The sequence below is a fragment of the Triticum urartu genome, chromosome 4 (assembly GCF_003073215.2).
Source record: "Triticum urartu cultivar G1812 chromosome 4, Tu2.1, whole genome shotgun sequence".
Taxonomy (NCBI): domain Eukaryota; kingdom Viridiplantae; phylum Streptophyta; class Magnoliopsida; order Poales; family Poaceae; genus Triticum; species Triticum urartu.
In genome coordinates, this window is record NC_053025.1 from 174,524,405 (window position 1) to 174,596,493 (window position 72,089).

The 72,089-nt window shown below is 45.4% G+C and overlaps 1 protein-coding gene across 1 annotated transcript; it reads right to left on the reverse strand.

Moving 5' to 3' along the window:
* Positions 1-24,659: 24,659 nt before the first annotated feature.
* LOC125551224 (protein transport protein SEC23-like) lies at positions 24,660-39,111 on the reverse strand. The gene is made up of 12 exons (XM_048714377.1): positions 38,170-39,111; positions 37,917-38,090; positions 37,231-37,392; positions 32,918-33,060; positions 28,557-28,632; positions 28,284-28,456; positions 28,123-28,204; positions 27,509-27,586; positions 26,042-26,203; positions 25,431-25,694; positions 25,243-25,347; positions 24,660-25,040 (listed from the first exon to the last, which is right to left on the reverse strand). Exons 1-12 carry the CDS (start codon positions 38,950-38,952, stop codon positions 24,894-24,896), a joined length of 2,349 nt encoding a protein of 782 aa, XP_048570334.1. The 5' UTR covers positions 38,953-39,111; the 3' UTR covers positions 24,660-24,893.
* Between the last annotated feature and the right edge of the window lie 32,978 nt (positions 39,112-72,089).

Sequence of the window (72,089 nt, forward strand, 5' to 3'; positions counted from 1 at the left end):
TGGTTCAACAATATGGGTGGCATGATAAGCAAGTGGTAGGTATCGCAGCATAGGCATAGCAAAAGAGCAAGCATCTAGCAAGCAAAGATAGAAGTGATTTCGAGGGTATGATCATCTTGCCTGAAATCCCGCAAGGAAGAAGAACAAGTCCATGAAGAAGACAAACGGAACGTAGACGAACGGTCCTCACAACGCGACGTTAACGGAACCAACCCGAAGAAGCAAACACCGGAAAAGAAGCACACAACATAGTAAAATAACCATCACATAACATGGCATGATGCACAACCAAGTATGATGCATGTCCAGTTTAACGAAGCATGGCATGGCAAAGTGCACAAACAACCCTACAAATTAAGTGGAGCTCAATATGCAACTCCGTTGCATATAGACGAAACACCACATCAATTATTTAGTTCTCTCCCGGTTATGTACCCAACAATATTAAATGTGTTAACCATGGCAAGATGTGAAGCATAATAAAACTATACCATTTAAGCAATTTAAATGGGGCCGGATATAACAAATAACGAATCCGATAAATCCCCATATGCTTTAGTAATTTATTGCAACAACAATTTAAACATTTAATTGTTGTTATCATGATGCGGATGACATGAACAAGTTTTATGCAAGTTTTATGAAAATGTTGATAAGAGCATTATATGAAGCATTTGTCATCGTGGCGGAAACGAAAGGGGTGCCACGACAACGAATCCGAAAGTGATGCCACGGCAACATATTGGTTCCGGTAGCTCATGGAGATACTTGTGCAAAAGGAAGTGGCGGGAGCGAGCAAAAGAAGGTGGGGCACTCCCGGATACCGGGTGTCCCATGTGTCGGCGGCATGGCAACCGAGGGTCGTGCACGTAACAAACAGACACGCTGCAAACACGGGGTTCATCTCATATCACATAACATGCATTCGGTCCACGGACGATCGTGTCGATGGTTATACCTTTAGAAGCGTGCCTTATCGGAACGGATCAAGTTCCTAGAGGGAGGTAGGCGTTCTCGCGACGGCGGTAGTGGAAGTAGTTGTTCACGCGACGGTAGTCGGACTTGGCGATACCGTTACACGGGTCTTCGGCACCGGTAGTGGAACCCATTTTTGTAGTTGTGCACATTCCGTAGATGTTCGAGGTCATGGCGAGGATCTTGACGACCACGGAGTCTTCGCGGTTCGACGGTACTTGACGTTCCAAGTGGTACTTGCGAGTCCGCGTAGTTGTACACATGTTGTAGTCGAACTTGACGGATCCGAGCTCTTCGAGGGTCATCGTGGTACTCGTTCACGTTGTAGTCGTACATGTACTGAGGTCGAGGTCTTGGTGGACTTGCAAGCCTTGGCGGTTCCGGAGACGCCGGCAAAGGTACTGGACGCGACACTGTATACTCGTACACTTGTCGGAGAGGACGTTTCCATGAAGCCCAAAACGAAACAGCCCCAAATGGAGGCAACAGAGGCGGAGGCGCACGAGGCAGCGAGGAGGTGGTCCGCGAAAAACAGGAGGTCGACGACGGCGCGGCGCATGACGGGAAGAGCGGCAGTAGGACGGAGTGGCTATAGGCACGGGAGGAGAAAGTCCATGGCAGAAGCGGGCGCTGGGCGCTTCGGGTGCCGGCGGCGGCCTCAGCCAAGAGAAGGAGGGCGCGACTGGGTGGCCTAGAGGTCAAGGAGGCAGGCAGGTTCGCGGGATGTAGCACGGCATGACATCGAGAGAGAGACCTGCAGCGGCGCCATGGCTGCCGAACAGGGCGTCGGCTCTCCTGGACGAGGAGGAGGAGGAACACCGCGGCGCTCGCTGGATGGAGCTTGCAGGCGGCGAGGATGGAGCCATGCGGGGACGGGGCGTCGAGGTGCGCTGCCGAGGACGGGGACCGAGCGCGGGGGCTCCTGCGTGCATGGGTGGGGCGAGAGACCTCTCCTCTATGGCGGCGCGAGCAGGGGAGAAGAGAGGGTCGGGAGAGAGCGAGTCTGCGAGGGAGATGGGGGAGCCGGGCGCTGCGGGAGGGAGAGATGGGATCGAGGGAAGGGAGCGTGCGTGCGTGCGTGCAGCGCTACTGGCGGCGGTGAGGGAACGAGGAGGAGGGAGAGATTGAGGGTTCGGTCAACGCTAGGTTAGGGAGGGAGTGGGCCTTGGGCCGGCCTGGGTGTGGGTGGTGCAGGTGGGCCGGCGTGGAAAATGGCCTAGGGAGGCCCAGTTGGGCTCTCTGCTTTCTCTCTCTCTTTCCCATCTTTTCCATTTAAAACAAAATAGAAAACGAGAAAGAAAAGAAAGAGAAGGTAGGGGAGGACTCTGGGCATGGGGATAATTTTCACGAACTCGTGAAAATGTGCACAGCCTGAGAAAATAGAAAAGGTCAAGTTTGAAAGATTAAATTCAAATTCATTTGAATTTAATTCAAAAGGTTTGAACTAGGACAGGTTTTTTCGAAGTGCCCAAAAATGTTGAGAATTTAGGTGGAGCTCCGGAAAATGAAGAAAAGATATATGACAAAGTTAGAGACCAAGAGTTGAGAAGGAAAAAGGCATGAGGATTATTTTTGCACGTGTGTTATGGTGAATATCAAATTAAAGAAATATTGAATATAGCTCCCTACTATCAGGAGGATAGGTTATAAAGAGAAACCACCATGTGAGTTCCATCGATTTAAATGGACCGAAGATCCATGCAATTTATTTAGTGAGTTGAGGTGCAAAGATTTATGAGATGATGGCATGATGACATGATGCAATGCACATGATGCAAAGATGAATGCAACAGACGAAACAAATCACACAATGAATCTCGGAAACCCTGGAAGACATCTGAAGCTCCGGTCTTGGGGCGTTACATCGACGTCTAGTGGTCCGCCTATTCACGCTTGGTTTTACAGTGGTCTCGTTGTGTCTTAAAGAGTCCTTGGCTATGCCGACTCGGGGACGCTTCGTATGTCATGTGCACTGCCTTGTACATGATGGTGTTGTACGATCGAGCCCGTGTAGGCCCCACCACGAAAACTTCGGACGAAATCTCTATCATATGTTTGTTCCGGCTTATTCTGCAAGCCAATCCTTTGTTTTGTTTTGAGTTGTGGTATTTGAGTTGCTTCAATGTCAAATGGTGATTCCAGGCCTTTTCCTAAGCGGTGAGATGTGAGTACTAATCCTTCTCGATAATCGGGACTGTCTCGTCAATCCTTTTCAACCGGTGTGCTTCTCTTCAAGCGGGTCCGTCCATTTTCTACATCCGCAAGATTCAATCTAAGCTCTCAACGTTGTTTGTTCCATCCATTCCCTAGTTGTCTTTGTTTTTCCCACCCTCCCACCCTTGTTTTTCTATAAGGACTAAGATTTCTTAATCAACTATCCATCTTATTCATGTGGAGCCTCTTCTTTCTTTTCAATCAATTTTCTTATCCGGTGATTCTCATGAAGATTCTAACGGAGCCTCAAGATCATCATTGTTCGTTCCCTTTCTTCTCCGGTGAATTAAATTCAAGTGTTTTTTGTTGATCATACATTTTTCCTCGTTTCAATACCTTCTTATGCCGGTGCACCTCATATTCATTCACTTCTCGCTATTTAATTGTTCCGGAGTGCTCAAGGTATCTCGAAGATTCGTGTTTCCACTCTGCATTCATTCAAGCTCTTTCGAGGATGTTATCTCAGTCAAGTCATTTAATTCAACCGGTGCAATCTCTCTTTTAAATCATTTCAACGGTGTTTCTTCTCAGTGGGCCCTAACCCACAGGTCTTTTTCCAGGATCTTACCTAACTCTTCTTATTTTTTCCGGAGCTATCCTCAAATTTCTTTTCGAAGTTTGACGTAAGAAGGAATGATCATAAGTCTTATGTTTTCTCCAAGATCTGTCGAATTCTTTTCATCGTTGGCTCAATCTCTTCACGTTTGATTCTTCTGGAGTGCCTCTACAATTATTGGTGGTGTCTCTCGCCGTAATTCTCAGATTTTGAAGACCGAAGAAGATTTTTTCTCTCAATCTTGCTCCATTCTCTTCAAGATTCGTGATTCTAGTTTGGTTGTCATCCTCTCATAATTATTTTCGATTGTGGGAATTCTTTTCACCCATCCGGAGCAATTCAGGAGTCTTTTCAGTTTGATTCTTCGGAGCCCATCATCTCATAATTATTCATTCCAGCTTTCAGCTCTCGTTCTCCAAATCATACCGGTGCATCATTCAAGTATTCTCTTATCAGCTCGTGATCTCTTCGTTCTCATGTATCTAAATTCTCTCAAGCAACTTCGTTCAATTACTAAATTCTTCCCGGTGTCTTCCTTATCTTTTCTTTGTTCATTTTTAATTCTTACGGTGGTTCGCTCAAGATTCTTCTTCCTTCATTTATCATATCAATTTATTCGTTGTTTCAATTCTTACGGTGGTTCGTTGAAGATCTTCTCAAGTTTGTGCTATATCTATCTTAAGACTTTCTACGAGAATAAGTAGTATGCCAAAATCCATTGCTTGTCATCAATTTGAATTGATGAAGGATAAGCATAATGTAATTCTTATTATTGTTTCATCCAAGTGATTTAATTCCTTATTCCGGAGGTTCATCAAAATTCTTGATTTCAATTGTTTCATGTTTTCTTTTCCCGGAGTTCCTAGCTCTCGCAATTATATCACCACGGAGATTCATCTAAATCATTACAAGGATTCACCTTGTGTTCTCAACTTCTTTTTCCTTTCGTTGGATCATTCCTTTTGTTTACCGGAGTTCTTCATGAAGGTTCTACACGTTGGTTCATCTATGAATTAGTTCATTCTCGAAGTGTCCATTGAGATTCTTTTCAGAGAAGCTCAAGTATTCTGTATCTTGCTTTTTAAAGTGCAATTCTTTCAACCGTATCATTCGAGGTGGTATTATGTCATTCTTTATTATTTAAGTTCATGTTTCATGTTTCACATATTGTCAAGAATGAGATATTTTAAATTCATCAATCTCGTCATTTGAGTTATCTTGGGTTATATTCCACCTAAAGCTTTCCCTAAGGATTTTGCTATTATTGGTGATAATATATGATCCAATTTCTTCATCTATCCTCCCGGGGAAATAAGTTTCTCGTCTCCTTGTTGATATCAATCCAATCTTTGATTTTGTTAGTGGCAGGTTGTCACCTCATAATTTGAGATGTATTACATAAGACCATATCAAGTTTATCCTTTACGTTGTTGTTTTTTCCAACAACTCCGTTCGACCCTTCTCCTAAGGATGCCTTTTTCAAGCTCATTCGAGATAGAAGATATTGTTCTCTCCTCCGTTCATCCCATTACATTCTCTCTTTTCTTCTGGAGGCATTGTGATGTTGCTCTCTTCAACCCTCCTTCTTGTTCTTGTCAGGACCTTGTTCTTTTCATGCTTATCCATTTAACCGGAGTGTTGTGCCCTCTGCTCAAGTTCTTTTCATCTTATCAAGCTTCATATCACTTTTCAACTAGAGTGGTTTCAATTTCCTTCTTGTCCTTTGCGCTCGTCATTCTTAGCTTTGCAACCTCAAGGTTCCCGTAATGTTCCTTGTTCCTCTTTTCCAACGGAGTGTTTTCAACTTTATTCATCTTCGTGGCATTCCTCCTTTCTTTTGTTCAACCTCGCAAGGTTATTTGGCTTCATTCGTTTGTCAAAGAAGCAACTTAGTTGTACCTCTTCTCTTTCTCTTCCATTTTTTCCTCCAGTGCCATCCTAGATCTCGAGACGAGATCCTCTCGTAGTGGAGTGTTGTGACGCCCCGAGACCGTTGCGCCAGGTGTCGTCCAGTTATTCGCTGTTGTTGCCATGTCATTCGCTTGCGTGTTGCATCTTGTCTTGTCATCATGTGCATTGCATCATCATGTTTTCAAAACTTGCATTCATCCGGGTCTTCCAGTTCCGCCGTTGTCCGTTTTGAGCTCAGACACACTTGCACGTGCCCGCGGCATGTCCGAAATAGTATTTTATAAGTGGCCGGAAAATGTTCTCGGAATGGGATGAGAGTTGGCATGTGGTGTTGTTATGTTGTAGGTAGTCCGCCTGCCAAGTTTCATCGCATTCGGAGTTTGTTTGATAGCCCAACCGTTAAACTATAGCGGCATTATAGCCGGGCACACATCGGACGTTTTCGGTCTCCGGAAACAGTCGCTGGGCCTCACTCTCTTCTCTTCTCTCAGCTCGAGACCGTCTACATAGCCCACTACCTACCGCCAGGCCCAACCTAACCTCTCTCGTCAGCCCGCGGCCCTCCTCGCGCGCGCGTCCAAAAATTGTCCCGGACCCAACCCGAGCAGTCGTGACCGATGGGTCCGGAACATCCCCAAACATCTGCAAAACGTCACCGTTTTCTTATTTGGACTTCCTAACCTAGTTATCTCGACCCGTCCGATTTTGATCGGAGGGACCAAATCGCGCTACATCTAGTTCCCCAATTACCTTCGGTTTAGTTTTGCACTCAACCAGTCTATTTTTCTCAACCACCCGATTTCGATCAAAGGGTCCAAATCTACCCTAAACTTCCCCCTTATTTCCATATATAAAAGACTCCTAGTCTAAATCTGGACAAAACCCTAAAATCTAGTGGGTTTGTCCCTGCCGCCGCCACACTGCGTCTCCAACCTCGGGATCGATCCCCATCCAATCAGTTTGTGCGTCCCCAATCCAAAAATCCTGTCGATCTCCCCCCTCCAACCAGCGCCTCCCCTGATTCCCTCGTCCACCTCCTGCAGCCCCGAGCGCCCGAGGCCCCAACAACCCGTGCACCAGCCAGCCACCGAAGCTCCTCCGCGGCCTCCTTCCTCGCCCGACGACCAGCGCCGCTGCCGGCAACCACCACCAGGGACAGCGCCGCCCCGTGCCCTTTCCATTTTGCTATTTTCCCTTCGCTCCTCATGTCGTTTTGGACCTCGCAGAGACCTCCCAGGGAGACCGCCATGGCGTCCAGGAGGCTTCGGGCACCAGCAGCTCCCCTCGCGCCTTGCGGACCTCGCCGGAGTGTCGTTCCCCGTCGCTGCCTTGTCCGTTCGTTCTTGAAGCCGTTGACCGAGCCGTCCCCAACCTCCAGGGAGCATCGCCCTGCTCCAGTCGAAGATCCCTGCAGCCTCGCGCGGACAAGGCCCCGAGCAGGAGCGCCATTCCTGTCTCCTCGCGACCTTGAGCAATGGCCTCGCTCCCGCCTCCTTTGGTTCCCGAGGCCGAGTCGCCCCGTGCCCGCAACCCTGTCGCCATCGTTCCCCGCGCCATGGCCTTGCAGAAACCACCTTGGTCGCGCCTGACCCGCGCCTTTGCGCCAAGCTCCGCCAACGTCGTCCCGTGCGCGCCTCCAATCTCCCCCCCCCCCCCCCGGATCCGGCCGGGCCCCCCATCCCCCCCCCCCCCCGCCGGATCCGGCCGGTCCCCGCCTCGCCTCACTGCTGCTCTGCCTCGTCGTCGCCAGAGTCCATCGCCGCGCCTGCTGGCTCCCTCTGCTTCGAGCAACAGGACAAGTACCGCCCCCTGTGTTGACCCGTTCCAGCGTCAGCGAGAACGAGCGCCAAGGCCCAGCGTGCCCTGCCAGGCCGCCTCCTCCACAGATCTGGGCCAAAGCCCATGGTGAGTCCCCAGCACGACCTTGGTTTTTTTTCTTTCTTCTCTCTGCTGGCCCAACATGCTTCAGATTCGGCCTATGTATGTTTTTTTTGCATCTGCGATTTTAGCTATTTTTTCCAGAAAACTGTTGTTGTACAGAAAAGTCCCTAGACAACATGCATATAACAACTCACAAACCGTGCATCAGATTAAAATAAGTTATATATGAAAGTTGCCTAGAATGTTGTGTAGTTTCATAATATGTCTTTTTCATCCATGTTTAAAATGTTGTTTGTTTAAGTTTTGCTTAATTGCCATGTTAAAATGATTTATTTCATAACTAAATAACCGTAGCTCGGTTTTAAATAATCTTTATATGTAAATGGGGTAGAAAAATGCCTAGATTATCATGATGGCTTTACTTTGCATGTTTAACAACTCTAAAATTGTGTTTAGGGCAGAACAGTACCAAACCTAAAATATGCATATGGGGATTTACCGGAATTGTTGTTCGTTGTTTCCGGCCTCATTTAAACTTGACTAGATAGGTAGTTTTCATTTGCTTCACCCTCTTGCCATGCTAACAACATTTAATCTTGTTGGGTTTCATAAACGAGAGAGAACTAAATAAGTCATGTGGTGTTTCGTCAATATGCAACTCGTTGCATATTGAGCTCCATTTAATTTGTAGGATTGTTTGTGCATTTTGCCATGCCATGCTTCATTAAACCGGACATACATCATAATTGTTTGTGCATCATGCCATGCTTATGTGGTGGTTGTTTACTATGTTGTGTGCTTCTTTCCGGTGTTGCTTCTTCGGGTTGGTTCCGGTAACGTCGTGATTGTGAGGACCCGTTCGACTACGCCCGTTTGTCTTCCTCATGGACTCGTTCTTCTTCCTTGCGGGATTTCAGGCAAGATGACCATACCCTCGAAATCACTTCTATCTTTGCTTGCTAGTTGCTCGCTCTTTTGCTATGCCTATGCTGCGATACCTACCACTTGCTTATCATGCCTCCCATATTGTTGAACCAAGCCTCTAACCCCCCTTGTCCTAGCAAACCGTTGTTTGGCTATGTTACCGCTTTGCTCAGCCCCTCTTATAGCGTTGTTAGTTGTAGGTGAAGATTGAAGTTTGTTCCTTGTTGGAACATGGAGATGTTGTTCCTGGTTGGAACATGTTTATTTGTTGGGATATCACAATATCTCTTATTTAATTAATGCATCTATATACTTGGTAAAGGGTGGAAGGCTCGGCCTTATGCCTGGTGTTTTGATCCACTCTTGCCGCCCTAGTTTCCGTCATATCGGTGTTATGTTCCCGGATTTTGCGTTCCTTACGCGGTTGGGTATAATGGGAACCCCTTGACAGTTCGCCTTGAATAAAACTCCTCCAGCAAGGCCCAACATTGGTTTTACCATTCGCCACCTAGCCTTTTTCTTTCCGTTGGGTAGGCCTGCCCAAGGGTCATCTTTATTAAACCCCCGGGCCAGTGCTCCTCTGAGTGTTGGTCCAAACTGAGCGATGTCCGGAGCTACCAGGGCAACTCTGGGCTGGCCCACCCGACGTCTGGCTCATCCGGTGTGCCCTGAGAACGAGATATGTGCAGCTCCTATCAGGATTTGTTGGCACATCTGGGTGGCTTTGCTGGTCTTGTTTTACCATTGTCGAAATGTCTTGTAACCGGGATTCCGAGTCTGATCGGGTCTTCCCGCTAGAAGGAATATCCTTCGTTGACCGTGAGAGCTTGTGATGGGCTAAGTTGGGACACCCCTGCAGGGATTTGAACTTTCGAAAGCCGTGCACGCGGTTATGGGCAGATGGGAATTTGTTAATGTCCGGTTGTAGAAAACCTGAAGTTGACCTTAATTAAAATACATCTACCGCGTGTGTAACCGTGATGGTCTCTTCTCGGCGGAGTCCGGGAAGTGAACACGGTGTTGGAGTTATGCTTGACGTAGGTTGTTCTAGGATCACTTCTTGATCATAGTTGTTCGACCGTGCTTTGCCTTCTCTTCTCGCTCTCTTTTGCGTATGTTAGCCACCATATATGCTAGTCAGTTGCTGCAGCTCCACATCATACCTTTTACCTTACCCATAAGCTTAAATAGTCTTGATCGCGAGGGTGTGAGATTGTTGAGTCCCCGTGACTCATAGTTACTTTCAAAACCAGTTTGCAGGTGCCGATGTTGCCGAGCAGGTGACGCAACCAAGCTCAGGAGGAGCTCGATGAAGATCTTGTCCTTTGTCTTATTTCGATCTAGTTGATCAGTAGTGGAGCCCAGTCGGGATGATCGGGGATCTGTGTAGCATTTGGGGTAGTCTTCTTTTATTTTGGTTCCGTAGTCGGACCTTGTGTGTATTTGGATGATGTAATGCTTTATTCATGTACTTGTGTGAAGTGGCGATTGTAAGCCAACTATGTATCTCTTTCCCTTATGTATTACATGGGTTGTGTGAAGATTACCTCACTTGCGACATTGCTTTCAATGCGGTTATGCCTCTAAGTCGTGCTTCGACACGTGGGAGATATAGCCGCAATGAGGGCATTACAGACTAGATCGCTATCCATGCCCGACGAGCCCAGGGAGCCGTCCGATGATACATCGATGCTGGTTCGCGGCGGCCTGCATAATCATGTTCGGCGTTAGGGAAAGCAGTGTGACAAAGGAATGCTACGAGTTACTCTAGTATCCGAATACTTACGATCTCCCCAGGGGCTTGGCCCTGGGCAACCACTCGTCTTCCTCGGCGGCGGTGGAGCTGTCCGGAAGAAGACTCCTTCCCTTCTTGGACCCTTCGCCCCCCCCCCCCAGTTGGGGCGACCTTCCTTTTCTTATCTCCCCCTGCAGGAGGGGGAGCATCTTCTTCTTCTTCCTCGTCTTTCGGGGAGGAGTGCGCCGCAGAGTCATTGGACGGTGAGTCCGACGACGCCTGGCGTCGGGAACCCTTTCGGGTTCCCTTGGCCTTCTTAGTCTTCTTCGGCACCGTATAAGGAGCCGGAGTCAGCATCTTCGCCAGAAGAGCGTCTGCTGGGCCTTCGGGCAAAGGAGCCGGACAGTCGATCTGTCCGGCCGTCTCCTGCCAGTCCTGTCAAAGGTACGGGAGTTGAGATCCCGCATGGAGTCAACCTATAAAAAATAAGTATCCTGCGAGAGGTAAAGCAGCTTACCGCTTTGGCTTGGCGCTTCGCGCTGAATCCACGATCCTCAGTAATAGGAGGGGGGGCCTCGGCACTTTTGAACAGCACCCTCCAGGCATCTTCGTGAGTTGTGTCGAAGAGCCTGTTCAGAGTTCGGTGCCGCGCCGGGTCGAACTCCCACAAGTTGAACTCCCATTGTTGGCAAGGGAGAATCCGGTGGTGGAGCATGACCTGGACCACGTTGACAAGTTTGAGCTTCTTGTTCACCATGTTTTGAATACATGTTTGGAGTTCGGTCAGCTCTTCCGAACTACCCCAGGACAGGCCCTTCTCTTTCCAGGAGGAGAGCCGCGTGGGGATGCCAGATCGGAACTCGGGGGCCGCTGCCCATACAGGGTCGCGCGGCTCGGTGATATAGAACCACCCCGATTGCCACCCCTTTATGGTTTCCACAAAGGAGCCCTCGAGTCATGTTACGTTGGGCATCTTGCCCACCATGGCGCCTCCGCACTCCGCCTGGCGGCCGCCCACCACCTTCGGCTTGACATTGAAGGTCTTCAACCATAAGCCGAAGTGGGGATTGATGCGGAGGAAGGCCTCGCACACGACGATAAACACCGAGATGTTGAGGATGAAGTTCGGGGCCAGATCGTGGAAATCCAGGCCGTAATAGAACATGAGCCCCCGGACGAATGGATGGAGAGAGAATCCCAGTCCATGGAGGAAATGGGTGAGGAATACTACCCTCTCATGGGGCCTGGGGGTGGGGATGAGCTGCCCCTCATCTGGGAGCCGGTGCGCGATGTCGTCGGGCAGGTATCCGGCTCTCCTCAGTTTCTTGATGTCTCCATCCGTGACAGAGGAGACCATCCACCTGCCTCCCACTCCGGACATGGTTGGAGAAGTTTGAGGTGGGAAGTGCGGACTTGGGCGCTCGAGCTCGAGTGTGCGAAAATGGATGAGCAAAGGAGGAAGAAGGCGTGGATAGAAAGTTGAATCCTTATCCCTTTATATGGGCGGACGAAACTAAGCGTCCCAACTTGCCTGGTAAAACTCGCTTATCCCCCAAGCGCCGTAATCGATGGCGCGGTTGGGTTACCCACGCCCGTATTTATGAGAATCCCGTAATAAGGGGACACGGTCTCTGCTTTGACAAGACGTATCGAAAAACTGCCTCGCGTTATGTGCGGGGCTGGTTAAAGGAAACGGTTCGAATAATCACCGGGCCATGACATAACGTCATACTGTCAAGACAATTCGGCTAAATTAGAATTGCGAAAATATTATTCTCTCTACGGTGGTATGTGGAACTTATTTTGCAGGGTCGGACACTATCCTCGTATTCAAGTTCTTCTGTGATGTATTCGGAGAAGGAACCCACCTTGCAATGCCGAAGACAATACTGTGCCGGACTCATCGTCATTGAAGCCTGGTTCAGGGGCTACTGAGGGAGTCCTAGATTAGGGGGTCTTCGGACAGCCGGACTATCTCCATTGGCCGGACTGTTAGACTATGAAGATACAAGATTGAAGACTTCGTCTCGTGTCCGGATGGGACTCTACTTGGCGTGGAAGGCAAGCTAGGCAATACGGATATGGATATCTCCTCCTTTGTAACCAACCTTGTGTAACCCTAACCCTCTCCGGTGTCTATATAAACCGAAGGGTTTTAGTCCGTAGGACAACAACCACAACATACAATCATACCATAGGCTAGCTTCTAGGGTTTAGCCTCTCTGATCTCATGGTAGATCTACTCTTGTACTACCCATATCATCAATATCAATCAAGAAGGACGTAGGGTTTTACCTCCATCAAGAGGGCCCGAACGTGGGTAAAACATTGTGTCCCCTGCCTCCTGTTACCATCCGGCCTAGACGCACAGTTCGGGACCCCCTACCCGAGATCCGCCAGTTTTGACACCGACAGGTCACCAGTGCCACCCTTTCTTCTTCTCGTTTCACTTCCCTGTTTTCTTCCCTCTCCCGGGTCTCTCAGTGCCACCTCGTTTCGCAGGTCCGCCATCTTCTTGCCGGTGCTCCAGCATCGTCGGTGTCCCGCACAAGCCGCCAAGTTCATGTCGCTTTTGCTTCCCGGGAGCGGGCCTCAACGAGTATCCCCCCGCGCTCCCTCTGCCCCGCGCTGAGCTCCATCCGCCACTACACCCTCTCGCCGTCGTCTTCTTCCGGCGCGCCGCCAACGCCGAGTCGGCCTCTGCCTTGAGCAGAGGAGGACGCTCGCGTCTCGCCACCCTAGTCACCTGCCAGCTCGGGTCGCCTCTGCTTCATCCTTGCCGCCCGCTTGTGCTCCGGTGAGCCCTGCCGCTGCTCTCCTTCCCTCGTGTTCTCTCTTTCCTGTTGCATCCCCTCTAAATTCATGCCCCGCCATGGCTTTGCAGCTCCCGTCGCGACCCTGCTCCGTTTGTTCCTGTCTCCGTCAGATCCGGCGAGTCCCTGCTCTAGATCGACCGCCAAGCCGAGGCCTTCCTGACCACTGGACGCCCGTATCCGCTGCCCATCACTGGTCTTTGCGCCGTCGCCGACCTCCCTTGCTTTTGCTTCAAGCAGGAGAGAACGCTCGCAGCGCCGCCCCGCCTTCGTTGACCGCGAGCCTCGTCAGCGCCTCCTTGCCTCGCTCGTGGACCGGCCTCCAGGCCTCTGCTTCTTCTGCGTAGACCACACCTCCCCCACCTACCCGTTCAATCCAACTGCGAGCTGGCCTCCTCTGCCCGTGGGCCGCACAAGCAGGCCGGCCCAGCGTGCCCCTGCCGGCCTCCCACTCCACCGAATAGGGCCGAGCCCATGGTGAGTCCACCACCAGCGCCTCATTTTTTTCTGTTCTATTGGACCTCTGCTCAGTTTCAGCCCATGTAGTGTTTTTCCCTGCTACTATGTTTTTGCTATTTATCCAGAGTTTGCCAGTTTTACAAAAAAAAACTTGGACTTCATGCATACTATAACTCACCAACCATGCATCACATGTAAAAACTTTAAATATGAAATATGACTAGAATTTCATCTAGTTTCATAATATCCAACTTTCATGCATGCTTAAAATGTTTAAAACGATGTGTGAATATATTTTGCTTAAATGCCATGTTAAAATGATTTATTTCATAACTAAATAACCGTAGCTCCAAACTTAACAAACTTTATATGTAACTGGGGTAGAAAAATGCCTAGTTTAACATGGTGGCATCTTCTTGCATGTTTAACAACTCTAAAATATGCTTTAGGGCAGAACAGTACCAAATTTAATATATGCTCATGAGGATTTTTCTGGACTTGTTGCTTGTTGTTCCGGCCTCATTTAAACTTGCCTAGATAGGTGGTTTTCATTATGCTTCAACTCTTGCCATGTTTAACAACATTTAATATTGTTGGGTACCTAAACGAGAGAGAACTAAATAAGTCGTGTGGTGTTTTGTCAATATGCAACTCGTTGCATATTGAGCTCCACTTAACTTGTAGTGTTGCTTGTGCATTTTGCCATGCCATGCCTCATTTAACTGGACATGCATCATACTTGGTTCTGCATCATGCCATGCTTATGTGATGGTTGTTTACTATGTTGTTTGCTCCTTTTCGGTGTTGCTTCTTCGGGTTAGTTCCGATAACGTCGCGTTTGTGAGGATTCGTTCGACTACGTCCTTTTGTCTTCTTCATGGACTCGTTCTTATTCCTTGCGGGATCTCAGGCAAGATGACCATACCCTCGAAATCACTTCTATCTTTGCTTGCTAGTTGCTCTCTCTATTGCTATGTCGCGGTGCCTACCACTTGCTATAGCATGCCTCCCATATTGCCATGTCAAGCCTCTAACCACCTTTCCTAGCAAACCGTTGTTTGGCTAAGTTACCGCTTTGCTCAGCCCCCCTTATAGCATTGCTAGTTGCAGGTGAAGATGAAGTTCGTTCCATGTTGGAACATGGATATGTTGGGATATCACGATATCTCTTATTTTAATTAATGCATCTATATACTTGGTAAAGGGTGGAAGGCTCGGCCTTATGCCTGGTGTTTTGTTCCACTCTTGCCGCCCTAGTTTCCGTCATACCGGTGTTATGTTCCTTGATTTTGCATTCCTTACGCGGTTGGGTTATAATGGGAACCCCTTGACAGTTCGCCTTGAATAAAACTCCTCCAGCAAGGCCCAACCTTGGTTTTACCATTTGCCTCACCATCACCTACTTTTCCCTTGGGACTCGCGCTCCCGAGGGTCATCTTTATTTTAACCCCCCCCCCCCGGCCAGTGCTTCTCTAAGTGTTGGTCCAACCTGAGCCATGTCTGGCGCCCCCTGCACAACTAGGGTCTATGCCAACCCGACGTCTTGCTCATCCGGTGTGCCCTGAGAACGAGATACGTGCGACTCCTATCGGGATTTGTCGGCACATCAGGCGGCTTTGCTGGTCTTGTTTTACCATTGTCGAAATGTCTTCTAACCAGGATTCCGAGTCTGATCGGGTTTTCCTGGGAGAAGGAATATCCTTCGTTGACCGTGAGAGCTTGTGATGGGCTAAGTTGGGACACCCCTGCAGGGTTTGAACTTTCGAAAGTCGTGCCCGCGGTTATGGGCAGATGGAATTTGTTAATATCCGGTTGTAGAAAACTTGACACTTAATCTAATTAAAATGAATCAACCGCGTGTGTAGCCGTGATGGTCTCTTCTCGGCGGAGTCCGGGAAGTGAACACGGTTCTTGTGTTATGATTGGACGTAAGTAGTTTCAGGATCACTTCTTGATCACTTCTAGTTCACGACCGTGCTTTGCTTCTCCTCTCGCCCTCATTTGCGTAAGTTAGCCACCATATATGCTAGTGCTTGCTGCAGCTCCACCTCACTACCCTTTCCTACACATAAGCTTAAATAGTCTTGATCTCGCGGGTGTGAGATTGTTGAGTCCTCGTGACTCACAGATACTTCCAAACAGTTGTAGGTGCCGATGATGCCAGTGCAGATGACGCAACTGAGCTCAAGTGGGAGCTCGATGAAGATTGTGTCCGTTGTGTTGTTTCGTTTTCCTTTCGATCTGTAGTGGAACCCAGTTGGGGTGATCGGGGATCTATGCATTTGGGGTTGTCTTTATTTATGTTGGTTCCGTAGTCGGACCTTGATTGTATTCTGGTTGATGTAATGCTATATTTATGTATTGTGTGAAGTGGTGATTGTAAACCAGCTCTTTATCCATTTCTTATTCAGTACATGGGATGTGTAAAGATTACCCCTCTTGCGACATGCCTACTATGCGGTTATACCTCTAAGTCGTGCTCCGACACGTGGGAGATATAGCCGCATCGTGGGTGTTTCACTAAGCCCATATTTCGGGTGCACCTTTCAATCAATGTTTAATTGTGTCTGCATTCCCCGAGCATACACCATTATATCATTTGATATGACAAATGTTATCTCCTTGTTCACATGATTGTGGAAACTCATCTTTTTGGGAATCTCGAGGAATGGTCGCTGAGTCCATCAGCCACCTCCTCATCCTCTCCTTGGTTTACTGATGAACTCTTGTTTCGGAACTCGCTTCCATAGTTCATTTCCCAAGAATCTTACGATGTCTTCTCGTCAATTTGTGTTGCACCTTTTATTCTCAGGCATCCTGAGTCTGAGGTATCCTGACACCAATCGGATCTGAACCTCGGTCAGGTATGATGGTTGGGACATATTTTCCAAGAGTGATAACATTGGTCCTCATATGACCCGGGAAGGTGATGTCATGCCTAGCACACCTGGCCGGAGGACCTGTTGTTATATTTCCTTTTTAGCAAGGTTAACCATTCTTCCATGAGGAAATTATAAGACTTATTTTATAAGTTATTCCTGATGAATCCTTTGTGTATGCAAAGTCCAACCTTTGCTTGAAAACCATGTCAATGATATCTCGAAGCATGTATGTGGTACTCCTATCATCAATAAGAACATTTGAAGCCCAATGCTAAATGTTTCTTGCTCAATTATCCAAACACTGTTGTATGGGCAATGTCATGAAAATTCTCTCTCATTTCCTAAGGGTTTTCTATGTTATATCCTGTCATGGATATCATGCTCTGCTTGTCCTTGGGAAGAATATACCCTTGAAATATGTGTTTAAACACATTTTCTTTTCCATTGTTCTGTTTAAATCTGATAATCATATTTTTCCTTTCCATTGATTGGTTTAACCTTTCTTGTGATCTATATGATCTAAGTAGTAATATCCTCCTGCTTATGTAAACACCTCGGTGTACAACTATGTCAGTAAGACCCTGTTACTATTGTTGATGACATTTTGGTAACCACCGATGGACGAGAACCTTGCCTATTGGTCCGCCTCGTTCAACGAGCAGGAAAATGGTTCTCATCGTCCCTTGCCCTTGGTACCAAAGTTGTTGCCGACATAACTGATAACCTCTTCTCTGACGTGCCTTGCTTACATGATCGTGCAAGATGTCATCGCCTTTCTACGTTTAACCCACATGGTGGGCCCATAACCCACAGTTCTACAGGATCGAAACCTGACTCTACTGTACACCCCTTGTTCCCAAAGTTATTTCTCATGTGTGGCCTCGTATGGGATTCACGAGCCACCGTCCGAGAGATCATCAATTCTGGTATCAGACACGATACCTATTCCCACTGCTCTGAACCCCTTTGGTGCCCTGTTTCAGGCATCGAATGATTGCCTATGCGCTTGAAACTTCTATTTTGCACCATCTTACTTTACTCTCGATATTTTCTTAAGTTTCAATTCAAGAGTTACTTTCCGCCACCTTCCCTGATGTTATCAACCAAATAGTCGACCTTTTAGAGGTCCGTTTTTTCGAAGTTACCCCTTGTCCTTCATACGTACAATGAAGACTCCGAAGAAAGGATGACAACTTCATCCTGATGCATTGATGCATAGAAATGAAGATATCAACTAAAGTGTCCAACCCTTCGAGAAGAGAAACCAAGACCGAGAAGATTCGTTAGAATTTCGTAACCGGACATTTTCCCCTTACTCCCTCTCTTAAATCTCGGGGCGAGATTTCTTGTAGTGGAGGAGATTTGTGACGCCCGGATATTTAAGCTACAGTGAACCTCTGCTAATGATGCCATGTCACCACGATTACTGTCGCTAACCTCGTGTAGTTCCAAAACCAATTCAAAATTCAAATTCTAAATCAAGTCAAATAATTAAAGTTTTCAAAAGTCAAAACTTAAATGTTCTTAATGTGACAAATAAATCATGGATAATATTGGTGGAGAAACAACCTCTTTATAAAATAATTAAATACCCTAAAGTAATTAAACATCAACAAAAACAATTAATTATACCCCTTTATATTTTATAAAATACTAGACTATTTTAGCTAGGTGCCAAAGTTATTGTGGCAGTGGTATAATTAATGTTCCTATTTTAGGTGCTAATTGAATGTTTTACAAAACTAAAACAATTTGGGAAATAAAATTTAAACAGAAAAGAAAAATAAGAATAAAAAAAGCTCCCCCATTAGGCCAACCGGCCCAGCCTGATTCCCCCCCCCCCCCTCACTTGTATCCTTCCTCTGTATAGGGGGAGGCGTGGCAAACATCCCGCGGCCAGGCCGCTCCCCTACCACACGCCGACCATCGGCGCCCCGTGGACGCCTATAAGCCATCCCCCGCGGCCCCCGGCGCCCAACCCTAGCTCCACATGCCCCACGTCCCTCTTCCCTACTCGCATCCGCCGCCGCCCGCGACCCCCATGGACGCACTGCCATGAAGCTCGCGCCTATCATCGTCCCCGCGCCCCACCACGGTGCCCAGGAGCTCCGCTATGGACGACTAGTTCGTCGTCATCAAGAAGATCGAGCCAAGACGCCGCATCGCCGCTGTCTTCGACGTTCTCCCGGACTGCATCCACCGCAGCACGCCATCGCCGTCGATTTGCTAGTCATCAGCCAAGCCTGCACCTTCCCATCCTCCTCGAGGCACCCCCAAGTCCCTGCGAGCAACCCCCCTATTTTCCATGCTAGCCCCCCATAGATCCATCATCGTAGTCGTCCCCCCTGCTATCGTTTCTGCCTGCGCCCCCTGCTTGTGCTGCTGGAGTGCACTGGCTGCTGCTGCCGCCCTTTGCCGCTGGCTGCTGCGCGCCCGCCGCTACTTGCTAGCCTCCCGCACACCCTCGTTCCCCCTGCGAACTCGCTGCCCCGCCTCGGGTCACAAGCGCCGGGCGCCCCAGCCCCTCGCTCCGCCGCGCCAGGCCGTGCTGGCCCGCGCCCTCGGCCGGTCGCGCCTACCCTTCCCCCGCTACCTTATCATGCTCCAGGGCCTTGGCCGCCGGCATTTTCTGCGTGCGCGCCCGCCGGAGCACCCCGGCCGCGCCCACCACTGCCGCCCACTCGCGTGCCCGCCGCGCTGGCCTGCGCCCCTCCCGCACGACGCCGCGCCCGCCCGCGCCCCCTGACCACATCGCGGCCGCACCCCCGAGCACGCAGGCTCGTTCACGGCCGCCGTCGCCGCCCCACATACCCCGGCCGCCCGCTACACGCACCCCCCCAATGCTGCTGCTTGTGGTCGGCGCCGTCCGCAGCTCCCCTCCCGGTCTGGCCTCGCCCGCCGTGCACCCCGCCACGCCCTTGCACCGCGGCCCCGGCTGGCCAGGTCCGGCGCCCGGCTTCGTCGCCCGCGTGTGCGTCGGGCCAACGCCCGCACCAACACGCTCGATAGCACCACCCTGTTTGGCCCCTGTGCCACTGCACGTGGAGCCCGGCCCCTTGTTAAAAGAAAAGGAAATAAAAATATTAATATTTAATTAATTAATTAATTAGGTTTAATTAAACTAATTAAAATTTATTAGACTAATAACCTAGTTAGACTAAATTAACTAGTTAGTTAATGTAACAGTCAATGACAGGGGGCCCCACCCCCTGTTGACCAGTCAAACATTGACTGGTCAACTGGGACCCCCTGGCCCACCTGTCAGCTTTTGGTACACTTCTGTGTACGCAGAGTTGGGTGTTACTAGCATTTAGCTATTTAATTTCGAATTAATAATAATTCAAAATATTGCTAAAAACTTGGAAATATCATAATAAATAAACCGTAGCTCGGATGAAAAAGTTTTATACATGAAAGTTGCTCAGAACGACGAGACGAATCCAAATACGCATCCCGTTTGTCCGCCACACATCCCTAGCATAGCGAACACATAACTTTCCCCCTCCGGTTCATTTGTCCGAAAACGCAAAACACCGGGGATACTTTCCCGGATGTTTCACCCCTTCACCGGTATCACTTGTCCCTACGTTAGGTCACCCCTAGCACAACGTATTGCCGCATCTTGCTTTGTGTTACATTTGATTGCTCTGTTATTTATTGTGTTCCCCCTCCGTTACTTATTTCTGGTAGACTCCGAGACCGCTGCCGATGTCCGTGTGTTCGACTACATCGAAGATGACCCCTCCTTGCTAGAGCAACCAGGCAAGCCCCCCCCCCTTGATCACCAGATATCGCTATTCTTCTCTCTACTTCTTGCATTAGAGTAGTGTACCATGTTACTGCTCTCCGTTAATCCTATTCTGATGCATAGCCTGTCCTTGCTAGTACTGTTGTTACCTTACCTGCAATCCTAAATGCTTAGTATAGGATGCTAGTATTCCATCAGTGGCCCTACTTTCTTGCCCGTCTGCCATGCTATACTATCGGGTCGTGATCACTCGGGAGGTGATCACGGGTATATACTATTTACTTTATAATGATACATGTGGTGACCAAAGTCGAGTCGGCTCGTAGAGTACCCGCAAGTGATTCCGATGTGGGGGCTGAAGGGGCAGGTGGTTCCATCTAGGTAATGGTGGGCTTGGGTTCCCGACGACCCCCAACTGTTACTTTGTGGCGGAGCAACAAGGCAGGTTGAGACCACCTAGGAGAGAGGTGGGGCTGGCCCTGGTCGGCGTTCGTTGTTACTTCAAAATAACATGCTTAACGAGATCTTGGTATTTGATCTGAGTCTGGCCACTGGCCTATCTGCACTAACCAACTATGTGGGAACAGTTATGGGGACTCGACGTCGTGGTATCAGCCGAAGCCTTCATGACGTCAGCGACTGAGCGGCGCGCGCCGGATTGGACTGGAACGCCTGCTCTTGTATTAGGGAGGCTGGGTCTGTTTCCGGCCGCTCTCGCAACGTGCAGGTGTGCAATGGGCGATGGGCCCAGACCCCTGCGCCATAGGATTTAGAACGGTGTACTGACCTCTCTGTTGTGCCTAGGTGGAGCTGCGACGTGTTGATCTTCCGAGGCCGGGCATGACCCAGGAAAGTGTGTCCGGCCAAATGGGATCGAGCGTGCCGGGAAATGTGGTGCACCCCTGCAAGGAAGTTTATTTATTCGAATAGTCGTGTCCCTCGGTAAAATGATGACCCGGAGTTGTACCTTGACCTTATGACAACTAGAACCGGATACTTAATAAAATACACCCTTTCAAGTGCCAGATACAACCCGGTGATCGCTCTCTCACAGGGCGATGAGGAGAGGATCACTGGGTAGGATTATGTTATATGATGGTACTTGGTGAACTTACCATCTACTCTCTCCTATATGCTTCAAGATGGAGGCTGCGAGAAGCGTAGTCTTCGATAGGACTACCTATCCCCCTCTTATTTTGGCATTCTGCAGTTCAGTCCATAGATACTACCCATTTCATTGATACCAATGCATATGTAGTGTAGATCCTTGCTTGCGAGCACTTTGGATGAGTACTCACGGTTGCTTTGCTACTTCTTTTTCCCCTTTTCCCGGTTATTGCGATCACATGATAGAGTCCAGGAGCCAGAGAATCCGAGGATGATTCTACGTGGAGTTCGACTTCGAGGAGTAGTTAGGAGGTCCCAGGCAGGAGGCCTTGCCTTTTCGATCGTTACTACTTTTGTGCTAGCCTTCTTAAGGCAAACTTGTTTAACTTATATGTATGTACTCAGATATTGTTGCTTCCGCTGACTCTTGTGTATTCGAGCATATGTATTCGAGCCCTCGAGGCCCGTGGCTTGTAATATAAAGCTTGTATTATTTTAATTTGTGTCTAGAGTTGTGTTGTGATATCTTCCCGTGAGTCCTTAATCTTGATCGTACATATTTACGTGTATGATTAGTGTACGGTCAAATCGGGGGCGTCACAGTCGGACCATCCATGTCAGTCGTCGACCTCATCTCCATCGGGGCCAGGCGATGGACTCCAGTGATGAAGAGTAGGAGGTGGGGCACTGACGTGTCAACGTCCGGCGGAGAGCGCGGCGTGGGACAAGGGCATGCCCATGACCGACAGGCAAAGAATGGACTAGGGTAGGTCACCTTTGCTATGTAAAAAGTTTCCTTATTTTTGGCAAATGTAAAAAAACAGGTTGGATGGTTGTGTCGCTAGCACTATGCGCATACACATTCGCTTTGAAGCATAACATATTCAAACATTATGTTACACCCTTTTCCCTTTATAAGTCTACTCTCAAAGTTCTCATCAAGGTTTTTAATGAGGTTAATATCAACACAAGAATATATGGCATACCTCCTATTTTCCTCACTAGGGTTTTCTAACATATGTATGCAAGGCATATTAACTATCCTCTAAAGTTACCAATGAGTTTTGTCCTTTTGAGTTTTTTTCATATAAGTTATTAAAGAGACAATTACCATCATATGTCATCATTTTCTCCTTACATTTTTTTTCATTGGGTTTTAAAGAGTTTTCAATGGCACATCAGATCACACTCTTTCTTTATCAACTTTGACTATAGTTTCTCACAAAAGATTCTTAATGAGGCGATATATACAATACTTGCCAATTTTTCCTAGTGAGGTTTCAAGGAAAGTTTACAAAACATATTTATTGTTCTTCAAACTCATCAACGAGTTTTCTCTTTTTTCAAAAGTTTTCTCATATAAGTTATCAAGGCAATAATCATAATATGTTGCATCATTTTCTTCTTATTGTTTTTCCCACTGGGTTTAAAGGAGAACATGTCAGCAATATTCTCCTCATATTTTCCCACAGGGTTTTGGGGAGAATCTCAAGATTATACAAGGATTTCTTAAGATGGATGATTATACAAGAAGTCCTCGGCAACGGAACACTCAAGAAGCGGGTGTTGTACAAGGGGGTGTTGGAAATTAATTAGCACATGTCTATTATTAATCGGCACATGCTAATTAACAAAGCGGCATTAACAAAGTGGTGTGTCCAACCCCAAACAATCATGTCCCTTCTCTCTCTTGCCAACAAGATTCTGGAGGGATGCCTCCGAACAGACACCTCTGCTTTCCATCTCTTTCAGATGTATATATACATGAGAATCAATAGAAATCAGGATCAATCGTCAATTCACTTCCAATCCTATTTTACTCTAACTGGTTGTTCCGCTAGCACTGTGTGCATACACATCTAGATGTGTCCGTGCATGTCCGTTTTGATGATCGGAGTAGGACATGCAGTACGGTTGTGCATTTGCAAAACAGGCTGGGAATTTATGATCGAATAGAAGAAGCTAGCAGGGCAAGCCGGTCAGGGTCAATGAGTTTGGAACAGCAGATCTGCAGCTTGGAAGGGGTTATGTGGGAAAATATAAAGTACTCCCATCCTTGAGGTACTCCCCATGCTCCAACTTGAAATAAATCAATTTTAAATCCTTCAAAAAATTCTAGAAAAAAATATGTATGTTTACAAGGATTGTGACTACACCTCCTAAAAATTTCAAGCCCAAATTATAAATGCACATTGAGAAACAAACATGTAAAATCTAGCATGAATAGTGTCATAAAAAGACAAAAGCAACATTTTACACTATTCACATCTGAATTTGTCTGTTTTGTTTCTCAATGTACATTTTGAGTTTGGACCTGAAATTTTTAAAGGATGTAATCACATTCCATGTGAATGTACACAATTTTTTTCAGAATTTTTGGAGCATATGGAGTACCTCAAGACATTGACAACGAGACAAAAAAAATTATCACAAAGTAGGAAGTTGGTATATGTGATGGCCCAAGCGCAGTATATGTTTTGGCAATTATGAGAAACAATGATGCAAGGACTAAAACGAGGACGGGCTACAGTAGAGATTCCAATGGTCGGTCCAAAGCAAGCCTACAAAAGCCCTTGTAAAATACTCTCTTTGTTCCATAATATAAGAATGTTTTTTACGCTACATTAATGTCAAAAATGTTCTTATAATATGGGACGGAGGGAGTAAAATCCTTCACTCACTTGTTTGTTAAGATAGTTTTGTTAGGAAAATGTAATGGAATTTTTTGGTAAAGATGTAAGAAAAGGGGTGTATATATTTATGTGATTATGAAGACATGATGGTCCGGTCCTTGTAAAGCAAAAGAGCGTGTAATGCATGCACACAATTAACATCATAATTCACCATCACCAAGATATGATAGCAGCTTACTTAAACCATGAATTGGTTATAAACCGTTTGATACAGGGGCGATGTCAGTATGTACTCCCTCCGTTCTGTATTACAAGTCGTTTTAGAGAATTCAGTACAAAATTCCGCAGTTCAAACATTTTTACACTTTCCAAATATACCCCAGGTCAGAGAGGGCTCTCTCTCGCGCGCGCACGCTCTGTTCCCCACGCGAGGCGAGAGAGCAGCGATCTGTTGCTGCTGGTGAGCTCAATTTGCTGACCTCGATCTGGGGGCAGCCCCGACGACCTGAAACAAGGACAGACTAGGCAGAGCTTGGGTGACCTAGGTAAACGATCTAGGGGCGACGCCGGGGTGGGGGGGTGGGGGGTTGGGAGGGGGCTGCTTGAGGCGAGCAGCTGCAGGCCTTAGGCGACAAGATGCTTGGGGAGGTGATCTGCTGCAGGCGGCAGCGGCGATCTACTGGAAACCCGCCCGCCATGCCTCAAAGCCCCGGCGGCGACCAACGATTCAAATTTCGCTGTGTTTTGCTTTGTATTTTGGAACAGGATAAACATGTCATTTTGCTGGTTTTTGGAGCTGGTCAGAAAAGGCTAAAACGGCATAACACGAAACAGAGGGAGTATTATATATATAACTATAATAAAGGACGGGTGATAAGACTTGTGGACACCTTACAAATGAATTTTTTTAGTTTATTTCCAGAAGGAAGTAGAATTCATGATGAAAAGACACATGGCCAAAAAGACAGTCAAAACTATGAGCGAGCCAGATAGGTAAACAAACGTCGAATAGCTAGTAACAATCAATTTGGGAGTACAACTCTGCATGCATTTCCTTACGACTGAACAGCCAGCCTTTGTAGATGCTCACAGAAGACCTGGAAGCTGACATCATCGGTGAAGATGATGTCAGAACCTGGTGGAACATCATGTGCTGAATTATATGTGGCCGATGGATTCAGTTTTGCTAACAAGAACCTTGCCTGCATGCAATGGTACATGATATATGTTAACTATTATTATTACACTATATACTTAGATTCTTTCTAAGCAAACATAAAACTGAACATGCCCTAATCTACGAGAGAACAAATAATAATACAGTACTCCCTCGGTAAGCAAATATAAGAGCAATAGTGATCTAAACACTCTTATATTTCTTTATGGAGGGAGTAACATACACACCTGGGAGCCATGTTGGTCACAGACAACTAGTCGAGGAACTGGAAATCGACCATTTATTATCACCTGGGCCTCCTCCTGAGGAGCTTGTAATAATTGTGCGAATTGCTGAAACAAAAAGGAATTATAGCTAGTAAGCATCTGAATTGTTCAAACACTTATGGACTGACTAGAAGATGCACCCACGTTACCTGATGCTCCGGCTGATTCTGATAACACATGTTTCTCCACTGAGCGATTGTCATTCCATGGAAGATGACAACACTGAAGTATGCATCAAGCAGCAGTATACGATCTACTGCTATTGATGCCACATCGAGGAATACAGGAGAAGGAGGTGAATCGAAAGAAAATGAAATTAATGACGGCTGAATCATTGCAACTGAATTAGTGACACTCTCTCGGTTGAGTAACATTCGGAAATAGGCTGTTTCATCTGGACTGTTATTGAAAACCTGTAATAACAAAAGGCCAAGTGTTAGTAAGGCACTGATTTCCTCGAGGGAAAAAAACAATAATGCAGCCAGCTCACAAAATAAGTGACGTTTTAGACAGACCTTCGATCAAAGTTTTAACATTTCCACTGCCAATGAATAGATTTTAGATTGGAAACTTGGAAATCCTGTGAATAGATTTGCTTGGAAGTATTTTGAGAATATTAAAATTATCTTGGGTTTGATACATATACTACGGTGAAACTTAGTGGTCAAAGTTATACATATTACAGACAGTCCAATGTGCAAAACAGCAAAATGGCACTTATTTGTAAACTGGACGAAGTAACAGGTGTGCAACACATCACCTGAACAAATTGCGAACGCCGGAGATTAAACATAAACTGAGGAAACAGTGAGAAATTAGAATGTAGGCTAAATGAAGAGGGGTCATCCTTCCGATAATCCCCAAATCTTGAACATAGTCGTATGAGAGATCTATCAAGCCACCGTGTTGCATCAAACTCTTCCTACAAAATGGTTCAAACAAACTGTTAATCATGCATCTCAAACACAAATTTGGATTTAGCAACATCAGGGTGACAAATTGCATGTACATATACAGGTGCGTGAAGATATGCCATACGCTAATCAGAGAGCCCACAAGGTATACAGCTGTTCATAAAGATCTACAACATGCACAAATGTACTAAAGGAATTCACTGCATCAGGTACGCTCTGCTGTCATTTAATAATATACAGCTAGAAAATCAAAAGATAACAAAATGCATAGAGAAAATGATGATATCGAAAAAGATAAAGAAAATGTACCGATTTTAGTGTTCGCCTGCTCAACAAAAAATTGCATGCGGAACAAGACATGGTGCTAACAGTATGCACACTTGCACAGACTACGTGCAAACATAGATGCATAAGAGGATACACGATATCGAGAACTAAATGGTTCCCTTGTTTCCTCCTGAATATGGACGCAGAAGTGTCTAAACCCAGTTGCGAACAAATTACTACGTACAACAGGCACAAAGAAAATAATGGGTCTTCATGGTTAGTAGAAAAGAACAAATACAGTAGCAACCGTATCAAAACCTCCTATTTTGATGTGCATATAAGTATAGAATTAACAATAAAATTACAATTATTGTATAATACTATAATAGCCTAGGATTAGGCTAGTCATAGTGGCGAGTAACTTAGACTACTGTCATGCATATGACACTAGTCCATGTTACTACCTTCATAGTGAGGAGTAACATAGAGGTACTGTCATAGGTGTTTGTATTTATTAGCTTGTAGACTCATTTTGTCTTGGGAAGTGTTATGTGATGGTAACATATTCTGTTACTCAAAACATCTCTCTCCTTATTAACTACATGCCACATAAGCAAACATATCCTGGGGTGCGTTATGTTACTAGCTAAGTTACTCCCACTATGACCAGCCTTAGACAGTTGTTGGCTTGAGAGTGAAAACACACAATTAATACACCTGTAGATCAACCTAAGTACCTACTTAACCATTCAGAGTAAAAAGATTTAATGCTCTAAATTGTCATTGCTGCAGTGATAAATGTTTGATGAAGATGACACTTTAGTTAAATGCAAGTGTCAGGGTGAAACTGGCTTTCGCTCCAACACAAGAATATGCACATAACAGAACACAACAGCTGGGAAGTAGACAAATTATATGAGTATATGACCATCGGTTTTTGTTCAATCAAATAGGCAATCAAAGCCATATACTACTGATGTTATCAGGTACAAAAATCACTGAGGTTGCACTCAGGATAACTGGAGGATGATGCATGAATGAAGTACCTCTATTTCCATTTTCAGGGAGATGTATCTTGCCAACACAACAGCTGCAGTTTCCTGGTCAAATCCTTCGACTAGTTCCTGTACTTAAAGGAAATGCATGTCAAGTCAAAAGTGAAAGTCATCCAATGAAATGTAATAGTCCTGCAAGTAACACTTGGAATTTATAATCTGTGCTTAAACAGTAGAAAGAAAACTTTTTACTCTAAGGGAGAAGCACTCATTTGTTTAAGAAGACTTTGACAAGAGAATTTTAGGCACAATAAACAGTGAACTCTACAGTGCCTTAATGCATTTTTCTCCCATAGACAGGCTACATGGATTGGACAGCTTCAGGCAGGTGAAAAATAGTATATTCATTGTTGCCAATAGGTGCTCACTTAAAATTATAGCTTATAATACATGTGCATGAGAAATGAAACAGCTACAATGCAAGAATGTACTGTACATGTGTATGATGATATATATAATCCAAGCAAGCACAATAACGGTGCTCCGTACTTTTAATGATCATAGATTACAATTGATATGGTTCAGTTTAGCACACTGCTCATGCTCAACAACATAGTATACATAACAAGAAATTTTTAAGGCTCACTTAATAGAATAAGGCTAACCTCGGTATTGGTAGAACCATCCACCCATTTTCTGGATACAGTAGTAGCTCTTATTCTCATTTGACCTTCCGGGTGTTGGTAACTACAAAAGGATCTCCACACTCAGCAGTTGGCACATTCAGTCAATCTTACACAAAAGATAGCAGAACTGAAATAACTACCTGGTTACAAACTGTATGTACAAATCGGGATTTTGATGACCTGGTTGGCCAGAGCGTTCACTCGGTGAGACATCAAAAAATACTGTAAGTGAAGTATTCCTATCAAGCCCACACATTTTCCATGCTGTTGTGTTTCCCTGACCGACAATTGTGTCTGCACATAAAGCTCCTTTCTATGTTTGGCATGTTGCAAAGATCAAGCCGAGTCTTAGCATTAGTATTTTTCAGCTTAAGAACTCTTAGCATAACTGAGTGTATGATATAGATGCCTACCTTCTCCAAAGATGTACACGGTCCAATAACACCCTGAACTTTAATGTCCTTCGAACAGTTTATTTCAAATGTGCCACTTCAAGAAAGAAAAAAGGCAAGAATCAGGAGATGTTTACAGCTATTTTGCTGAATCATGGTATTAGGAGAAACACGACATACCCCTCCTCAACCTCTACTTTCAAGATTAAGAGGTAAGCATGGTTTAGCTATCTGAAATTATCATTAAGAGAATTCACTTCCCAAGAAGTTCACTAAATCCAGAAGGAACTTTTTCAGATCAGTTTTAATCTTTAATTTGATTTCTAGTGTTGGCTAGGCGCATCAGTAGTTGATATCATCTCCATATGACATGGATATATTATATGCAGATAAAAGAGGAAATCAAATGAGAAGAGAAGAAAGAAACTATAACTATTATCCAAAGCTTAGACCAATGCCATTCTTCTTGAGCTTGCTATGATCTACCTCCTCGGCCTTAGGTTCCTAGCTCACAGCCACAGCTCACCGCTCCCAAGTTCCAAGGCCTACTGTCAACATTTATTGCTTCCGAGCGCCACCATCTGAAACCACCCGCCAAAATCTGGTTACTGCCTACTGCCACTAATGGCACTCCATGTCAACGGCTCAAAGGCTGCTAACCCAAATCTTAGTAGCTGACAGGGAAGATGGCAAAGAAAAGGATGACAGTGAACAAAGCATGAAGCACCGAGATCCTAACTGATCAGATCCCTCCCGGTATTTGTGCGTTCTGTCCCCCCTAGAGCCCCGTCAAAGCTTGTATCCCGGCAGCTATAGCTAGCTTTATTGACAGAGATTCTAGCTGCTCGAACACATGTGATGAGTATGGCACCATTTCAATTTACCCTCTGCCACCCGGAACAGTGCGATGTGACCTGACCTTGTGCCCAATTGACGCTCCCCCTCACGATAGCACATAGAATAATAATCGGCCGTTAAGACCAATTTGTTAGTCAGTGTAGTGTACAGAGAGTATGATATTAGCAGTCTATTAAGTCCACTAAACACCTATTAATCTCATACACACTGCTTTAGAGTAATTTATTATTGTGACGCTCGTCCAGATATTTCTTTTTAACTCTCAATATTATCAAATGTTTTTCTGGTCACAAATTATCTTAAACTCTATAGTGTCACCTTATAATTTCATTAGTTAGACTTATAGGTGTTCTTAGATTTTATCCATAAAATAATACTCCCTCCGTTGCAAAATAAGTGTCTCAAGTTTAGCACAACTTTGCACTAAAGCTAGTACAAAGTTGAGACACTTATTTCGGGACGGAGGGAGTACTACTATATTGTCTGTTAGCACCATGTGGTCGTCAGGGCCATTTACTTAAACTAGGATTTAAACTGTTTTTATATGCCTGTTAGAAGTTTCTGCACAGTTGGGGCTCTGAACAAGAATTGGCCTCACACAGTTTGTTAGATTAATGTATTACTGTGCCGCCTGTTATATACTCCCTCTGTCCCAAAATGTAAGACGTTTTTTAGGCTAAGCCTAAAAAACGTCTTACATTTTGGGACGGAGGGAGTAATTTTTTGTATTACCAAATTTTGTTCTTTTGCCACAAACCATCTTGGAACCTAGTCTGTAAGAAGGTGAAAATGTCTTTTGGTGGACTTTTGAGAAAAACAATATTTCCACAGCGCAAAAAAATCAAAAATATTTGTACATGCACATATAACACATTCAACAAAATTTCATAACAATATACTTTCATACGTGACGTAAACAAATAAAAACAAATACGTCAATAAAAGTGGGTCAATTTTTTTATTGTCGGACCAAGAAAAAAAAATTCTACAGCTTGCAAGTCATAATATTTTTTGAACAAAATTTCACAGGTTCATTGTGAATATGTATAATTTTTCAAAGTTCTTTTTTAACTTACCAAATATGATTTTGAATCATTTGAAAAAAAAGGATCAAATGCACCCGTCCACCATACTGTTTTTAGATTTTATCAATCTGTTTTTTATCCAGCACATTAAACTCATCAAGTAGATTTGATTAGTGACCCTGACTAATTTTGTTTTAGAGCCAGTAGATTTTATCAATCTGTTTTTTATCCGGCACATTAAACTCATCAAGTAGATTTGATTAGTGACCCTGATTAATTTTGTTTTAGCGCCAGTAGATGCAAGAGATGCGCACTGTGCATGATGGAACATTGGCAGGGTCTCTTGTTAGATTAATGTATTACTCTCCCGCAAAAAAAGATAAATGTATTACTGTGCCGCCTGTTATATACTCCCTCTGTCCCAAAATGTAAGACGTTGGGTCTCTTGTTAGATTAATGTATTACTCTCCCGCAAAAAAAGATAAATGTATTACTGTGCCGCCTGTTATATACTCCCTCTGTCCCAAAATGTAAGACGTTGGGTCTCTTGTTAGATTAATGTATTACTCTCCCGCAAAAAAAGATAAATGTATTACTGTGCCGCCTGTTATATACTCCCTCTGTCCCAAAATGTAAGACGTTTTTTAGGCTTAGCCTAAGCCTAAAAAACGTCTTACATTTTGGGACGGAGGGAGTAATTTTTTGTATTACCAAATTTTGTTCTTTTGCCACAAACCATCTTGGAACCTAGTCTGTAAGAAGGTGAAAATGTCTTTTGGTGGACTTTTGAGAAAAACAATATTTCCACAGCACAAAAAAATCAAAAATATTTGTACATGCACATATAACACATTCAACAAAATTTCATAACAATACACTTTCATATGTGACGTAAACAAATAAAAACAAATACGTCAATAAAAGTGGGTCAATTTTTTTATTGTCGGACCAAGAATTTTTTTTTTGTACAGCTTGCAAGTCATAATATTTTTTGAACAAAATTTCACAGGTTCATTGTGAATATGTATAATTTTTCAAAGTTCTTTTTTAACTTAACAAATACTCCCTCCATTCCACAATGTAGTGCTTCCTCTATCCCCGTGCTTCAACTTTGACCGTAAATTTAACTATCAAGACCGACTGCGGCGGGAGCAGAAATTATATCAGTGAATACGTATTCGAAAGAAGTTTTCAATTATATAATTTTTTCTCCCATCGCAGTTGGTCTCGTTGGTTAAATTTATGGTCAAAGTTGGACCTCGGAAAGCGCGGGCGCACTATATTTTGGAATTGAGGGAGTATGATTTTGAATCATTTGAAAAAAAAAGGATCAAATGCACCCGTCCACCATACTGTTTTTAGATTTTATCAATCTGTTTTTTATCCAGCACATTAAACTCATCAAGTAGATTTGATTAGTGACCCTGACTAATTTTGTTTTAGAGCCAGTAGATTTTATCAATCTGTTTTTTATCCGGCACATTAAACTCATCAAGTAGATTTGATTAGTGACCCTGATTAATTTTGTTTTAGCGCCAGTAGATGCAAGAGATGCGCACTGTGCATGATGGAATATTGGCAGGGTCTCTTTTTGTCACGTCCTGACGTGCAAAAAGTTTCTGCGTTGTGGCCCACACCACCCATCACTAGTACATTGGCAGGTCAAGTCACCAACTCCTCCTTCCCTGTGGCATGTGCACGTACAGATCCACGCCAGGAAACACAAGTGCCAAGCTCATACGCCTATGACACCTACACCCTACTCCTATGAAACGAGCATGGGGGACAGGGAAGTGACGTTTGAGCATCTCGAGGAATCGTTCTATGGCTATGATACAGTCCACACGAGCCGGCGTCCACCATAAAGTTGCTCCCGAGTTCATGGCTTCTTGAGAGGTCATGAGCAATCAACCCTCCCCATAAGAAGATTGGGAAGAGGCGGGGCAAGGGGATAGAGAGTTAAGTTAGAGGAGGATACGCTATAAGCACAGCGACAGCATCTGCTGCTCTTGGCACAGCGACAGCATCTAACAGTTTCAAAGAAGAGATGTGAACAACGTTGATCTACTCGAGGAGAGCAAGCCAGCGAGCAGTGGCCATCGGAGAGATAACAAGATCCAGCAGTTTGAAGCTTGCTACCTCTCATGTCCCACCATTGCTACTATTCATGTTGTCCAGTATTACTCACTAGCACCAAGCAGGCCACAGCTGTGGGGGTGGTCACTGATGATCATTGTCCATTGTGCATAGCAGGGATCAGAGACAACTGAGCTAGAGGTTAAATTACTTAAAAGAACGATTCTGCTGATCTATATGGGGAAGAATCACAGAGCGAGGAGGCCCGATGGATGTTCATCACGTGATGTGGACGGCCAGCACAACAGACAAACCACAGTAGGTGGTGAAATTAGCTGAGTTAAAAAATATACCTAGACATACCATCTTTGATGAAAATGTAAAAGGTAATGAAACAAAGATGATAACAGTCAGCAAACTTACTTGAATGACAGGCCCAATGAATGTTCACCTCCCTCGAAAATACGTTTAAAAGAATCCTTAAACACAGAATGCCCAAAACTCTCAGATAAGACAACAAGGCCGCCTGTTCTCTCAATAGCAAGCTTCATCTCAGCTAGTCCAACCTGTTTTGGTGTTCCAAACAAAACAGAAGTTCAATGGAACACCAATAGAAAATCAACAAGCACAATTGGAGGATTATAAATGTAGCTTCAGATACAAGGCATTCTAAACTCATACAACGTGATTTCATTAACATTTCCATCTACTAATTGACAACGGATCCTCTCAGAAATTATGACATGTGAATTTATTTATTTGTCTTTGAAGTAACGACATGTGAAAAATTTACACAGTATCTTCCCCAGAAAGGCAAATCCCATCTTTTTTTTTCTTCTTGAAGCAGCAAACACAGATGTCACAAAATGAAATTTAGTAATACGTTATAGTTTGTAGAACCAATCATTCAGCTAGATTAATACTAATGGAACATAGAAAGAGTATATTTCTGATCATCAAATGGAGCAATAGTGAAAGATGGACAAGAAAATGCCTAATATACAGATGGCTACAGCAGTGGGGCAGTTTGGGACTTGCGTAGTATACTGGGTACTTGCTGCCATTGATACTGAACTACTGACTGTGATCGAGTAGTAGCTAAAGTTGTTCAAGGAAACACTTGGTTACACAATTTCTGGTCATCCAATAGCATCCAATTCAAATTGTCTCCAATATATCCCGCTAACTTGACGCTAAACTTTTTCAGTCAATTACAACTAAAGATTCAAGGTCTTCAAGAGAAGACATGATTTAATCTTCTCTTTATGAATCAAATATATGTGAAATGATCATGGTTCAAAAAAGAGGCATAAGGTGCACGCTTAGGCATGCCTTGGTGCTAGGGGGAGGCCTACCAACCTCGCTTTGTCCATTAGTGTTGGTTTTGGTGGCCAGCGAGGTCTACGGGCAGCCGCAGCAGCAGTGAGAGAAGGGAGGTGGAGGAGGAGAAGGAGCTGCAGCGGCGGGGGGAGGCACTACAGCACACCAATGGTTATGCATGAAACAGAGGATGAAGGATATCAATATGCAGACTGCCCTTGGTATATTTTTTACCTTGAAAATGCAATTCATTAATTTTTGTAAATCCTTATTACTTGATTCTCTGCTTTATTGAGAGGGGTAGGCCCCTTCATATAGTAGATAGACAAGACTTGGCCGATAAGTCTATTCAAACTCTAATATGATCTCTAAACTGACTGGCCTCTTTCCTAACAAATTTGCTTAATCAACTACGACTCTAATTAAGGGTTAAGATTCCATATTTGATGGGCTGGCACACATAACATCTCTCCCTTTCTTGAGAAACAGCTTGTCCGCAAGCTGTAGCTTATCAATTGACTCCCATGGGACCTTGGGTGCTACCGGTTGTGGAGCTATCTTGGCCATAGTCATCAGCCTTGATGAAGAAGAGCCGCAAGCACCGTTGACCCTGAACATAAATCTCATTGTAGTTGAAGCAAAGGCACTGATGATGACGTTATGCCAACTCAGTGGGGTGAGGCACCGAACTTGTCGTGGCAGGTTGGCTCTCGAGTGGTCGACGGCAGGACAGGTGCTAGTGGTGCTGGCAAGGAAGATGTCAGAATTAAGTTGACCGCAGGAGGATCAGAGGGGCACAAGGGCTCCATAGGCTCAGAAGGCTGGTGCGATAACGTTGTTCGAGGGAAATGTCACTGCTCATAGGTCTTGGTGAAGGAAACGACGGTGTGGAGGTCGAATGGTCTTTGAAACTCAACGTCAACCCCTGCCGTGTACAAAAACCGTTGTTGGGACGGTGTTAATGGCTCATTGCCACGGCCAATGTTCAGGATAGCAGTTTCTGATAGCTGCTCTATCAGGTGCTGAGTAGGAATTAATCGGTGAATCAGCCTATTTACTGAATTTATCGGTAACCCATTTATCGGTGGGTTAACATAGGGCCGTGTCTATATATCCTAGGCTACATGGCAACATGCAATGTACTAAATGTCTAAATATGCTAATGTACACATTAATGTAACAAGGAAAAGTGTTACATATCTATATATCCTAGGCCACCCCACATCATCCGAACTTCTTTTCAAAGATGGAGCACTTGCAGTGGTGGAATCCTACACAGAGAGGACAGAGCAGCAATGCAGATATAGCCAACCAGTAGCAGCACAACAATTTGGGAGAAGGAGCAGGACCCCAAACCTAGAGAAGGGAGGGAAACAGGCTACATTTTTGGCCAAAATAAGCTTTGCCTCCCCTGCCAGTTAATCGGCCCGCCCAAAATTTTGGCCTTTTATCGGCTGTCGGACCGATTAATCGGCTGTCGCAGTTAATTGTCCTAAGGGGTTATTCGATTCAGTCAGGTGCCGAGTATTAACAGGGCAGTTAACTTGTTTGACGGCCGATATTTTGAACAGCGGTTGTGCACATGAGTGCTAGAAACCTGCTGTTGTAGTCGACGGCCGAGGAAGTGAGCGGGAGATGCGCCAACTCGCCAAAGGGATTTGCACGAAGTCATGGCCAAAACTGAACGCGGCAAGCCTCATTGACCTGCTGCCATGTCAGCATGCCTAAATTGCGTTCAGCTTGAACGCACCAGAATTGAGCGTCATTGGTGAGGTGGCAGGCTGCAGTCCAGACCTTATCGGCTGTCAGACCGATTAATCGACTGTCGCAGTTAATTGTCCTAAGGGGTTATTTGATTCAGTCAGGTGCCGAGTAGCGATTAACAGGGCAGTTAACTTGTTTGACGGCCGATATTTTGAACAGTGGTTGCGGCACATGAGTGCTAGAAACCTGCTGTTGTAGTCGACGACAGAGGAAGTGAACGGGAGATGCCTAAATTGCGCCCAAGCTGAACGCACCAGAATTGAGCGTCATCGGTGAGGTGGCAGACTGCAGTCCATACCTTATCAGCCTCGTCCGTGCGCTATCCACAAAAGAACTGCCCACAGCATTGAGCCAACCAAGAGGATCGACCAAGTCAACAAGCTTGTGGAAGCAGGGCATGCCGAAACACGAACCTGAGCCGAGGTGATGGTTAAGCAGGGGGGGCGGAAGGGGTGGGCAGGATGGACCTAGGGAAGGGGACGGCCATAACGGCATATGAAATCGGTTGGCAGGTGGAGGCGTGAAGGTTGTAGAGGCGCGGCAATATGTGACTGCTGCTTGTAGGTGAGGGCAGGAAAATTGGGCAGGATTTGGGATGGGATTTGAACTGTAAATGTGGGGTTCCGAAGTGACCCAGATTTATTCTTGAAGGCAGCTGCAGCGAGTAAGGAGATGGCTAGAGATGGTAAAAGGGTAATGGCGGCTGGTGGTTGTTGGCAGCAGTCGGCATGTGGTTGCGGTGCGACAGCAGATAGGTGGTGGAAGGCAGGAAAGAGGGGGGGTGGGGGTGGGCAATCTGCCCAGAGGGTAGATGTCCGCCGGGCGGCAGTGGTGTCGATTCGCCCGCTCGAGAAGAGGTCGCCGAAGGTACTGTTGGCAAGGCAAAACACCAAGGGCGCATCGTCGCTTGAGAGCAGCGCATGGGACGCGGAGGTGGCGTCGTGGGCAGCTGCTGCAGCAACGGAATCTGGTGGCAGGGCCAGGGCCAGCAGCCATTGCTCTCAAGTGCTGCACCAGCCAGACGAGAAGCACCTGTTCCTTCACTCATTAGCGTGTGAAGGCCTCCAATTGCTTCATGATGAGCTTCATCTGCTCAAAAGCCTCAATCTTGATTTCTTTGCCCAAATTGGAAGGATCTACTTCTGATATAACCCTAATTACTGAAAAGTAGATAAAAGTAGACGGCAATATTCTTCTCTGCTTTATTGCTAGGGGTCAGCCCCTTTATATAGTATATAAAGACAAGACTTGACCGACAAGCCGAAAAGTCTATTCAGACTAATATAATTTCTAAACCAACTGGACTCTTTCCGAACAACTTGTTTAATCAACTAGGACTCCAAATTAAGGGATAAGACTCCATGTTTGATGGACTGGCACACATTACAATAAAAGATGCAAGTTATTAATTATAGAACTTATAAGAAATAATCACATGACTTAAACCTAGTAGGTTTCAATCAGCCAATCAACCAAAGACTTGACAAAGGGACGAACTGACAGTAATATCCTGAACTATAAATTAAGAAGCTAGCTCAAGAACTGCAGTCATTTCAGTGACACCATACACTCATAGTCTTCTCAGCATGATAGAGAATCTCAATAGGAAGTACAAACACAGCAATATAATGCTGGCTAAAGAGAATACTAACCTGATCAAGAGCAGATGCAAACACATCTAGAACATGACCTTGACTGACCAATTGTTTGGCAAGGCCATCGTAAAATTTGACGGCTTTCTGGAAATGAGGCGCCGCATCCTTATCAAGATCCTTGTGTGATCTAACTGGCTCAGACAAATCTTTTGATACAATCTGCATTGTCCAATGGAGTGATATCAAGCAAAAATGAATTTATAAACAGAAACATAGAGAAGAAATATCATTAAAAATAATCAGCAAGATGTGAAGTTCAGCAAATTGTAAGAACACCATCTTCGTACTTACTGAGTACTATGCAAACTACAGAGAGAAGCAGTATCTCCAAATCTGTTATAGTACAACAAGAAGTGCATGCCCATAACCTTCGACACCACATCATGAGTATGCTGAGATATACATTTTGCAATTTCATATTCTTCCATATCAGGCTTAGGTGAATTTAGAGAAACTATTAGCGTTACTAAAGGGGTAAAGATTTGCCTTGGCAATTAAGCAGTGATAATCGCTGTCATGCAATTTCAATTTCCAGGAAAGAGGATTTAACAAAATAATTAACAGGACACATTCCAGTATCTCAAGTAGACCATGTTTCTGATATAGCGAACCATGTTCCATTGAGAAGCAATTTCAATTAACTGATTTATTTACGCTCATGCAAAGAAAGCAAGAATCTTTACCACTCCAGGACCTTCGGTACATGGCCCGCCAAGTAGCGCAATAATCCTTGCACCAGTCCCAGGCACGCATGCCCCAAGCAACCCAGCCGCCACATTTAGCGCAACACCCGTGCACCTGATGGCACGGTTGCCAGCCTCAACCGGCCACTGGTCAGGCTGCAACTCGTCCAGCAGCTGCAATACAACAACAAGTATGTCAAGTTACACTTGCGTTCAACTAAATTCACCAAACCCAATGGGCCAAATACCTCACCGTGCTGAGCGTGCACTCGCACTCTGATACCGGGAGCAAGAACCTGTTAACCCCTGTCGTGACTAATGGATGCATCCCATTGACCTGTTGCACGCCTGGCTGCTGTGTCATCTTTGGGAACCCTGGCCGCCCCCCGCCTGATAACCCAAGCTGATCCAAAATCTGCTCTTTGGAGATCTCCTTGCTCCCCCGGAACACGTAGATCTTGCTGAGCTCGCAGAACCCAAGCTCGTGCAGATGCACCTGCGTCCCGAAGGTCACCAGGCCAACAAGTGCGTGCTCCGGCAGAAGCGCGACCGCCTTCCGCATGGACAGCTTGACGTACTCCAGTTCTTCCTCGATGACGCAGGTGTCGATGACGAACAGGAACACTGGCGGCAGCGGTGCAGGAGATCCCGGGGGTCCGGCGACGAGGTACTCGACGGTGGAGCATTGTGTGAAGAGCTCGGCGGGCACGTTGTTCTCGGAGATGCCGGCGTAGTGCGGGGGGAAGTGGTTGCGCGAGAAGCAGAGCGGGCAGATCCAGATCTTGGCGGTGAAGTCGACACGGGCGAAGGGGTTGAGGAGCGCAGAGCAAGGCGGCTTGCAGCGGAGTGGCGGGTAGGGAAGGGGCGGCGACGCGAGGGACTCGGGGGAGCGGACCGGGGAGATGGCGGCGGCGAGCGGGACGACGCAGCGGCTGGCTTCAACCTTGGACCGGGGCCAGGCGTTCCATGTGAAGCGAACCGCGTCCGGGCCATCGGGGTCGGCGGGCGCCGCAGCCGCGGAGGGGTCGGCCGCCATGATTGAGCGCGGCGAGCAGCTATCGGAGAGGGGAGGGGAGCGGGTGGATCGGAGAGAGAGAGGAGGGAGGTGGAGAGCTGCGCCTGCGGGCTGTTTCCTGTTCTGTTCTCTCCGTCTTTTGGGGCCAGTTTTGGATGCTGCCCTGAAGCAATATTGTCTGGCCACAAGCTTGCGTGAGATATGCCTGGGTTCTGTTTGGTTAAAGTTCTCAACCCACAACCCCTACAGGTCCCACACGATCGTTTTTTAGCACCCGCGTCGATAATTCAGCCCTAAAGCAGCGCCTTCCTCCACAGTGGCCGCACCCACCCGTAGCCCCCTCTCTCCCCGTGCACAGCCGCTGCCGCCGACCTCTTTCCTCTTCCCCTCTTCCCTTTCGCAGCCGCGACGAAGGGCGAGAGGTTCCCCGGCGATCGGGCGGCGACCAATGGCTTCGGCCGCCACTCGCTGCACGAGTGAGAGGCCTACCTCCTGCACGAAGCGAATATCCCGACGCCTCCCGACATGCGCGCATCGGGGCGGTGGAAGCTCAGCGTCGGGGGCGTCCCCGTCCCCCCGCTGCCCGACGTCACAACGCACCCCGACCACTTCGGCGACGAGGTCGAGCGCATGCGGGCGTCGCTGACGAAGGAGCAGCGGGCCCTCCCGGAGTACGACGCCGGCAACCACCAGGCGTGGGCGGCGTACTTCGAACACCGGCAGGCGGAGCGGCTGGCCTCCACCAATGATACGTCTCCAACGTATCTATATTTTTTATTATTTCATGCTATTATATTATTTGTTTTGAATGTTTTATATGTATTTATATGCTATTTTATATGATTTTTGCGACTAAACTATTAACCCATAGCCCAGTGTCAGTTTCTATTTTTTTCCTTATTTTTAAGTTTCGCAGAAAAGGAATATCAAACGGAGTCCAATTGACCTGAAAATTTACGAATATTATTTTTGGAAAATATGAAAAATGTTGGAACAAAAAAGTATCGGAGAAGAGTCCCGGGGCCACCACAAGGGTGGAGGGCGCGCCCCCCTCCCTAGGGCGCGCCCCTGACCTTGTGGCCGCCTCGTGGGTCCCCCTGACTTGTTCCTGACTCCAACACCTCTTATATATTCCTAAACTTTCAGAACGGAATCTAAATAGGGAGTTCCGCTGCTGTAAGCCTCTGTAGCCACCAAAAACTAATTGGGACCCTGTTCCGGCACCCTGCCGGAGGGGGGAATCATCACCGGTGGTCATCTTTATCATCCCGGCGCGCTCCATGACGAGGAGGGAGTAGTTCATCCTCGGGACTGAGGGTATGTACCAGTAGCTATGTGTTTGATCTCTCTCTCGTGTTCTTGATTTGGCACGATCTTGATGTACCGCGAGCTTTGCTATTATAGTTGGATCTTATTATGTTTCTCCCCCTCTACCTTCTTGTAGGATTGAATTTTTCCTTTGAAGTATCTTATCGAATTGAGTCTTTAAGGATTTGAGAACACTTGATATATGTCTTGCATGTGCTTATCTCTGGATGACCATGACCACTTGATGATTATTGTGATGACATGTATGCTATAAAGAATAATGATAACCATGAAACTTTTCATCATGATTTTAATTTTCAATTGGTTTATGCCTCACATGATAGTTATTTTGTTGAGTTTACTCTCACTATTATCCATGACAATAAATTTGCTTATGTGGAGAGTAATAAAATTTCTATGCTTATGCATTATGAAAGGAATGCTTTATGTGATGGTTATATTATTGAATTCATTCATGATGCTACTAAAAAATACCATGAGAGAGGAACATGTGCTTTTACCTATCTCAATAATATTAAGTTTCATCTCTTTATGTTGAAAATCTTGAAGTTATGCTTGTGTTTACCTTCCTATGATACTTGACTCTTGCTCCTGTAAATTGTTTGCTCACAAAACCCCTATTCATAGGAAGTGGGTTAGACTTAAATGTGGTAGTCATATGCTTCATGATGCTCCTGTTATGTTTCAATTCTTATATTTTATGTGAGCATCATTGAAATCATCATGCCTAGCTTAAAAGGCATTAGAGAAAAGTTCTTGTTGGGAGACAACTCAACACCATTACCTACTGTTTTTATGTGTTCACATGATTAGGCTAATGTATCATGTTTTATAGCTTTTGTTTCAACAAAGTGCCAAGTAAGACCTTTGGGATAGATTACGGTGATGGTTGATTTGACCTTGTTGAAAACAGAAACTTTTGCATTCAAAAAATTAATTTTCATTTTTAGCAGAAGCGTGATAAAATACTGATTTTTTGCAGAAGATTAATAAACAAACTTCTTAGGTCGTCCTAATTTTTCAGAATTTTTGGTGTTACAGAAGTATTCGGGAGTTACAGATTACTATAGAGTGTCCTGTTTTTTGACAGATTCTGTTTTCGATGCATAGTTTGCTTGTTTTCTAGTTTCTATGGCCTATATTGGAGGAAATATGCCCTAGAGGCAATAATAACGTTGTTATTTTATATTTCCTTATATCATGATAAATGTTTATTATTCATGCTAGAATTGTATTAACCGGAAACTTGATACATGTGTGGATACATAGACAAAACATCGTGTCCCTAGTAAGCCTCTACTAGACTAGCTCGTTAATAAAAAATGGTTAAGTTTCCTAACCATAGACATGTGTTGTCATTTTATGAACGGGATCACATCATTAGGAGAATGATGTGATGGACAAGACCCATCTGTTAGCTTAGCATAATGATCGTTAAGTTTTATTGCTATTGCTTTCTTCATGTCATATACATATTCCTTTGACTATGATATTATGCAACTCCCGGATATCGGAGGAATACCTTATGTGCTATCAAACGTCACAACGAAACTGGGTGATTATAAAGATGCTATATAGGTATCTTCGAAGGTGTTTGTTGGGTTGGCATAGATCGAGATTAGGATTTGTCACTCCGAGTATCGGAGAGGTATCTTTGGGCCCTCTCAGTAATGCACATGATAATAATCCCTGCAAGCAATGTGACTAATGAGTTAGTTGTAGGATGATGCATTATGGAACGAGTAAACAGACTTGTCGGTAACAAGATTAAACTAGGTATGAAGATACCGACGATCGAATCTCGGGCAAGGGAATAACGTATGTTGTCATGACGGTACGACCGATAAAGATCTTCGTAGAATATGTGGGAACCAATATGAGCATCCATTTTACACTATTGGTTATTGACTGGAGAGGTGTCTCGGTCATGTCTACATAGTTCTCGAACCCGTAGGGTCCGCACGCTTAATGTTCGATGACGATTTTGTATTATATGAGTTATGTGATTTGGTGACTGGATGTTGTTTGGAGTCTCGGATGAGATCACGAACATGACGAGGAGTCTTGAAATGGTCGAGAGATAAAGATTCATATATAGGACGGTACTATTCGGACACCGGAAGTGTTCCGGGGGTACCGGGTACGTATCGGGTCACCTGAAGGGGTTCCGGGCAACCCCCGGCAAGCTATATGGGCCTAATGGCCCAAGAGAGGGATAGACCAGCCCCAAAAAGGGCTGGTGCGTCCCCTATAGGCTGAATAGAAGAAGGAAAGGAAGGGAAGGGAGAAGGAAAGGGGAGGATTCGGCCTCCCCCTTTCCTTCCTGATGAGGACATCAATACCATTGTTACACCCATATCCTCTGCTGTTATACATACTGGACCAATTACTAGAGCTCGCGCACGCCAATTGAATTATCATGTACTTTCGTTTCTTGATAACGATTCTAATGTTCATAAGAATATGATGATGCCTAACTTGGATACATTTGTTTTGCTTACAAATGAAGGGCCTAGCTTGGACAAGAAAGATGAACCTTGGAGCAAGTTCAAGCATGGAGATGATGGCATGCACAACGGGAACAAGAACGGAGTTACAAGTGATGATTCCAGGATTTTGAAGCCACCATAACGAGTGCATGAAGCCTTGGACAAAATATACAAGATGCCACTTCATAAATTTCGTCCAGAGGCTATTCTAGGTGCTGCGTCACCTTATTATTGGGCCAGGCCCATGTATTTTCGAAGTACTTAAATATAGGCTGTTTTTAGAGTCTGTATGTGTGGGGAAACAAGAGTTATGGTTGGTTTCGGACCCCTCCACCAAGGGCCACGAAATTCCCCCTCTCTCCTCCATACATACAGCCTTAGGGCATCGTTTAGACTTTGGGTTTTGTTCAGATTAAAAGTTCGGCATAGCTGCAACTTTGCGTACTTCGTTTGTGTTCAACGACCAGACCAAGGCGTCACAGAACCCCACCCTGATCAATAAAGCTTTCATCTTATATTCGCAATATCCAGATTGCAATCTCAGTTTCTTGCTTGTTCTTCGTTTGCTCGCAGGAAACAGACCCTCGTGGTCAGGTTGATCGTGCTCCGGCATGGTCAATAACCCCTCGGAAGTTGGTTTAGCGATTGCTAAGGCGCGACGTCTCGCACGTTCATAGTCAGATCGTCAAGGTCAACTCCCACAGAAAACGATAGCCACCATCTCATCGAAACACCGGGACACCTTCGCCTCTATCAAGTGGTATCAGATTTCCAGGTTGCTCGGTGAGATTTTACAGTTTTTCGTAGTTTAGATCGAGTCTGTTCTTCATACCTATAGTCCACGAAAAAGCCAAAAAAATTAGGGTTAGTTCATCCTATCCGAACCAATCTGAGCCTTTGCATAATCTTTTTTGTATTTGCTGTGTTGAATTTGTGGTTGCATCGTCGTGTCTGGTTGCTGGTCTTGGTGTCTAGTCCTTTAGAGTTTCGAGTTCTGTTCACAAGTAGTCACGCCGCCGCCGCATCATCATCATCACCGCTGCCATATACCACCATCGTCATCACCGCTGCCATATACCACATATCCACCGCCATCACGATAATTCGAGTCCACCTCCATCACCGATTCACCATCAGTCCGAGTTCCACCATCCTACATATATCTGCCACCAGTCCGAGTTTCCACCAGATTCATCTCCGCCACCAGTGCTAGTCCGAGTCCAGTATTTGTTGCTTTGTTTTCGAGTTCCAGATCACGCGATACTCCGAGTCGTGACAGAGTAGGACTCCCGAACGTTCGTGCTACCCGTGGTAGAAAAATAGTTCCAAACTAAAAAAAACTAAGTCTGGAAAATTCTGGCTAGGCAGTTTTTAGACCATTTGTAGACTTTTTCGAAAAAAATTGTTGCGGAGCAAAAAAAAGAAAAAAGTGCAAAAAAAGTGAAAAAGAAAGAAAAAGAATTCAGAGCGTGCTACTCCCTTGTTTACGTGCAGCGCCGCGATTTTGTTAGTGTTCTAGGCTCGCGTCTCTAGCACGGTCTAGCCTAGGACCAGCACAGTACCGTCGTTGAGCGTTTATTCAACTTTGCATCTCTGAATTGATTATTGCTGAACCTTTTTGCTACCATATTATAAACCTTCCCAGCTCCACATACATCTACGTCGTGCGTTTGACTCTCCCTGGTAATCGCTCTATCCAAGCTTTGAGAGTTTTGACTACGACGGTTGCCGATCACCGCCTGTTGCTGGGTAAGAACTGGTAAGAATTTGAGATTTGCTTGACGGATTTGTGACATCCACCACCACCTCTTGTTAGTAGTCTGTAGGATCATATTCTTGTGTGTTTCTATTGCTACTAACCTTGGTAGGATCACAAGCCGACGAGACTGACTGGGAGAACATGACGAATAAGGAGTTGCATGATAAATTTCAGCAAATGATGAGTGGACAGGTGCAAGATGTGCTAAACTGATTTGAAGAGGCCATGGAGAAGATAGATGGCATGGAGAAGACGTTCGAAACAAAGCTCGATAACAAGTTTAATGAATTGCCCGCGCTTCTTCCACCACCACCACCGGCTGCACCTAACGCACATCTACAACAACAACAACAACAACAACAGCAACAACAACAACGTCGCTTTCCAAATCAAGTGGGACGAGCACAGCGCATTCCCATTGACCCTGCGCAAAATTCTGGTGCCGCTGTTGATGCTTCTGCCGCTCCTGCTGCTACTGCAGAGGTGGAGGACCAATACGAGGATGAGGTTAACCAAAATCAGAACTACGTGCAACCACCGGCACCACCACCACCAGGTCGTCCGCATGCATATCATCGCAACGGTAGGGCTGCACCACCACCTGAGGTACATGACCATCTTCCTAAACTAAAATTGAATATTTCACCATTTGAGGGTAGATATGTTCCTGATATATATCTTACTTGGGAGTTAGAAACTGAACAACGATTTACATGTTTACAATATCCTGAGGAGAGACGTGTTCCTGCTGCTGTTTGTGCTTTCACTAGCTTTGCATGTGTTTGGTGGTCTGAACAGTGTAGATTATATCCTATTCCAGCTACTTGGGCTGCTTTGAAAACTGTAATGCGTACTCGTTGGGTTCCACCATATTATCAACGTGAATTACTTCAAAAATTGCAGCGTTTAAGACAAGGAAAAAATTCTGTAGAAGAATATTATTAGGAATTACAAACTGGCATGATTAGATGTGGTATTGTTAAGGAGAATGAAGCTATGCTTGCACATTTTATGGGTGGATTAAATAGAGAGATTCAGACCATTTTAGAGTATAAGGAGTATACTAATATCACTCGTTTATTCCATCTTGCTTGTAAAGCTGAACGTGAAGTGCAGGATCGACAGGCATTGGCGCGAACTAACTTTTCTGCAGGTCGATCTTCATCATGGACACCACGTGCATTCTCTACTTCCACTCCACCAGCACCTCCATCAGGTGCCACCTCCAGCCGTGATACAAGAGAGCAGGCACAACCACCACTATCTGCCAAGAGCACACCTGCCAGGCCTGCGCAGAGCTCTTCTTCCATGGCATCAACAGGGCACACAAGTGATATTATTTTTCGTCGTTGTAAAGGAAGAGGACATTTTGCGAGAGAATGCCAATCTCAGCGTGTGATGACTGCTACTGAGGATGGTGGGTATGAGTCCGTAGTGACTATGATGAGGAGACTTTGGCTCTTATTACACATGAAGAACACGGTGGAGAGGATTCTGATCATGAGACGCAATACATGGCTGCTGAAGATGCTGACAAGTATGAATGTTTAGTTGCTCAACGTGTTTTGAGTGTGTAGGTTACACAAGCTGAGCAAAATTAGAGGCATAATTTGTTCCATACAAAGGGAGTTGTGAAGGAATGTTCTGTTCGCGTCATCATAGATGGAGGGAGCCGCAATAACTTGGCTAGCATGGAGATGGTGGAGAAGCTATCTCTCACCACAAGACCACATCCACATCCTTACTACATCCAATGGTTCAACAACAGCGACAAGGTTAAGGTAACACATACTGTTCGTGTGCATTTTAGTATCTCTACATATGCTAATTATGTTGATTGTGATGTGGTACCTATGCAAGCATGTTCCTTGTTACTTGGTAGACCATGGCAATTTGATAAAAAATTTGTACACCATGGTAGAAACAAGCAGTATACTCTTGTTCATAAGGATAAAAATATTACTTTGCTTCCTATGACTCCTGAATCCATTTTGAAAGATGATATTAATAGAGCTAATAAAGCAAAACAGGAGAAAAATAAGAGTGAAAATCAGATTGTGGCAAAAGAATTTGAGCAACAAATGAAACCTAATAATAAACCATCTAGTGTTGCTTCTGAAATTAAATTAAAAAGTGCATGTTTACTTGCCACAAAATCTGATATTGATGAGCTAGATTTCAGAAAATCTGTTTGCTATGCTTTTGTGTGCAAAGAGGCATTATTTTCATTCCAGGACGTGCCTTCCTCTTTGCCTCCTGCTGTCACTAACATTTTGCAGGAGTTCGCTGACGTCTTCCCACAAGACGTGCCACCGGAATTACCACCTATTCGAGGGATTGAGCATCAAATTGACTTAATTCCCGGTGCATCATTACCCAACCGTGCACCATACCGTACCAATCCAAAGGAGACGAAGGAGATTATGCGTCAAGTACAAGAACTGCTCGACAAAGGTTATATACGCGAATCCCTTAGTCCTTGTGCTGTTCCTATCATTTTAGTGCCGAAAAAGGATGGTACGTCACGTATGTGCGTTGATTGTAGAGGCATTAATAATATTACTATTCGTTATCGTCATCCTATTCCTAGGCTAGATGATATGCTTGATGAATTGAGTGGCTCTACAATATTCTCCAAAGTTGATTTGCGTAGTGGATACCATCAAATTTGTATGAAATTGGGAGATGAATGGAAAACAACGTTTAAAACTAAGTTTGGATTATATGAGTGGTTAGTCATGCCTTTTGGGTTAACTAATGCACCTAGTACTTTCATGAGATTGATGAACGAAGTTTTACGTGCTTTCATTGGACGATTTTTGGTAGTTTACTTTGATGACATATTGATTTATAGCAAATCTTTGGAGGAACATTTGGAACATTTACGTGCTGTTTTTATTGCTCTACATGATGCACGTTTGTTTGGTAACCTTGGAAAGTGCACCTTTTGCACCAACCGAGTATCTTTTCTTGGCTATGTTGTTACTCCGCAGGGAATTGAAGTTGATAAAGCCAAGATTGAAGCTATTGAGAGTTGGCCGCAGCCCAAAACGGTCACACAAGTGAGGAGTTTCCTTGGCCTCGCTGGATTCTATAGGCGTTTTATGAGAGATTTCAGCACCATTACTGCATCTTTCAACGAGCTTACAAAGAAGGATGTGCCTTTTGTTTGGGGTACCGCACAGGAAGAAGCGTTCACGGTATTGAAAGATAAATTGACACATGCTCCTTTACTCTGACTTCCTGATTTTAATAAGACTTTTGAGCTTAAATGTGATGCTAGTGGAATTGGATTAGGAGGTGTGTTATTACAAGATGGCAAACCTGTTGCATACTTTTCTGAAAAATTGAGTGGGCCTAGTCTGAACTATTCTACTTATGATAAAGAATTATATGCTCTTGTTCGGACCTTAGAAACATGGCAACATTATTTATGGCCCAAGAAATTTGTTATACATTCTGATCATGAATCTTTGAAACACATTAAAAGTCAAGCAAAACTGAATCGTAGACATGCTAAATGGGTTGAATTCATTGAGACTTTCCCTTATGTCATTAAACACAAGAAGGGTAAAGAAAATGTTATTGCTGATGCATTGTCTCGTCGTTATACTATGCTTTCACGACTTGACTTTAAAATATTTGGTTTGGAGACCATCAAAGATCAATATGTGCATGATGCTGAATTTAAAGATGTATTGCAGAATTGTAAGGAAGGGAGAACTTGAAACAAGTTCGTTCTTAACGATGGATTTGTGTTTCGTGCTAACAAGTTATGCATTCCAGCTAGCTCCGTTCGTCTTTTGTTGTTGCAGGAGGCGCATGGAGGAGGATTAATGGGACACTTTGGCGTCAAGAACACGGAGGATATACTTGCTACACATTTCTTTTGGCCAAAGATGAGACGGGATGTTGAGCGTTTTGTTGCTCGCTGCACTACATGTGAAAAAGCTAAGTCACGACTCAATCCTCATGGTTTATATATGCCTTTGCCTGTACCTAGTGTTCCTTGGGAGGATATATCTATGGACTTTGTTTTAGGTTTACCTCGAACAAAGAAGGGGAGGGATAGCATATTTGTTGTCGTGGATAGGTTCTCGAAAATGGCACACTTTATACCATGTCATAAAAGCGATGATGCTGTTAATGTTGCTGATTTGTTCTTTCGTGAAATTATTTGCTTGCATGGTGTGCCAAATACTATTGTTTCAGATCATGATACTAAATTTCTTAGCCACTTTTGGAGATGTTTATGGGCTAAGTTGGGGACTAAACTGCTTTTTAGTACTACTTGTCACCCCCAAACTGATGGACAAACTGAAGTAGTCAATAGAACATTGTCTACTATGCTTAGGGTTGTTTTGAAAAATAATAAGAAAATGTGGGAAGAATGCTTGCCTCATATTGAATTTGCTTATAATCGTTCATTGCATTCTACTACTAAGATGTGCCCTTTTGAAATTGTGTATGGTTTCCTACCTCGTGCACCTATTGATTTCTTGCCTCTTCCATCTTCGGAGAAGGTTAATTTTGATGCTAAAGAACGTGCTGAATTGATTTTAAAAATGCACGAGTTAACTAAGGAAAACATTGAGCGTATGAATGCTAAATATAAACTTGCCGGAGATAAGGGTAGAAAACATGTTATGTTTGCACCTGGAGATTTTGTTTGGTTACATTTGCATAAGGATAGATTTCCTAATTTGCGCAAATCAAAGCTAATGCCACGTGCTGATGGTCCTTTTAAGGTGATAGAGAAAATAAATGATAATGCATATAAACTTGAGTTGCCTGCAGATTTTGGGGTTAGTCCCACTTTTAACATTGCAGATTTGAAGCCTTATTTGGGTGAGGAAGATGAGCTTTTGTCGAGGACGACTTCATTTCAAGAAGGGGAGGATGATGAGGACATCAATACCATTGTTACACCCACAGCCCCTGCTGTGATACATACTGGACCAATTACTAGAGCTCGCGCACGCCAATTGAATTATCAGGTACTTTCGTTTCTTGGTAACGATTCTAATGTTCATAAGAATATGATGCTGCCTAAATTGGATACATTTATTTTGCTTACAAATGAAGGGCCTAGCTTGGACAAGAAAGATGAAACTTGGAGCAAGTTCAAACATGGAGATGATGGCATGCGCAAGGGGAACAAGAACGGAGTTACAAGTGATGATTCCAGGACTTTGAAGCCACCATAATGAGTGCATGAAGCCTTAGACAAAATATACAAGATGCCACTTCATAAATTTCGTCTAGAGGCTATTCTAGGTGCTGCGTCACCTTATTATTGGGTCAGGCCCATGTATTTTTGAAGTACTTAAGTATAGGCTGTTTTTAGAGTCCGTATGTGTGGGGAAACAAGAGTTAGGGTTGGTTTCGAACCCCTCCACCAAGGGCCACGAAATTCCCCCTCTCTCCTCCATATATACAGCCCTTAGGGCATCGTTTAGACTTTGGGTTTTGTTTAGATTAAAAGTTCGGCATAGCTGCAACTTCGCGTACTTCGTTTGTGTTCAACGACCAGACCAAGGCGTCATAGAACCCCACCTTGATCAATAAAGCTTTCATCTTATATTCGCAATATCCAGATTGCAATCTCAGTTTCTTGCTTGTTCTTCGTTTGCTCGTAGGAAACAGACCCTCGTGGTCAGATTGATCCTGCTCCGGCATGGTCAATAACCCTCGGAAGTTGGTTTAGTGATTGCTAAGGCGCGACGTCTCGCACGTTTGTAGTCGGATCGTCAAGGTCTACTCCCACAGAAAACGATAGCCACCATCTCATCGAAACATCGGGACACCTTCGCCTCTATCACTTCCCCTCCCCTCCCCTCTCTTTCCTTCCCCCTCTGATGGATATGGAAGGTGGGGAGGCCAACTTGCAGGAGGCGCCCAAATAGGATTACTGCTACTTGGGGTGCCCCTTGCAACCCCTCTCCCTTTCCCACCTATATATATGTGGGGGGGCACCGCTAGAACACGCAACATTGATTCCTAGCCATGTGCGGCGCCCCCCTCCACAGTTTACACCTTCGGTCATGTTGTCTTAGTGCTTAGGTGAAGCCCTACGTGGATCACTTCACCATCACCGTCACCACGCCGTCGTGCCGACGAAACTCTCCCTCGACACTTTTGATGGATCGAGAGTTTGAGGGACGTCATCGAGCTGAACGTGTGCAAAACTCAGAGGTGCCGTACGTTCGGTGCTTGATCGGTCGGAACAAGAAGAAGTTCGACTACATCAACCGCGTTAACAAACGCTTCCGCTTTCGGTTTGCAAGGGTACGTAGACACACTCTCCCCCTCTCGTTGTTATGCATCTCCTAGATAGATCTTGCGTGAGCGTAGGAATTTTTTTGAAATTGCATGCTACATTTCCCAACGGTGGCATCCGAGCCAGGTCTATACGTAAATGATATGCACGAGTAGAACACAAAGAGTTGTTGGCGGTGATCGTCATACTGCTTAGCACCAATGTTTTATTTTGATTCGGCGGTATTGTTGGATGAAGTGACCCGGACCAACCTTACATGACCACGTTCATGAGACCGGTTCCACCAACAGACATGCAACTAGTTTTGCATAAAGGTGGCTGGCGGGTGTCTATTTCTCCAACTTTAGTTGAATCGAATTTGACTGCGGCCGGTCCTTGTTGAAGCTTGAAACAACAAACTTGATAAATCACCGTTGTGGTTTTGATGCATAGGTAAGAACGGTTCTTGCTAGAAGCCCGTAGCAGCCACATAAAACTTGCAACAACAAAGTAGAGGACATCTAACTTGTTTTTGCAGGGCATGTTGTGATGTGATATGGTCAAGACATGATGTGATATACATTATTGTATGAGGTGATCATGTTTTGTAAAAGTTATCGCCAACTGGCAAGAGCCTTATGGTTGTCGCTTTATTGTATGAAATGCAAACGCCATATAATTGCTTTACTTTATCACTATGCATTAGCGATAGTTGTAGAAGCAATAGTTGGCGAGACGACCACGCCGCTACGATGGAGATCAAGGTGTCAAGCCGATGATGATGGAGATCATGACGGTGCTTTGGAGATGGAGATCAAAGGCACAAGATGATGATGGCCATATCATGTCACATTTTTTGATTGCATGTGATGTTTATCTTTGATGCATCTTATTTTGCTTAGTTCGGCGGTAGCATTATAAGATGATCCCTCACTAAAATTTCAAGGTATAAGTGTTCTCCCTGAGTATGCACCGTTGCGACAGTTCGTCGTGCCGAGACACTACGTGATGATCGGGTGTGATAAGCTCTACGTTCACATACAACGGGTGCAAGACAATTTTGCACATGTGAAATACTCGGGTTAAACTTGACGAGCCTAGCATGTACAGACATGGCCTCGGAACACTAGAGACCGAAAGGTCGAACGTGAATCATATAGTAGATATGATCAACATAGAGATGTTCACCATTGAAAACTACTCCATCTCACATGATGACCGGACATGGTTTAGTTGATGGATCACGTGATCATTTAGATGACTTGAGGGATGTCTGTCTTAGTGGGGGTTCTTAAGTAATATGATTAATTGAACTTAATCCTATATACTTAAGAAGTTCATCCCCACTACTTGATTTATCTCAACATGCAACATGTCCACCTCACCATCCTACCACATCAGTAAAGTTTAAGACCACGTTGACCATTTATTCCTGGCATCTTTTTTCCCAGTGCGCTACTGTCTCCGCCATACATGATTGATCTCCCCCTCATTTATTTTCTCCATGTACTTTTCGTCTCCTCATAATCCTCCCTTTCTCTTCGTCTCCTCCATCCAGTCCCCCTACATTGGATCGAAGCCCCTCACATTTACCAACAATGGTAGTGCCGATTCCCTTAAAAAATGATGGTTGTATTCATGGTGCGGTGCTGCTACCGGAGAAGCCTTCGTAGTTCGTCGCCGCCAAAGACCCGCACGATGTTGCCGACCCGGGCCCCTGTGGTCACCATGGTTAACCTTAGCCCCCACACCCCGTTGTCGGTGAATCGAGCCTCGCTAGCCCAAACCCCGCTCCAGTGTATGCGTCCTACTCCAACATCAATTGTACTGAAGGTGGGGGCTCTCCTTCCTCTCTATCTCCTCAGATCTGAGCGACTTTTTTTCATTGTGCTTTGAGTGGTTAGTATTTGGACGATTCTGTAAGTTGGGAGATTGATTTCCCCCTTGATTTTGTTTTGTCCAATTCCAGTTGTGCAGATCGAGGGTTGGCAAGATTGACTACAATTCTCCATGTGTTCTATTGATCGAGGGTTGGCAGATCAGAGGTTCGGCTCCAAACTTAGGGAAATCTGCTGCTGCAACAAGTCCTTCCGAGCTGATGATTCTCCGATTATGGAAGTACTCTGCCCTTTCTAGGTCTGTTTTAATGGACTTGCTTGCGTCCGTATCTTTGCAGGTCGATACATATAAAGTGTGTGATTTTTCACTGATTAGAAATCACAAATTCAACTCCTTTTCACCTGCATGCAACAGTTGTTACTAGACTTCACCTAATATACTTTCCTATCAAAATACCATTTTTACTCCAACCAATTTTCCCTGTTTGTCAATAAACCTACAAATTAAAGGACATATGCAATGGCTTCATCATGTTCAAATTCAACTAATGGCAGAGTGTGTTCTATTCATTCCATGAACCCTACATATGCAGTCAATGGACATTGGCAATGGCCGCCGTGGTTGGCTTCAACTACTGCGGGTTTGTGGTATTCGAGCTGGCGACCACGAACCCGGACCTGGTCCGCTCCATCGTCGTCTCTAGCAACGCCATCAAGTACACTGGAGCCATGAAGGACAAATTGATGCCCGAGTCGGTAGGCCAACTCAGGTTGCTGTTCTCCAACGCCGTGCACATGAAGTCATGATTTCTGGGTCGCCTTCTCAAGGACTTTCTTATGGTTAGTATGTACAGTACATACTTTGCTCTCTCTTAGCCTCCCTTCTTTATTTTTTCAGTTTTCTCCACTACTCTACTAAATAGTGAGCAGTGACCCACGTGAATGATCGGCTCAAGTGGTATTTTATTAATTCTTAGCCACACAGTAGCTCCTCAGTTTCTCATACCACTCACATCTCCTCACCTGCTGGATAAGCACAAAAAGGAGTAAACGAATAGTACCAAACATTTGAATAGAAGGAGACAGCCGACTGCGGATATCTTTGCCTAGCTGAGAGAAGGGGTTTGACAAGGAGGATGCAGATGAAGGATTCAGAATTGCGGCGAGGCATTGGTTAATTTTCTGTAATCTTCTCTTTTTGTTGTGTTGGTTTTGCCTGATGCATGTCACCATGTGTGGGCTCTCTGTGATTTCCTGGTATCACACGATCAGGTGTGCATGTGTTTTCCTGTTTTCCATGCCCTACTTTGTAGCCGGGTAATCCCAGCAATGATATGCTAACTTTTCAATTCAATATAAAAGTTGGCCCGTTGTTCTTCTTTCTAAAAAAAGAGAGTAGTTTCGTGGTGACCTTCTCAATTCTCATGTTATCAAGTGTCGCTGCTTTGGAGGGAAGGCCTGTCAGACTTGCAGTTGGAAATTCACTATGAATATCTGTCTTTGGATGACTAAATATGTAAAAAAAACTTGCGAATAGAAATTCAACACTTTGTAATTGTTACAATCCTCTATATGTGCTTGGCTTTCAGAGGATGCTGAATCTACAAATGAGATGATCTGCCTCCTAGATATGTAATTGTTTTCAATCTTAATATGTACTCACTTTGTCTCAAAATGTAATGTAAAAAATGGTCTTACATTTTGGGACGGAGGGAGTATAATCTTTGCATTCTGCCAGTTAGCGTTGCACGTGTTTCTATTTTTACTACCTATATTCCATTACCCTTACGCTTAGTTTTAGTTATGGAGCTAAGCCTTCATGCCCATTTTATACGTATGTTAAGATCTATGGCATGTTTATAAATTCCAAAGGTTTTATCCTAATTTATTTACTACATGTTCTTGCTATAAATTTCCGTAGCAACGCGCGGGGCATTATCTAGTTTATCATGAAGTTAGTCCTGATAGTATTTGCATATCTATGTTATAGATCAATAGCTCGCGTATAGCTCACCATTTATTTTGATATGTTCCTAGAGAAAACTAAGTTTAAAGATTATAGTAGCAATGATGCAGACTAGGTTCGTGATCTGAGGATTATCCTCGTTGCTGCACAAAAGAATTATGTCCTTGATGCACCGCTAGGTGACAGACCTATTGTAGGAGCAAATGTAGACGTTATAAACGTTTGACAAGCTCGGTATGATGACTACTTGATAGTTTAGTGCACCATGCTTTACGGCTTAGAACCGGGACTTCAAAAATGTTTTGAACGCCACGGGGCATATGAGATGTTCCAAGAGTTGAAATTGGTATTTCATACTCATACCCATGTCGAGAGGTTTGAGACCTCTGACAAGTACTTTGCCTACAAGATGAAGAATGGCTCAGTCGGCAAGCATGTACTCAGGATGTCTGGGCAGTACTACCGCTTGAATCAAGTGGGAGTTAATCTTCCAGATAAGATAGTGGTTGACAGAGTTCTCTAGTCACTATCACCAAGCTACTAGGACTTCGTGATGAACTATAATATGCAAGGGATGACAAAAATGATTCCCGAGCTCTTCGCGATACTGTAATCAGCGAAGGTAGAAATCAAGAAAAAGTATCAAGTGTTGATGGTTTACAAGACCACTAGTTTCAAGAAAAAGGGCAAAGGAAAAGAAAGGGAACTTCAAGAAGAATGACAAGCAAGTTGCCACTCCCGTGAAGAAACCCAAAGCTAGACCTAGGACTGAAACTGAGTGCTTCTACTGCAAAGGGAATGGTCACTGGAAGCGGAACTACCCCAAATACTTGGCGGATAAGAAGGATGGCAAAGTGAACAAATGTATATTTGATATACATGTTATTGATATGTACTTTACTAGTGTTCATAGTAACCCCAGGGTATTTGATACCATTTCAGTTGCTAAGATTAGTAACTCAAAACAGGAGTTACAAAATGAACAAAGACTACTTAAGGGCGAGGTGACAATGTGTGTTGGAAGTGATTCCAAGGTTGATAAGATCACCATCGCACACTCCCTCTACCTTCGAGATTAGTGTTGAACCTAAATAAATGTTATTTGGTGTTCGTGTTGAGCATGAATATGATTGGATCATGTTTATTGCAAATACGGTTATTCATTTAAGTCAGATAATAATTGTTGTTATGTTTACATGAATAGAACCTTCTATGGTCATACACCCAGTGTAAATGGTTTATTGAATCTCGATCGTAGTGATACACATATTCATAATATTGATGCGAAAAGATGCAAAGTTGATAATGATAGTGCAACATATTTGTGGCACTACCGTTTAGATCATATTGGTGTAAAGCGCATGAAGAAACTCCATGCGGATGGACTTTTGGAATCACTTGATTATGAATCATTTGATGCTTGCAAACCATGCCTCATGGGCAAGATGACTAAAACTCTGTTCTCTGAAACAATGGAGCGAGCCACTGACTTATTGGAAATAATACATACCGATGTATGTGGCCCGATGAGTGTTGAGGCTCGCGGCGGGTATCGTTATTTTCTGACCTTCACAAATGATTTGAGTAGATATGGGTATATCTACTTAATGAAACACAAGTCTGAAACATTTGAAAAGTTCAACGTAACAAGAAAATAAAGTTTCTACGATCTGATCACGGAGGCGAATATTTGAGTTACGAGTTTGGCCTTAATTTAAAACAATGTGGAATAGTTTCACAACTCACGCCACCTGGAACACCACAGTGTAATGGTGTGTCCGAACGTCGTAACCGTACTTTATTAGATATGGTGCGATCTATGATGTCTCTTACCGATTTACCACTATCATTTTGGGGTTATGCATTAGAGATAGCTGCATTGATGTTAAATAGGGCACCGTCTAAATCCGTTGAGATGACGCTGTATGAACTATGGTTTGGCAAGAAACCAAAGATGTTGTTTCTTAAAGTTTGGGGTTGCGATGCTTATGTGAAAAGGGTTCAAACTGATAAGCTCAAACCCAAATCAGAGAAGTGCATCTTCATAGGATACCCAAAAGAAACTGTTGGGTACACCTTCTATCATAGATCCGAAGGCAAGATTTTTGTTGCTAAGAATGGATCCTTTCTAGAGAAGGAGTTCCTCTCGAAAGAAGTGTGGGGGGAGTAGAAATTGATGAGGTAATTGTACCTTCTCTCCAATTGGAAAGTAGCTCGTCACAGAAATCAGTTCCAGTGATGCCTACACCAACTAAAGAGGAAGCTAATGATAATGATCATGAAATTTCAGATCAAGTTACTACCGAACCTCGTAGGTCAACCGGAGCACGTTCTGCACCAGACTGGTACGGTAATCCTATTCTGAAAGTCATGTTACTAGACCATGACGAACCTATGAACTATGAGGAAGCGATGATGAGCCCAGATTCCGATAAATGGCTTGAGGCCATGAAATCTGAGATAGGATCCATGTGTGAGAACAAAGTGGGGACTTTGGTGGACTTGACCGATGATCAGCAAGCCATCGAGAATAAATGCATCTGCAAGAGGAAGATGGACGCTGATGATAGTGTTACTATCTACAAAGCTCGACTTGTCGCAAAAATGTTTTTGACAAGTTCAATGTGTTGACTACGATGAGATTTTCTCACTCATAGTGACGCTTAAGTCTGTTCGAATCATGTTAGCAATTGATGCATTTTATGAAATCTGGCAAATGGATGTCAAAAATGCATTTCTTAATGGATATCTTAAAGAAGAGTTGTATATGATGCAACCAGAAGGTTTTGTCGATCCTAAAGGTGCTAACAAAGTATGCAAGCTCCAGCGATTCATTTATGGACTGGTGCAAGCATCTCGGAGTTGGAATATATGCTTTGATGAGGTGATCAAAGCATATGGTTTTATACAGAATTTCAGAGAAGCGTGTATTTACAAGAAAGTGAGTGGGAGCTCTGTAGCATTTCTGATATTATATGTGGATGACATAATGTTGATTGGGAATGATATAGAATTTCTGGATAGCATAAAAGGATAATTGAATAAGATTTTTTTCCATAAAAGACCTCGGTGAAGCTTCTTATATATTGAGCATCAAAATCTATAGAGATAGATCAAGACGCTTGATAGTACTTTCACAAAGCACATACCTTAACAAGATTTTGAAGGAGTTCAAATTGGATCTGTCAAAGAAAGGGTTCTTACCTGTGTTACAAGGTGTGAAGTTGAGTAAGACTCAAAACCCGACCATGGCAGAATATATAGAGAGAATGAAAGTCATTCCCTATGCCTCAGCCATTGGTTTTATAAATTATGCTATGCTGTGTACCAGACCTATTGTGTACTGATCGCTCTCTGACTATAGCGCCAGAAAAGTTCCTGACTGCTAGGACTACGTCGGTATTTCCCCAAAGAGGAAGGGATGATGCAGCACAGCGATGGTAGGTATTTCCCTCAGTGAAGAAACCAAGGTTATCGAACCAGTAGGAGAACCAAGCAACACAACGTAAACATCATCTACACATAGATAACAACATCTCGCAACCGGACGTGTTAAAGGGGTTGTCAATCCCTTTCGGGTAACGATGCTAGAGATTGTAATAGATTGAAATAATAGATCTCAAATAAAATAAAGTGCAGCAAAGTATTTTTGTATTTTTGGTTTAATAGATCTGAATAAAAATGCAAAGGAAAACTAGATCGCAAGCAAATATATGAGAAAGAAGACCCGGAGCCGTAGGTTTCACTAGTGGCTTCTCTCGAGAAGGATAGCAAACGGTGGGTAAACAAATTACTGTTGGGCAATTGATAGAACCTCAAATAATTATGATGATATCCAGGCAATGATCATTACATAGGCATCACGTCCAAGATTAGTAGACCGACTCCTGCCTGCATCTACTACTATTACTCCACACATCGACCGCTATCCAGTATGCATCTAGTGTATTAAGTTCATGGAAAAACAGAGTAATGCAATAAGAACGATGACATGATGTAGACAAGATCTGGTTATTTATTGCGTAGATACAGATCCCATCCTTTTATCCTTAGTAGAAACGATACAGACGTGTCGGTTCCGGTTCTGTCACTGGGATCAAGCACCGTAAGATCGAACCCACTACCGGGCACCTCTTCCCATTGCAAGATAAATAGATCAAGTTGGCCAAACAAAACCCAAATATCGGAGAAGACATATGAGGCTATAAGAGATCATGCATATAAGAGATCAAAGAAACTCAAATAACTTTCATGGATATAAAAAGATATGACTGATCATAAACTCAAAGTTCATCAGATCCCAACAAACACACCACAAAAAGAGTTACATCATATGAGTCTCCAAGAGACCATTGTATCGAGAATTCAGCGAGAGAGAGAAAGCCATCTATCTACTAACTATGGACCCGAAGGTCTACAAAGAACTACTCACGCATCATCGGAGAGGCACCAATGGAGGTGGTGAACCCCATCCGAGATGGTGTCTAGATTGGATCTGGTGGTTCTAGACTCTGCGGCGGCTGGATGAATATTTCGTCGACCCCCTAGGGTTCTGGTATTTTTGGGGTATTTATAGAGAAAAGAGGCGGTCCGGGGGGCACCCGAGGTGGGCACAACCCACCAGGGCGCGCCTGGGCCTCCTAGCGCGCCCTTGTGGGTTGTCCCTTCCTCGGGACTCCCCCAGGTGCAACCAGGGCCCAACATGTTCCTTCTGGTCCATAAAAAATCTCCGTAAAGTTTTGTGGCATTTGGACCCCGTCTGATATTGATTTTGTGCGATGTAAAAAACACGGAAAAAATAGGAACTGGCACTTGGCACTATGTCAATAGGTTAGTACCAAAAAATGATATAAAATGACTATAAAATGATTATAAAACATCCAAGATTGATAATATAACAACATGGAACAATCAAAAATTATAGATACATTGGAGACGTATCAGCATCCCCAAGCTTAACTCCTACTCGTCCTCGAGTAGGTAAGTGATAAAAACCGAATTTTTGATGTCGAGTGCTGTTTAACATGTCATATCATATTCTTTTCTTTATAGCATGGACAATTTGACATTTATGTGATTCAAAGCAATAGTCTAGTTTTGACATAATAATTTAGATTCTCAAGCATATCAACAAGCAACCATGTCTTTCAAAATATCAATGCTAAAATAAGTTATCCCTACAAAAGCATATAGTCTTGTCATGCTTTGTCTTCTTAACACAAAGTATTTATCATGCACAACCCCGATGACAAGCCGAGCAATTGGTTCATACTTTTTAATGCGCTTCAGCTTTTTCAACTCTTACGCAATACATGACCGCAAGCCATGGATATAGCACTATGGGTGGAATAGAGTATGATGATAGGGGTAAATATAGAGAAGACAAAAAAATAAGGAAGCCTCACATCGATGCGGCGAACCAACGGGCTATGGAGATGCCCATCAATCGATATTAACGTGAGGAGTAGGGATTGCCATGCAACGAATGCACTAAGATCTATAAGTATATGAAAGCTCAATATGAAAACTAAGTGTGTGAGCATCTAATCCTATAATGAAAAATTCCCACTAGTATATGAAAGTGACAACATAGGAGACTCTCCATATGAAAAACATGGTGCTACTTTGAAGCACAAGTGTGGTAAAGGATACTAACAATGTGTAACGCCCTCGATGCGGCTATATCTCCTACGTGTCGAAGCACGACTTAGAGGCATAACCGCATTCAAAGCAATGTCGCAAGTAAGGTAATCTTCACAACAACCCATGTAAATAGATAATAAGGGGAAAGGTACATACTTGGCTTACACTCGCCACGTCACACAAAGTACATAAATAGCATTACAATCATCCAATTACTCATGGTCCGACTACGGTACCAAAATAAAAGATCAACCCCAACAAGCGACATGGTCCCGATCGCCCCAACTGGGCACCACTACTGATCATCAGGGAAAGACACATAGTAACGGCGTGTCAACTCCCACTTGAGCTCAAGCGCATCATCTGGAACGGAGTCATCGGGCCCTGCATCTGGTTTGGAAGTAATCTGTGAGCCATGGGGACTCAGCAATCTCGCACCCTCGCGATCAAGACTATTTAAGCTTATAGGTAAGGCAAGGTAATATGTTGAGCTGCAGCAAGCGACTAGCATATATGGTGGCTAACCTGTTCGCAAAAGAGAGCGAGAAGAGAAGGCAAAGCACGAATGAATAACTATAGAACATCCTGCGGCAAACATTACTCCAACACCATGTTCACTTCCCGGACTCCGCTGAGAAGAGACCATCACAGTAACGCACACAGTTGATTCATTTTAATTAAGTTAAGGTTCAAGTTATCTACAACCGGACATTAACAAATTCCCATCTGCCCATAACCACGGGCACGGCTTTTGAAAGTTCAAATCCCTATAGGGGAGTCCCAACTTAGCCCATCACAAGCTCTCATGGTCAACGAAGGATAAACCTTCTCCCGAGACATTCCGATCAGACTCGGCATCCCGGTTCTACAAGACAACTTCGACAAAGACAAAACAAGTCCAGCAACACCACCCGAATGTGCCGACAAATCCCGATAGGAGCTGCACATATCTCGTTCTTAGGGCACACTCAGATGAGACTAGCTACGAGTAAAACCAAACCTCAAGTTGCCCCGAGGTGGCCCCGCAGGCAGCTCAGTCTGACCAACACTCAGAGGAGCACTGGCCCAGGGGGGGTTTAAAATAAGATGACCCTCGGGCTCCGGAAACCCAAGGGAAAAAGAGGCTAGGTGGCAAATGGTAAAACCAAGGTTGGGCATTGCTGGAGGAGTTTTATTCAATGCGAACTGTCAAGGGGTTCCCATTATTACCCAACCGCGTAAGGAACGCAAAATCCAGGAACATAACACCGATATGACGGAAACTATAGCGGCAAGAGTGGAACAAAACACTAGGCAAAAAGGCCGAGCCTTCCACCCTTTACCAAGTATATAGTTGCATTAAGATAACAAGATAATATAATGATATCCCAACAAGAAAATAATGTTCCAACAAGGAACGATCTCCAATCTTCACCTGCAGCTAGCAACGCTATAAGAGGGGCTGAGCAAAGCGGTAACATAGCCAATCAACGGTTTGCTAGGACATGGTGGGTTAGAGGTTTGACATGGCAATTTGGGAGGCATGATAAGCAAGTGGTAGGCATCGTAGCATAGTCATAGCAAAAGAGCGAGCATCTAGCAAGCAAAGATAGAAGTGATTTCGAGGGTATGATCATCTTGCCTGCAAAGTTGTCAGAGTTGACTGGATCCTCGAAAGCAAACTCAACGGGCTCCTCGTTAGCGAACTCGTCTCCCGGCTCTACCCAAACAAGACAAACAAGCAAAAGGAACACAATCAACCACGTGCAAAGCTCAAACAACATGATGCAAACATGGTATGCTATGCGGGATGCGATATGTGATGCATATGCAAGATTTGACAAGGAAAGAATGAAACTGGCCCCAACTTGGAAATCCAAGAGTGCCACTAGAAAGTTGAGGTGATTTCGGTTGAAATCGATATAAAGATCACCGGAATCGGATGCACGGTTTGGAAATGGCAAGCAAAACAAATATGGCATCGGTCTGCGATAAACAGCAAGTAGCCATCTAAATGCATCAAGTTAAATATGCTACAACACTCAAATATGACAAAAAAATACATGGCAGGGATCCACTCATGATGCTTGACAAAATATGAACACTGAGCTACGGCCAATTCATCCATTAACAGGTTCAAACAACCATGGCAAAAGTGCAATTGATAAACAGGTTTCAGACTTAGTGAAATTAACACAAGCCTAGAATTTCAGATCAGGTAGCACACTTTGGAGCATGAAAACTATATGCTACAGGAACTTAACGTGGCAAAGTAAAGCATGACATAAGGCTACTCAAAGAGCTTAACAAAAGTCCCTTAGTGACCTTGAGCCAAAAGGGATCAGAAAATACAATTGCAAGCATGTGAACATGGCAAAAACATAATCAGGTTACAGACTTAGAGAAAAACTGGAGCATGCAAATCTGTTAACGATTAGGCATGTTTACGAGCTCGATGCACTCACTACAGAGCAAGGCATGCCAATCTAAGTATTCACCCATCAAGAATACATATTATATAAGCTAGAAATGGCAAGAGCAACAACATAGCATGCACGGATCAACAACAACATCCTCGGCAAAATCGCTAACAAGTAGACAATCTGCCCAGATTCACGAAATAGCAAAAGTAGAGCTCGATTGACTCAAGCTAGAGTGCTTCATAATTGTAAACAAAGACATGGATGGATAGAGCACCACAAGATTACAAATCATCCTTACTTATCATCCTCAAAAGAGGCACGGATCACTAGGAAACAACATGAACATATGGCATATTGATAAAAACAGATCAAGGACTTAGTGACATTTCTAAGTCCCTGAAAACAGCATTAACGAATGCACTACTTTGCAAGCTTGTGCTAATCACCACACATATCACAAAAATACATGTATAGCACTTCTGTAAATATGGCAAATCATATAACAAAACTCATGAAGAGCTCAGGAGCATATCATGCACACATTAATCATGGCAAAAATGACAAATAGCTATTTGGTGCAGCAGATCTGACAATTAACTCAAATAGCTCTCTTCCAACAGCATTTCGGGCATCAATATGAGCTCAAATGAAAATGATGCAATGAGATGAAATGATGTGATCTCTGAGACGAACATTTTGATATGCTACACGCCCAAAACGGAGCTACGGATGGGGAGATATAGCATGATGAAAAATGCAAATTATCTAGGGTTTCACAACCGAGAGAAAATATCCCAGATCTAGATCCGGATCGGCGCAGAAGTCGAGGTTTGCCGGAAACACTGTTGCTCACCGGAGTTCATCGGGGAAGAGGTGGAGATCGCCGGAGAGGGGGCCGGGTCGCCGGATCCGGGGCCGGCGAGGTGAGGGCGAGGCGCGCCGGGGTGCGGTGGTGGTGGCCGGAGTTGGTGCCGCGGCGGGGCGGCGGAGGTCGCCGGGGCCAGCCCCGGGTGGCGAGCTCGCCGGCGTGGAGGAGAGGCGGCGGCCGCGGGCGCGCTCGGACGGCGCCTGCTGCCAGGCGGCGGGGCACGGGCGATGGGCCTCGGGGGCCCGACCTGGGCCTCCCGGGCCGGTGGAGGCGACGAAGTGGGCACAAGGCGCGGGCCAATGGGGGCATGCCATGTGGCGGCGGGGGTGGAACCGGACATGTCCGGCGCCGGCGGACGTTGTCCGGCGCGCGGAGGAAGATGGAGGCTAGGGTTTCGGGGGGAGAGATCCGAAATTTCGGGGAGAGACCTATATATAGGCATAGGGGGAGCTAGGAGAGTCCAAATGAGGTGCGGTTTTCGGCCACGCGATCGTGATCGAACGCTCTAGATGATGGAGAGGGTTTTGGTGGGCTTTGGGCCAAATTGGAGGGGTGTTGGGTTGCAACACACACGAGGCCTTCTTGGTCCCTCGGTTAACCGTTGGAGCATCAAACAAAGTCCAAATGATATGAAACTTGATAGGCGGTCTACCGGTAGTAAACCAAGGCTGCTTGGCAAGTCTTGGTCCAATCCGGAAATGTTTAACCCCCACACACGAAAGGAAGGTAGAAAGGACCACCAGAGCAGATAGGAGCGCCGGAATGCAAAACGGACAACGGGAAAAATGCTCGGATGCATGAGACGAACACGTATGCAAATGCACCTGCACATGATGACATGATATGAGATGCATGATAACGACAACAACACACGGAGATAAAAACCCGAACCCGAGGAAATAAAATAACTTTGCGCCAGAAACGGCAAGAGTTGGAGTACATATTAGGTAAATTACATCCGGGGTGTTACAACACTCCACCACTATGAAAGGATCTCGTCCCAAGATCTAGGATTGGAAGAACGCTGGGTATTCAGAACGGAGGTGATCCTCGCGTTCCCAGGTGGCTTTACAGTCGGAATGGTGTGATCACTTGACTTTGAGGAATTTGATTGACTTATTGCGAGTCTTGCGTTCAGTCTCTTCAAGAATAGCAATGGGGTGCTCACGATAAGAGAGATCTTCTTGGAGATCTATGTCTTCAAAGTTGATGGTGCGGTCAGGAGTCTTGAAGCACTTGCGGAGCTGAGAGACATGGAACACGTCGTGCACATTTGCAAAGTTTGAAGGAAGCTCGAGTTGATAGGCGAGATCGCCCCTCTTACTGACGATCTTGAAAGGACCCACGTATCTAGGGGCAAGCTTCCCTTTGATACCGAAGCGACGAGTACCTTTCATTGGAGAGACGCGGAAGTAAACATGATCTCCGATCTCGAAAGCCAAATCGCGGTGCTTACTATCATAGTAGCTCTTCTGGCGCGATTGCGCTGCTTTGAGGTTATCACGAATAACTTTGCACATTTCCTCTGCCTCTATGATTAAGTCATTTACAAGAAGTTGACGTTCACCGGTCTCAGACCAGTTGAGTGGAGTACGACACTTCCTGCCATACAGAATTTCGAATGGGGCCTTGCCCGAACTTGCTTGAAAACTGTTGTTGTAGGAGAATTCAACATATGAAAGACAATCCTCCCACTTCATACCGAAGGAGATCACACAAGCCCTGAGCATATCTTCAAGAATCTGATTGACATGCTTGACTTGACCGCTAGTTTGAGGATGGAAAGCCGTGCTGAAGCGGATGTTGGTGCCCATGGCCTTCTGAAAAGAATCCCAAAACTTGCAGGTAAAGATGCTGCCACGGTCTGAAGAGATCACCTGTGGAATGCCGTGCAGAGTGACAATCCAAGAGGTATACAGCTCCGCCAATTGAGCTGCAGTGATAGACTCTTTGATAGGCAGAAAGTGAGCCACTTTAGTGAGTTTGTCGATGACAACGAATATAGCATCATTGCCACGCTTGGACTTTGGAAAACCCAGTCACGAAGTCCATCTCAATGTGGTCAAACTTCCATTCTGGAATGGCAAGAGGTTTGTCGGCGTTTTGGGAACGGGGGTCCCCAGACTTGCCTGCCTGCGGCGTGGCTCAAAAGGGGGCCCAGCACGGCCCATCTTCACCAACACAAACCCAAGACCCTCGCGAGAGGCCAAGCCTCGCGGGGCGGACGACGAGAAGCCTCCTCAGGCATGGCCTCGTCAGGCTGGCTCACGAGGAGGCGGAGAGATCAAGGCGGGGTACCTCACGAGGTGCCCATGACGCAAGCCATGACAACTCAGGGCGCCAGGCGGGTGCCAGCCCGTGCAGCGTCCTCCTTTCCTCTTTGGTGCAAAGGGGGCAAGCACAGCCGCGGAGTACCGAGGCATCAGGCAAAGGTTGCCATTTCGGTGCAACGAGACCAAGACCAGGAGGACTACGAGATGGAGGTCACCGTGGAGCCCAAGACGGCGTCATCACCAGAGCTTTGCGCAGGCGAAGACTACTTTTGTCAGGATAGTTGATACTTGCTGTCCCCCTTCAAATTAGCCCGCCATTGTTGGCTCCCTTCCCACTCAATATTTGGGGAGAGGACCAGAGCCTCTATAAATAGGCCCAGCCACCCACACAGCAAAGGGGTCGGTCAGAGCAGAGCAGAGAGAGAGAGAGAAAGGTGGCTGAACTCCTCCCAGCAGTTCATCGCCTCAGCCAAGAACAGACCCTCGCGAGACTGTTCTTCCTTGTATTGTTCATCATCATCAGCCCAAGGGGCAATCCACACACCACACACTGGAGTAGGGTATTACACCACAACGGTGGCCCGAACCAGTATAAACCCTGTGTCTCTTGTGTTGTTCTTTCCTTAGTTTAGATCTTAGCATGGCGGAGGGGTGCAGGTAGGTAGGAGGCGAAATCTCCGCGCGCACCCCAGTGTTCGAACCTCAAGGGTCTGTCGGAACCCAAAATCCGACATTTGGCTCGCCAGGTAGGGGTGCGCCGAAATTCGTCTTCCACCGCTCCGTGCCCCGTCGCGCCGTCATCACCATGCCCGGCGACCAGGAAGGCAACCCAGACCCATGGGCGGCATGGCCCGCCCGCGCAGAGCCGCTCGCCTCAGGCGACCCCATGCCCCAGGCAGCTCGCGGTCCGCAGGGCGCTGCGGGCCGTGGGCGACGCGGACAGGCTTTAACAGCTCTCACACCGCGGCAGGCGCGGTCGGCAGCAAGGGCCTCCAATCACGCCGCGACCACGACACTGTACTGAAGGAAATATGCCCTAGGGGCAATAATAAAGTTATTATTTATTTCCTTATATCATGATAAATGTTTATTATTCATGCTAGAATTGTATTAACCGGAAACACAATACATGTGTGAATACATAGACAAACAGAGTGTCACTAGTATGCCTCTACTTGACTAGCTCATTAATCAAAGATGGTTATGTTTCCTAACCATAGACAAAGTAATTGTTATTTGATTAATGGGATCACATCATTGGTTGAATGATCTGATTGACATGACCCATTCCATTAGCTTAGCACCCGATCGTTTAGTATGTTGCTATTGCTTTCTTCATGACTTGTACATGTTCCTATGACTATGAGATTATGCAACTCCCGTTTACCGGAGGAACACTTTGGGTGCTACCAAACGTCACAACGTAACTGGGTGATTATAAAGGAGCATTATAGGTGTCTCCAAAGGTATATGTTGGGTTGGCGTATTTCGAGATTAGGATTTGTCACTCCGATTGTCGGAGAGGTATCTCTGGGCCCTCTCGGTAATACACATCACATAAGCCTTGCAAGCATTACAACTAATATGTTAGTTGTGAGATGATGTATTACGGAACGAGTAAAGAGACTTGCCGGTAACGAGATTGAACTAGGTATTGGATACCGACGATCGAATCTCGGGCAAGTAACATACCGATGACAAAGGGAACAACGCATGTTGTTATGCGGTCTGACCGATAAAGATCTTCGTAGAATATGTAGGAGCCAATATGGGCATCCAGGTCCCGCTATTGGTTATTGACCGGAGACGTGTCTCGGTCATGTCTACATTGTTCTCGAACCGTAGGGTCCGCACGCTTAAAGTTACGGTGACAGTTATTATGAGTTTATGCATTTTGATGTACCGAAGTTAGTTCGGAGTCCCGGATGTGATCACGGACATGACGAGGAGTCTCGGAATGGTCGAGACATAAAGATTGATATATTGGATGACTATATTCGGACACCTGAAGGGTTCCGGAGAAGTTTCGGATAAAACCGGAGTACCGGAGGGGTTACCGGAACCCCCCGGGGGGTTAATGGGCCTTATGGGCCTAATGTGGAGAAGAGGAAGGGGCTGCCAGGGCAGGCCGCGCGACCTCTCTCCCCCTAGTCCAAATTGGACAAGGAGGGAGGGGCGGCGCCCCCCGTTTCCTATTCTCCCTCACCTCTCCTAGTTGGACAAGGAACGGGGAGGGGAGTCCTACTCCCGGTAGGAGTAGGACTCCTCCTGCGCCCTCCTCTAGGCCGGTGCACCCCCCCCCTTGGATCCTTTATATACGGAGGCAGGGGGCACCCTAGAAGACAGAAGTTGATCCTCGTGATCGTTCCTTAGCCGTGTGCGGTGCCCCCTGCCACCATATTCCAGCTCGGTCATATCGTTGTAGTGCTTAGGTGAAGCCCTGCGTCGGTAGAACATCATCATCGTCACCATGCCGTTGTGCTGACGGAACTCATCCCCGAAGCTTTGCTGGATCGGAGCCCGGGGAGCGTCATCGAGCTGTACGTGTGCTAAGAACTCGGAGGTGCCGGAGTAACGGTGCTTGGATCGGTCGGATCAGGAAGAAGACGTACAACTACTTCCTCTACGTTGTGTCAACACTTCCGTTGCGATCTACAAGGGTATGTAGATCATACTCTCCCCTCTCGTTGCTATGCATCACCATGATCTTGCGTGTGCGTAGGAATTTTTTTGAAATTACTGCGTTCCCCAACACGTACACCCGCCGGGAGCAAGCGAACTCGAGGGCCGCGCTCACGATGGCTCGAGAGCTGCTGCAGTGCAGACTGCTGGAGGGCGGCCGTGACGTGCTGCTGGAGCGGGTGGCAGAGCTCCTGGGCTTCGCCACCTCGGGGGCTCACCCCTTCTGCACCCAGCTCCCAGCTCCAACCCAGGGCGGCCCGTGTGGGGGCCCCGCGCGTGCCCGCGGGCTCCAAGGCTACACCAACACCAGCGAGGCGGTAGCTATGAGACCTAAAAAGATGGCGTCTCCCACCTCCCACCTCCCACCCCACCTCCGGCGATCTCCTCCCACCACCACTAAAACCCTAATCTTTCCCTACCAATCTCTCCGGCGTCTCCCCCTCACTCAGGGGTCATGGTTTTCTCATCGGGATCAACCCTTGGCTTGGACTTCTCCAAGGGTTTGGAGTTTGCGGATAAAGTTTTCAGATCTACTGGTTTTTCGGTCCACCCTACGGAGGACACAGGTTACTTCACGTTGGTGGTGTCCTTTAGCCGTCATGTTTTCAGGCTTGATGATCATTCTGTGGCGGCGGCTCTAGAGGCTGCTGTTGGTGGATCTGCGATCGAGTTGGGTGTCTCATGTTTACGTGACAAGGTTTATTCCTTCAACGTTTCTTCCAAGCAAGTTGGTTTACTTATTGTTGATCTTCGATCTTTTGCTTGCCCGCAATTCAAATGTTATTTTAATCTTTGGGTCCGTGGAGGACCAAATTGGGTTCGAGAGTTTAAACTTTGGAAGTTGCAAAGTGATGCGGAATGGATCTTAGTTAGCCCATCTAAGAGACGGGCGGCGCTTGGGATGATCGCTATGCATAAACCACCGTCTAAGTCCTCTTTTAGATCTTCTGGTTCTGTGCAAAAGAAAATGCCTTTTGCAACGTTCCAAAGCTATGATGCATGCAAGGGTTATAGATATCCGGCCACGCAGGATTGTATTGATACTCTTTCTGATGCTGGATATGTTGTCCCGGCAAATGAGCGTTTGATCATTCGACCATCGCCGCCGGTGAATCTCCAGTGGACTGTTGCTTCTCCGTCGATTACTTTCGGTTCTGTTGACCCGCCGCGGATTCAACGGAATTCACCTGAGGCGGTTAGTTTGTTCTCATCTGCTCTCAATTCTTCTGCATCCCATGTTGGGCCAGCCCTCCATGACGGACTACAGCCCACCACCCAGCCAATGGATATCCCGTCTACTCAGGAAGCTGTTGTTTTGTTTGATGAGATGGTCAATGACATGGTGGACCAAGTTCTAACTTGTTCCAACTGTCACCAGCGGGGCCACTTATCGGTCTCTTGTCCTGTTTGCCTGGCTTGCTCACGTTATGGTCATCGTCGTCGGGATTGCATTAATTGGGCCCAGGATAATGGTTATGTTTGGAGAGTTAAACATACGAAACAAAATCCAGAAAAATCTCCACTGTTGATTCCCATGCCCGCCACGAGTCAGCCTACTACTCCATCGCCTAGGGACTCCTCGAGTATAGAGACGACCCACGCGCCGGCGCAGACGAGTCACATCATGTCTTCACCACTTCCCGTGCACCACCAACCTGCTCCACCTCCACCAGAGCAAGCCATGGCAAATTTTCCACTGGATCCTCTTGAGTTCCTTCCACCAGGGTTCGAGTTCATCGATGGAGGGCCAACCCGTGTGCCTCGGACTTTCTACTCTCCAGCCATTGCGCCGGATCGTCGCCATGAGCAGTTTGCTATTGGCTTTGTTGAGCCTCCGCCGCCACCCGGACAGATTCATCACTTCAGGCAACTGGTTAGTGACTTTGTGATGACTCAGCTTCACCGTGATGTTCTTAGTGATCAGCAATGGATTGAGGGTGTTGGTTTGTTTGAGTTCCGATCTCCTGCATCTAGGCATGCCATTATAAATCATCCTCCTTATGATCTTGGCAATGGTCACTTTGTTCGGTTTGTTCCTCATGATCAAGGCATCAATCACAGAGCTATTCAGGGTTTTCGTAGGGGCTGGATTATGATGTTAGGTGTTCCTTTGGACTACCGCACAACACAGCATATTTCTGAGGCAGTTAGCACCTTTGGTCGTTTTCATATCTGGCATCAGGATGATCCACGGCTAGTCAGGACTCTTGTTTATGTTTCTTTCCCAAGCCCTCAGCAAGTACCTAGGGATGTTGTCTATCGTGAGTATGCAGACTTTGGAGCTACGCGTCTATCTTGGACAGCACCTATCTATGTGCTCTCTGCAGAATTTGCTGACATTATGCCAGCTGATGAAGATCCGATGCCTTTCAATGGAAACCCTCATCTGTTGCCCGTGAACATGCATTTTGATAATGTTAACTTTGTCATGCCTGAGTTTCCAGAGCTGGGTTGGAATGAGGACCCTCATGCTCATAATGATGATCCGCAGCCTCATAACCAGCATGACAATGTCATTATTGAGGAGATTCATGAGGATGAAGCACTACCTGCTTCTCAAGAGTCAGTGGTTTTAGAGAACTCGGGGCCTGTTGATTCTACTGAGGGATCTGTCAATAATTAGCAAGGTGTTGTGGCAGCTTATGTGCCTCCTCTGATCCAGCCTCACGTTGTTATTGGTCAAGTTCTGACAGTTTTCAGACCAGAGCTTCCTCCGGTAATGCAATGGACAAGATCTTTTCAGCGTATGATGCCAATCTTTGATACAATGCACATTCCTCGAGGGTTACAGTTCTTCAGTCCTTTCAAACCAGTTCTACTGTCTAAGCGCTCTTGGGAGTTATCTTTTTCTTACTCTGCTATGAAGAACAAGCTGGTTTTTCATCCTTCACCTGTTCGTCGGATGGTAAATATTCCAAGGAAGCCTCCTGTTGCTCGTGCACTTTGTTTTGACAATGTTGCTGAGGATTGTGCCATGGTTGACCCAGCGTTGTCTGCGGTTGAGATTTATGCCTTCAATTTCTCTGCAGCCCCAAGTCAGCGTCCAGCTCGTGCTCGTCAACCAAAGTCTGTGATTGTTGAGTCTGAGGTTAGGCGCAGTGCCAGGCTCTCAGCCTTACGTGATGGCTTCAGGCATTCTACTCCAGCCAAGTCCCCTATGAAGAAACCTGCAGCAAAGCCCCAGAAGAAGCACAAGGTTACTGTGGATGGTGAACTACCGCGGGCTCCTCCTCACGATGCAGATCAACCTACTGTGCCACCGCCCACGCCAATCAATGTGCTGCAGCAGATTGGCCTTCGCCTCGGCATTGGGCCAGAGAAGCTCACTAAGGAGAAGCTTGAGGCTTCTTCTTGCAAGTCTTCTGCTCCTCCTAGCTCCAATGATAGCTGATCATTTCATTTGGCGGGGTTTATGGTTAACCCTTGTGAAAACCATTTATCTGCACTTATCTTTTAGGCTTTGTCTGAACTTTTATGCTATCCCTTGGCTGAACTGGTACTGTCATTATGTGACAGTCTTTTGCTGTTACTTAATTATGGTCTGTAATGAATCACAATGATGTTAGAGATTGGAAAGTTCTCTGTTGGAATGTGCGAGGTCTGAATTCAGATGACAGAAAGCGTGCAGTTCGTCAGAAAATCGATGAGAG

Excerpts from the sequence above, each read along its gene's own strand:
- LOC125551224 (XM_048714377.1), bottom strand. The coding sequence starts at position 38,952 with ATGGCGGCCGACCCCTCCGCGGCTGCGGCGCCCGCCGACCCCGATGGC. Across the intron at positions 37,393-37,916 it reads GTACCGAAGGTCCTGGAGTG|ATTGTATCAAAAGATTTGTC; the intron begins GTAAAGATTCTT and ends TGGACAATGCAG. Across the intron at positions 28,633-32,917 it reads TCATTGGGCCTGTCATTCAA|TGGCACATTTGAAATAAACT; the intron begins GTAAGTTTGCTG and ends TCTTTCTTGAAG.